General features: G+C 48.1%; 5 protein-coding genes across 17 annotated transcripts in view; 3 read left to right on the forward strand and 2 right to left on the reverse strand.

The window, feature by feature from the left end:
* Positions 1–1643: 1643 nt before the first annotated feature.
* On the reverse strand, positions 1644–25775 carry MFSD11 (major facilitator superfamily domain containing 11). Of its 4 annotated transcripts, XM_089901636.1 has the most exons (14): positions 25348–25775; positions 24896–25066; positions 24330–24385; positions 22723–22830; positions 21726–21805; positions 21507–21603; positions 20397–20455; positions 19704–19848; positions 15844–16034; positions 10772–10837; positions 9154–9279; positions 4024–4198; positions 3171–3306; positions 1644–2285 (listed from the first exon to the last, which is right to left on the reverse strand). In XM_089901636.1, the coding sequence occupies exons 2-14, from the start codon at positions 24989–24991 to the stop codon at positions 2121–2123; spliced, it is 1500 nt and encodes a 499-aa protein (XP_089757762.1). In that variant the 5' UTR covers positions 24992–25066; positions 25348–25775; the 3' UTR covers positions 1644–2120. The 4 variants fall into 4 exon arrangements, with proteins under 4 accessions (XP_089757762.1, XP_022445203.1, XP_089757761.1 ...); XM_022589495.3 differs by lacking the exon at positions 25348–25775 and having other exon boundaries at positions 15994–16034; positions 24896–25340; XM_089901635.1 differs by lacking the exon at positions 25348–25775 and having other exon boundaries at positions 24896–25340.
* A 218-nt stretch (positions 25776–25993) lies between these two features.
* SRSF2 (serine and arginine rich splicing factor 2) lies at positions 25994–29185 on the forward strand. 7 transcript variants are annotated; one of them, XR_002646825.2, is made up of 4 exons: positions 25994–26577; positions 26800–27110; positions 27389–27492; positions 28121–29185. XR_002646825.2 is itself a non-coding variant. In XM_022589498.2 (3 exons), exons 1-2 carry the CDS (start codon positions 26216–26218, stop codon positions 27101–27103), a joined length of 666 nt encoding a protein of 221 aa, XP_022445206.1. In that variant the 5' UTR covers positions 25994–26215; the 3' UTR covers positions 27104–27110; positions 27389–29185. The 7 variants fall into 7 exon arrangements, 3 of the variants coding, with proteins under 3 accessions (XP_022445206.1, XP_022445205.1, XP_022445207.1); XM_022589498.2 differs by having other exon boundaries at positions 27389–29185; XR_002646824.2 differs by having other exon boundaries at positions 25995–26577; positions 26800–28229; positions 28736–29185.
* A 270-nt stretch (positions 29186–29455) lies between these two features.
* METTL23 (methyltransferase 23, arginine) lies at positions 29456–35530 on the reverse strand. 2 transcript variants are annotated; one of them, XM_022589500.3, is made up of 5 exons: positions 35426–35530; positions 31354–31458; positions 30117–30354; positions 29947–30031; positions 29456–29787 (listed from the first exon to the last, which is right to left on the reverse strand). In XM_022589500.3, exons 2-5 carry the CDS (start codon positions 31435–31437, stop codon positions 29622–29624), a joined length of 573 nt encoding a protein of 190 aa, XP_022445208.1. In that variant the 5' UTR covers positions 31438–31458; positions 35426–35530; the 3' UTR covers positions 29456–29621. The 2 variants fall into 2 exon arrangements, with proteins under 2 accessions (XP_022445208.1, XP_022445209.1); XM_022589501.2 differs by lacking the exon at positions 35426–35530 and having other exon boundaries at positions 30117–30356; positions 31373–31442.
* Positions 35531–35901: 371 nt separating this feature from the next.
* On the forward strand, positions 35902–46091 carry JMJD6 (jumonji domain containing 6, arginine demethylase and lysine hydroxylase). Of its 3 annotated transcripts, XM_089901640.1 has the most exons (7): positions 35902–36314; positions 36829–37217; positions 37653–37939; positions 38823–38920; positions 39422–39510; positions 40217–40355; positions 41141–46091. In XM_089901640.1, the coding sequence occupies exons 1-7, from the start codon at positions 36186–36188 to the stop codon at positions 41270–41272; spliced, it is 1263 nt and encodes a 420-aa protein (XP_089757766.1). In that variant the 5' UTR covers positions 35902–36185; the 3' UTR covers positions 41273–46091. The 3 variants fall into 3 exon arrangements, with proteins under 3 accessions (XP_089757766.1, XP_089757765.1, XP_089757764.1); XM_089901639.1 differs by lacking the exon at positions 41141–46091 and having other exon boundaries at positions 35904–36314; positions 38823–38958; positions 39417–39510; positions 40217–40349; XM_089901638.1 differs by lacking the exon at positions 39422–39510 and having other exon boundaries at positions 35906–36314; positions 38823–38958.
* Positions 46092–47610: 1519 nt separating this feature from the next.
* Positions 47611–68319, forward strand: part of MXRA7 (matrix remodeling associated 7) — a 29254-nt gene continuing 8545 nt past the window's right edge. The window contains exons 1-3 of the mRNA XM_022589502.3: positions 47611–48001; positions 63665–63722; positions 68196–68292. Coding sequence (XP_022445210.1) covers positions 47675–48001; positions 63665–63722; positions 68196–68292 — 482 coding nt within the window. The 5' untranslated portion in view covers positions 47611–47674. The remainder of the gene's footprint in view (positions 48002–63664; positions 63723–68195; positions 68293–68319) is intronic.

Genomic DNA, 68319 nt, shown 5'->3' on the forward strand with positions numbered 1-68319 from the left:
CCTGAGCTGGAGGACGTGGCTCAGCCCCGCCCAGATTCCAGACCCACAGAAACTGTGAGAAAATACACAGGCGCTGTTTTAAGTGGCTAAGTTCTGGGGTGATCTGTCATATGGTGGTGATAGAAAACTAACACACCTGGGTAAACAATGATGTGCTTAAGGAGATAATAAAATCATTTGTTATTAATTCTGAAATAGCATTTACAAATTATTTATATAAAATCAACTAACAACTGAGTTTATCTCAACTTCAAGAAAGAAAACCAAAACTTTACAACTTGAGGCAAAAGAGTTTAGTGTTGCATACAAATGAAATTTCTCTGAGGGTTCCAGCTAACTACAGAGCTTTCCGACTCCCTGCAACTGCCATCAAGTCTGAACATCACACTCCATAAAATTTCTAAGCTGGTTTTTAAAAACAATGGAAAACAAAATATTGTCTGTCTTCTTGGTTAAATTTACTTTGCCATAAAAGTCTTCATTTGTACAGTTAAGCATGACTTTCAAAAGTGAGCTTTCCCATTTACATGAAATGTCTAGGATAGGCAAATCCACAGAGATAGAAAGTAGATGAGTAACTGGCAGTGCCAGGCCAGAGAACGGGGAGTGACTACTAACAGGCACGGGGCTTCTTTTTGGGATAATGAAAATGTTCGGAAAAGATAATGGTGACAGGGGCTTCCCTGGTGGCGCAGTGGTTGAGAGTCCGCCTGCCGATGCAGGGGACGTGGGTTCCTGCCCCGGTCTGGGAAGATCCCACATGCCACGGAGCGGCTGGGCCCGTGAGCCGTGGCCGCTGAGCCTGCGCGTCTGGAGCCTGTGCTCCGCGACGGGAGAGGCCACAACGGTGAGAGGCCCGCGTACCACAAAAAAAAAAAAAAAAAAAAAAAAAAAAAAAAAGATAATGGTGACAGTTGTACAACCTTGTGAATGTACTAAAAAAACACTAAATTGTATACTTTACAATGGTGAATTTTATGGTGTCTGAACTATACCTCAATTAAAATAATTGTTTTAAGCTCTTATGGATTAAAGTTAACATTTCCGGGCTTCCCTGGTGGCGCGGTGGTTGAGAGTCCGCCTGCCGATGCAGGGGACACGGGTTGGGTTCGTGCCCCGGTCCGGGAAGATCCCACATGCCGCAGAGCGGCTGGGCCCGTGAGCCATGGCCGCTGAGCCTGCGCGTCCGGAGCCTGTGCTCCGCAATGGGAGAGGCCACGGCAGTGAGAGGCCCGCATACAGCAAAAAAAAAAAAAAAAAAAGTTAACATTTCCATTTAAACATCTCCCCAGATAGTTACATTCCACTCCCAGACACGCTTATGGAATGGTGTCTGCTGTAAGAAGATATATAAGTGACGGCAGCCTGCCACCATAGCTTAGACCTCACTACATGTTTTGGGGTTTGTTTTTTTTTTAATGCATTGCATCCTCCAGGAAAATTACTAGCAAAATCCTTCCCCAGTAAATGTGTTTTTGTTCATTTACAAATGTTAGATTCCTGTTTTTAAAACTTAAGACAACTTTTACCTCATTTCATAATACTTGATTAGCGCCCCCCTCCCTTGCTATGAACTACAAGGTAAGAAAACTTTATCAAACAAAAACATTTAAAGAGAAAGAATGTGCAAATCTTTTCAAAGATTCCATTTCAGCATCACAGGATTTATTTAAATGTCATTCCCAGACACGTGTGGGGTGGCATATGCTCCCTCTTATTACATAGTAACACATACGCCATACCCAGCAGGAGTCTTTATATGACATATGGCCTAGTAGTTTCAATCAAAGCATGATCGTTCAAAGAGAACAGGGGGAGAAGAAAACACCTACACGTTTATAACATGATCAAAAGGAACGCGAGACAGATGAACTGAAAAAACAACATCTTTGAACAATCATAATCAACAGTACAAGTCTCCCTCATTCCACTGGTTTTAAACAACTAACATCTGTAAACTTGAATACCAACTCCGGCAGGTTTAGCAGTCTTCAATCTCTGATTTTCCATCCTAAACATCCTCCAATGTACTGTGAAGATGAGAGCGGGCCTCCTCCACCGGGCCCTACCGCCCAGCCGAGCTGTCTGAAGAGGCAGCCTCCTCTCGTGGGCACCCTTCATCAAATACTTCGGTAGTCAGAGCCCCGGGCTACAATGGCAGCAGCTTCCCACTCCACAGTGAAGAAGGAAACAGTTCCAAAAAACCCAAACATCACCATGACCAGGAGTTGCCAATGAAGGAGAAGGTAGTTACTGTAGAAAAATGCCACGGCTGCGCAAATGGACTAAAAATAAACAAGACAAAACAGATCACAAAATGCACACAGGTGACCCAGCCGCTCCACAAAGAGCCCCACCGCTCTCTGACCCAAGGCTTCCTGTGCCTTGCACTGCTCCCTGCTCTTTCTGCATCTAGATGGCACTTCCTTTGTCACTAGCTCACAAACATGCACCACAAACTCCGGCTGAGAGCTGGGAACAATCAAGTAAGCTATTGTTTAAAATAGTATTTTGTAAAAACCAGGAGTTATAAAATAATGTGCATGAACAGTGTGAAACACTCCTGTTATATGTGTATACTATGAGTTCTGGTATCTAAGGAAGTCTGAGCCACAGAGAGACCACAACATAAAATCTCTTATACAAGTGACGGGTCAAAAAAGAGCACACTACTCATTGCTTCCTAACTCTAATCACAAATCCTTTTTTTTTTTTTTTTTTGCGGTACGCGGGCCTCTCACTGTTGTGGCCTCTCCCCGTTGCGGAGCACAAGCTCCGGACGCGCAGGCTCAGCAGCCATGGCCCACGGGCCCAGCCGCTCCGTGGCATGTGGGATCCTCCCAGACCGGGGCACAAACCTGCGTCCCCTGCATCGGCAGGTGGACTCTCAACCACTGCGCCACCGGGCAAGCCCTATTATTTATTTTATTTTATTTTTTATTTTTGGCCGTGCCACGCAGCACGTGGGACCTTAGTTCCTTGACCAGGGATCAAACCTGCGCCCCCTGCATCGGAAGTGCAGAGTCTTAACCACTGGACCTCCAGGGAAGTCCCACAAATCCTTTTAAAGGTTGTCCTTGACTTTCATTTAAGAAATATTAAGAAAACAAAGTTAAAGCGCTATAAAAAATAGACCCTGCTTTAAACACAATCTGAAGAAGAGGTTTTACCTGCACAAATTTAAAGACTGCAAAAGCTGGTGCACTGTCTTCAGAATAGAGAAAACCTAGAATGCTAAGCAGCTGGGTATTGAAGCAGCTGTCTCCAAGACCCAACAGGAAGCTGCAGAAGATGGCAACTTCTTTGCTGAATAAAACAAAATTAATTTAGAGTGAGCATTAACAATATTTGTTAGAGTTGATTGAAATGTAGAAACAACTCACCCACAAAAGCATTTTACTTTCAAGTTTTAAACACTATGAAACAAGTATGAATAAATACTGGAATTTACAAAGTCAGAATTTATGCTCAAACGCCCTCACCTTCGCAGTCTAGCAAACTCTGGTCTACTAACTATTGGGGAAGCAAACACTGTTTGGGGCAGAGCTGCTCTTGGACTGTGGATCTAGACATAAACACTCACATCTACAATGACTTTGAGAGTTGAGTGCAAGAAAATGACACCCTCAAAGCTCCTGTGGACACTGTGAGAGAACGGGGTGGCCGGCTCAGATGGCAGATCACCCCTTGCTCCTCATTGCTCTTCCTTGGGGCCCAAATTTCTAGAGATTTCACTGGTTGAAAGGCAGAGATATAAAGTTCAAATCAGATACTTATGTGCTCCTTCACAGATCAAGAAAAAGATTTAGTGGGGAGAAAGGTTAAAACCAGCAATTAGAAAAATAACTTGGGATTCTCTATGGATTCCTATTTAAACTCATTCTGGCTTCATTAACACTGGACAGATGACCTTATAAAGATAACAGACTTGCAGAAAAGGATTAACTGCTCCATTCTAAATTCCTAGCCATCCTCTACCTCCCACCCTTCCTTAAATTACTAGAAAAAGGAGAGTCACTGTACCTGGGTTTGATGTAAGCACTGCTATCAGTTCCTTCAACAGGAGCAATAGGGGCATCCCCCGGCATGTTGAGAAATATTAAATAAAAAGCTATAAAATGCACCAGGATGCCCAACAGCACAACTGGATTCCTACCAAAACGATTATTCTTGCTCAGCAGGCCAAAGAGGCTTCCACCTATAAAATCAATGAAGTAGAGAACAGAAAAACCCAAGGCCAAGTTAATGTATCAAAATCTTAGTTCTTTGAAAAAATAAATTAAACGGACAAAACAATAGCTAATTTAATCAAAAAAGAAAGAAACAAAGAAGGCACAAATATAGAAAATAAGAAATAACTGTTGAAACAGAGTTATTAACAGAACCCCGGGCTACAATGGCAGCAGCTTCCCACTCCACAGTGAAGAAGGAAACAGTTCCAAAAAACCCAAACATCACCATGACCAGGAGCTGCCAACGAAGGAGAAGGTAGTTACCGTAGAAAAATGCCACGGCTGCGCAAATGGACTAAAAATAAACAAGACAAAACAGATCACAAAATGCACACAGGTGACCCACTCCCCCACACGCCAAAAAAAAGTACCAGAAATATGACACAATGGTTTTGAAGACGCGACAAAGGGCAGTGATCTTTGAGAGTCAGGAAACAAATGAGGTGAGGCCCACACCTGCCCCAGCTGACTGAGAGGCTGTGGGCTGCAGGGAGGGAGAGGGAGAAGAGGAGGGAAGGCAGGTGGAGGCCCGTAGCCTCTCTGAGTTGAGGAGACAGAGCTGAGAGTCTGGGGAGACAAGGTGCCTGAGTCCCCAAGACAGAGTATAAGAAAGGGCAGCTGATCAGCACAGGATGTGTGTAAATTAGCAGAGGCCTGGAAAGAAACTTCCAAGAGGATTAGCGGTATTAGTGCCCTGCCCTGGGCAGGGAAGAGTGCCTGGTCCCACCAGCCAGGCTGGAAATCTTATTATTCACGGGCACTGGGTGTACACAGAAGGGTCTTCCATCAGGGGTGAGGGATAATTAGCCCTAGTCTGAGCAGTGCTCTGATCCCATCCAACAAATTTTAAAAGCAAGACCTAAAAAAAAATCACACTGTTTCCAAGTAAATGAACCGCATCCAAGAACAAAGCTCAAGAACGCTAACAGGAATATAAAGAACATCTGCACCCAACAAGGTACAGTTCACGATGGCTCGTATCCACAACACTACCAGGCATGCAAAGAGACAGGAAAACAGGACCCATCGTAAGCAGACAGATCAGTCAAACATACAGAGTTAGCACACAACCCAGCAATTCTAGTGCTGGGTTTACATGCAAGAGAAACGAAAACATAAGCTCACACAAAAAGTATACACCAACGTTCACAGCAGCATTATTCATAATGGCCAAAAAGCGAAAACAGGGCTTCCCTGGTGGCGCAGCGGTTGAGAGTCTGCCTGCCGATGCAGGGGACGCGAGTTCGTGCCCTGGTCCGGGAAGATCCCACATGCCACGGAGCGGCTGGGCCCGTGAGCCATGGCCGCTGAGCCTGCGCGTCCGGAGCCTGTGCTCCGCAACGGGAGAGGGCGCAACAGTGAGAGGCCCGCGTACCGCAAAAAAAAAAAAAAAAAAAAAAGCAAAAACAACCCAGATGTCTGTGACATGATAAATAGATAAATAAAATGTAGTAGATCCATACAACTAAATATTATTTGGTAATAAAAAGGAATGAAGTAAAAAATAAAGAAAGAAAAAGAAATGAAGTACTGATACATGCTACACCATGGGAAAATCTTGAAAACATTGTGCTAAGTGAAAGAAGCCGGACACAAGAGACTATATATATTGTATGATTCCATTTACACAAGATGTCCAGAATAAACAAATCTATAAAGTAGATTAGCAGTTTCCTGGAGAAGGGTGATGACAGTGTTCTATAATTAGATTACAGTGATGGCGGTACAACCCTGTGAATATACTAAAAATCACTGACCTGTATACTTTAAATGGGTGAACTACACGTCATGTGAATTATGTCTCGATAAAGTTGTAAAGAAAAAAACACTACCCCAGAGCTGTTGCAGATGTTAGAATGAGCAAAGGCATTAAAACAATTACTGTAACTGTATTAACATGTTTACACACACACACACACACACACACACGTACCAGGTGTTGGCAATAAATTAGGGGAGGGGTACCGGTGCCCTGCTAGGAACCGGGCCCCACAGCGGGAGGGGAGCAGCAGGCCAGCCGCTTCTTCTGTATTTACAGCCGCTCCCCATAGCTCGCATTACTGCCTGAGCTCCGCCTCTTGTCAGGTCAGCAGCAGCATTAGATTCTCATAGGAGCATGAGCCCTACTGTGAACCGTGCATTCGAGGGATCTGGGTTGCACGCTCCTTTTGAGAATCTAATGCCTGATGATCTGAGGGGGAGCTGAGGCGGTGATGCTAGCGCTGGGGAGTGGCTGCAAATACAGGTTATCATTAGCAGAGAGGTTTGTCTGCACAGAGACCATAATAAACCAGTTGCTTGAAGACTCATATCAAAACCCTATCAGTGGGGCTTCCCTGGTGGCACAGTGGTTAAGAATCCACCTACCAATGCAGGGGACACAGGTTCGAGCCCTGGTCTGGGAAGATCCCACATGCCGCGGAGCAAGTAGGCCCATGAGCCACAACTACTGAGCCTGCACGTCTGGAGCTTGTGCTCCGCAACAAGAGAGGCCGCGACAGTGAGAGGCCCGCGCACCGCGATGAAGAGTGGCCCCTGCTTGCCGCAACTAGAGAAAGCCCATGCATAGAAACGAAGACCAAACACAGCCAAAAATAAATAAATAAATAAATAATGGGTTAGGATTTGAACAAGACACCTGGCCAAAAAAGATGTACAGATAGTAAAAATCATACAAAAATATCATATACTATTAGGGAATTACAAATTAAAATCATATCCCAGCACACCTATTAGGATTGCTAAACTCCAAAAATATGACAATATCAATTGCTGAAAAAAAAAAAAAAAACCCTATCAGTGAGTGCCACGTGACAACTAAGCTGCATCTTATGGAGTAGACTGGACATAAGCAACGCATGTCAGGTGCCACTGTCTCCCATCGCCCCCAACGGGACCATCGAGTTGCAGGAAAACAAGCTCAGGGCTCCCACTGATTCTGCATTATGGTGAGTTGTATAATTATTTCATTATATATTACAATGTAATAATAATAGAAATAAAGTGCACAGTAACTGTAATGTGCTTAAGTTATCCCGAAACCATGCCCCCCGCCCCCATCCATGGAAAAACTGTCTTCCATGAAACTGTTCTTGGTATCAAAAAGTTTGGGGACTGCTGAACTAGGGAACAAAAATACACCAAAGTCTGCTTTCTCCATAGTGCTTATCACTGTCTGACATTCTAAGTTTCCAATGTTTTTTACTGCCTGTGTTCTTCCCCAAGAATATAAGCTCCATGTTTTGTTCATACAATGGATTCACAACAAATATGTGTTGAATTGGTAAGTTCCTCATACGTGACACAACACCCAATATACTGCAAGTATTGAACGGATCATTGCTGAATAAGGAATACCTGGTGGTATAATAAAAAGAGATTTGGTCTTTGCCCTGTCCTCTTCTCCTCTCCACTTTCCGGCATGGAGCTCTTAAAACCCTAGGAATTTCTCAGTGAAAGGAATGTCTCTAGTTATCTTAACTAATTCCTTCCAATGACACCAGAGTTTATGATGATGAGGTGATCCTTGAGGGGGTCTGGAGGTGGCCCTAGATAGTCAGGATGGGGGCTGGTTGTCAGAAGGACCCAGCCTTGATTAGAGGGTTGGAACTTTCAGCCCCACCCCCCAATCTCAGGGGAGGGGAGAGGGGGTAGAAACTGAGTCTAATCACCAATGGTGGATGATTTAATCAACCATGTGACATAATGAGATCTCCCTAAATCCCTACAAAACAGGTTTGGGGGCCTCCCTGGTGGCGTGGTGGTTGAGAGTCTGCCTGCCGATGCAGGGGACACAGGTTCGTGCCCCGGTCCGGGAAGATCCCGCATGCCGCGGAGCGGCTGGGCCCGTGAGCCATGGCCGCTGAGCCTGCGCATCCGGAGCCTGTGCTCCGCAACGGGAGGGGCCACAACAGTGAGAGGCCTGCGTACCGCAAAAAAAAAAAAAAAAAAAAACAGGTTTGGGAGAGCTTCCTGGTGATGACTGCATCCACATGATGGGAGGGTGCCACACCCAGCCTCCATCAGGACAGAGCTTCCTACACTAGGGGCCCTTCTGGACTTTGCCCTATGTACCTCTTTATCCGGCTGTTCATTTGCATCCTTTATAATAAACTTTAACAGTAAGTATAGCATTTTCCAGGGGTGTGGTGGGAACCCTTGAATGTGTAGCCAAGCTGGACAGAAGGGAAGATAGCCTGGGACCCAGGACTTAACGACTGATGTCTCAAGTGAGGCTGGTCTTGCAGGACTACACCCTTGAACCTGTGGAGTCCGATGCTAACTCCAGGAGTGTCAGAATTGAACTGTATTGTCGCATATCCAACTGGTGTCAGAGATTCAGAGAATAAGAAATTCAGGAATTCTAAAGATGCAGATGTAGAGAATGGACTTGAGGACATGGGGAGTGGGAAGGGTAAGCTGGGACAAAGTGAGAGAGTGGCATGGACATACATACACTACCAAATGTAAAACAGATAGCTAGTGGGAAGCAGCCGCATAGCACAGGGAGATCAGCTCAGTGCTTTGTGACCACCTAGAGGGGTGGGATAGGGAGGGTGGGAGAGAGACACAAGAGGGAGGAGATATGGGGATATGTGTATAGCTGATTCACTCTGCTATAAAGCAGAAACTAACACACTAAAAAATAAATTTAAAAAAATTCAGGAATTCTAATACACCTTCCCTAAGTATTTTAAGAGGAAAAGCTGGGAGAGACCATATGTTTTCTTACTTATGGTTTTGTCTTGAATTATTTGGCAAATGTTTTGTAATTTAGTTTTAGAACAGTGATAACACAAACAAAGACATACCCATTTGTATAAAAGCAAGGAAACAGAAATTCAAGGATAGAGAGGTGAAGTACATTTAAAATTTCTATAACAAACTGATTTAGTGCAAAAACTTTTTTTTTTAAACCAACCTAAAATTTCTCCAATGCCAATGAAAATGCCAGAAAGTCCAATGAGGCTTTTCTCTTCTGTTCCAAATTTATTTATAGCGCCGATACAGGTTCCATATACACCAGAGAAGAAAGTCAATTCCAGACCTTCAGAAAAAAGTGAAATTTAAATTACAGTTGTCCCTAGGTATAAAAATCCATAGATGCTCAAGTCCCATAGTCAGCCCTCCATATCCAAGACTCTGCAGCCTCAGATTCAACCAACCATGGATTGGGAAGCACTGGATTTAGTATTGAAAAAAATGCACAGTCTCCCTTTCCAGGTTTTTCTTCATGACTAGTAGTATTTGAGCTATACACGCATAAAACAAAATCCACACAGGCTGAAATGTTACTCCCCAAGCACAGCATAATTTTACGTGACCTAACTGATGACATGGAATTAGCCACAAGATGGCACTTGTCACATATTTCAGATAAAAGCATACAACTCAAATAAGCGAAGACACCCTTATGTTAAAAATGGTCACTCTGTGCGCAGACAGGGGATGAACAGAGAACATAATTAACATAAACTTGTAACAGTGAAACTAAAGTGCTCATTATCCTTATTAATAGCTTCCCAAGGGAAAAGGGATATACATTTGTAAGACCAATACCTACTATCCACTTTTGCTTAAAGTCAAAAGTTTTCATTAAACACACTGTCCTAGGAAAAGAAATTCCAAAAATTCGGGTAGAAAATTAGAGCAAATGAGTAGAAGACCTGATTCCTTAACACTACAAAACCTTAACTGAATTTTGAGGATGTTTAATATTTATTCTGTTTGACCTAAAAATAAGACGTTTATACCGATGAGGCACATACAGTTGAACCTTGGACAACACGGGTTTGAACTGTGTGGGTCCATATAGACTACAGGATCCACAGCTGGTTCAGTCAGCAGATAAGGAAGCACGGACACAAAGGGCGGACTAAAGTTATATGAAGATTTTAACTGCGGGGGAGGTCAGCACCCCTAATCCATCCCTTCACTGTTCAAGGGTCAACTGTAACGGCAAAAGTAATAATTGACACATTAGAGCAATTTTTACAAGGAAACTGATTTCCTTAAGACCTAAGAGTATTCCACCTATTATCACATCACATTATCACTATAAGCCATAGAACTCATTCCATTTCATTAAAAATTATCTTAATTCACGCCAAGTTACACATATTTACTCATGATTATTTTCTGTAGTGTTCTATTTTGCCCTAAAATCACTGGTTGGGATGAACCAGGCCTCCCAATTTTCAAACTCTTGTGCAGAATCCTCCCACACTGAATTTGGGCTGGCCCTATTATTTGCTTTCACCAATGTGGGAGGGGGTCACATAGCTGGCTGAGACACAAGGAGAAATCTGAGACCCAGCTAGCATCAGACCCCTTCAGACATGCAAATGAAACTTCCTTGGAAGTTTTAGCCTCAGCCATCCTTTAACAGCAGCCACAAGAGACCCCGAGACCATCAGAAAAACCATTTAGCTGAGACCAGTCAATGCACAGAATTGTGAGAAAGTAACACAGTTGCTGTTTTCAACCCTTACTGTAATTATGCAGCCACAGAAAACCAAAACCATAATTAATCCCATTACCTGTATAAGCAGTTGTAATGCTAAGAAGGAGCATCTCCTTGGTGACACATAACTTAAGAGACTTTTCTATAAAAAAGGAAAAAAGAAATTTAGGAGTACTTAACTACATTCTAATCAATCAAACAAAACTTATAAAACATTCATTCAACCAAAACACCTCTTGTCAATAATGCCAATAAACAAATACATTGGGACAGAGGTTAATGATTCAGATTAAAATGGTTAAGGTATGAACTAAATCTGCCCTATAAAAAAAATGTTGATTTCAACTGTGTAAATATAGTCTAGAGTTGTGCTTTCTCTAACACATTCTCCAGCTCTCATGAAAACAAACAAAACATGAAACAGAGAAAAGAAATAGAACCAAACAAAACAACAGAATATTCCAACAGACTTGATTAAAGGCTAGGCTATTAAGAGAGTCAGCAGTTGGCAAAGTGCTGACTTCCCTAAGGAACTGTCACAGGGCAGCTTTAACACTGGACTCTAGGTCAGAATCAGCAGCGGAGCTCTTTGACCATCAGAAGCTGGGATGCCACTTCCTGAGATTCTCTCTCTGGATCTGAGGACTGAAACTTCAGTTCTGCCTATTTGCTTCTGATCCCCTTAATGTTTATTTTTATGTTGTTCAACTTAGTTGAAATCTGCAATGGAAAATGCATTTCTAAAAACTGCACATTTTAACTTTTTTGAACCTGCTCACATTTCATAATTTAAGGCCACTTATCTAGGATCCTACTAATAGCAGATCCAGATTTTTTAAAAAGGTGGCGGGGGAAACGAAACCAAAATCCACCCCAAATCAGAACCAGCCTGGAAATAAATGAAAGCTCTCCAGTCTCACAGAGACATTATTTGGTGCGGCCAGCTCTGCAGCAGGAGTGCTCAGGCCTCAGTTCAGCCCTGGAGGTGGTGGCGTGGCCCCTACAGCTCATCCTTGGCCTGAGGATCCAGATTTTAGTTCCTATTCAACGGATGACTAGGAAACTCACATAAATCACAAACACTCTGTCCTGAATTTCTCCATATACAAAAGAAGATAGTTTTTTTTTTCTTCTTCAATTTCACGAAAATAAAGTGAAACTAAAAGCAATAAGATATTTTCACCAATCATTTTCACATACTTCCAGAAAAAAAATACATGATCAACAAAGTTTAAAAATATTTTTAATTAAAAACATTACATTAGCAAAGCATATCTGCTTTTGACTAATCAGAAGATTTAGGTAACGAAAAGAAATTTTAAAACATAATTTAGTATGATCCTATAATGGTGAATTCACGTCATTATACGTTTGTCCAAACCCATAAAATGTACAACACCAAGACTGAACCCTAATGTATGTAATCTATGGACTCTAGGTGATAATGATGTGTCACTGTAGGTCCACTGATTGTAATAAATGTACCACTATGGTGAGGGACAATGATAATGGGGAAGGTTATGTGCGGGTGAGGGCAGGGCATATATGGGAAATCTCTGTATCTTCTTCTCAATTTTGCTGTGAACCTAAAACTTCTCTAAAAAATTGTTTATCAAAAAAAAAAAACCAATATAATCTATTTGCAGAAACCAACAAACTGATCCTAAAATTCATATGCAAATTCAAGGGACCAATAATAGCCAAAACAATCCTGAAAAAGAACAAAGCTGAAAATTCATGCTTTCCAATTTCAGAATTTACAATAACCAACACAGCATTGTACTGGCATAAGGACAGACATAGATCTAGAAATAAACTCTTACATTCACAGTCAATTGATTTTCAACAAGGGTGCCAACACAATTCAATGGGAGAAAGAATAGTCTTTCCAGCAAAGGGTGCTAAGACAACTGATCTCCACGTGCAAAAGAATGAAGCTGGACTCCTACATCCCAACATCCATAAAAATTAACTCAAAATGGGGCTTCCCTGGTGGCGCAGTGGTTGAGAGGCCGCCTGCCGATGCAGGGGACACGGGTTCGTGCCCCGGTCTGGGAAGATCCCACATGCCGCAGAGCGGCTGGGCCCGTGAGCCATGGCCGCTGAGCCTGCGTGTCCACAGCCTGTGCTCCGCAACGGGAGAGGCCACAGCAGTGAGAGGCCCGCGTACCGCAAAAACAAACAAAACAAAACAAACAAAAAATTAACTCAAAATGGATCACAGACCAAAATGTAAAAGCTAAAACTATAAAAGTCTTAGAAAAAAATACAGGAGTAAATCTTTGTGACCTGGAGTTAGGCAAAGCCTTCTAGGACACCAAAAGCACACACAACAAAAGATAAAATAGCTAAATCAGACTTCATCAAAAATTTAAAACTTCTGTGATTCAAAAGATACCATCAAGAAAATGAAAAATCAACCCAAAGTCGGGGAACTAAGATCCCATGAGCAGCATGGCGTGGCCAAAATAATTTTTTTTTTTTTAACTTAATTTTGGCCACACGCACAGGGGCTGAACCTGGGCAATGGCAGTGAAAGCACCAAATCCTAACCACTAGACCACCAGGGAACTCCCTGAATAGGTTATTGATTGTGGTGACCGTTGCACAACCCTGTGAATATACTAAACACCACTGAATTATACACTTTCAATGGGTGAACTGTACACTACTATGAACCACATCTCAATAAAGTTATTCTATTAAGGAAAATAATCTGACACCTTAATGGGTCTCTTCCCAGACTTTCTCTATGCTTTTTTTTATTAAAAAGAAATTCCACTATTTATACTATTTTATAATTTATTTTCACATAACAAACATTTTCTAATATTCGTAGTGATCATTTTAATGGCTACAGTAATCTGTTGGATAGATGGCTTGTAGCTGAATATTTAAATTATTTCCATTTCTCACTAATATAAACAGTAGTTAAATCTTGGGCAAAATTCTTAATTATTTCCTGAGGATAATCCTATTAGTGGAATTGCTGGGGTAAAGGTATAAACATTTTTAAGGCTTTTGATACTTACTGACAAATCACAGAAAGTAATACAAGTGTATATTTTTAGCATTGTGGTCTTACGCATGTACCTATGCCCCATATACTGAGAATTATTTTTTATCTTTTGAAATTTGACAGAAAACTTAATTTGCATTTCTTATACTTAGCTTATAATAATTCTCCTTTGTTTATAAAATAAATATTTTCTACTGGAGTGTTTATGCTTTTCTTATTGGTTCATAACTATCATATACTGTAAATATTTTCCCTGCCATTTTAACTCATTAGATTTTGAGAGACTGAAACTTTATATTTTAGGTAACCAAAGAGCATTCTTTTTTTTTTTAATTTAATATTATTTTTAAATTTTATTTATTTATTAATTTATTTCTCTTTGGCTGCATTGGGTCTTCGTTGCTGTGCGTGGGCTTTCTCTAGTTGTGGCGAGCGAGGTCTACTCTTCGTTGTGGTGCGCAGGCTTCTCATTGCGGTGGCTTCTCTTGTTGCAGAGCATGGGCTCAAGGCGTGCAAGCTTCAATAGTTGTGGCTCACGGGCTCTAGAGCACAGGCTCAGTAGTTGTGGCGCATGAGCTTAGTTGCTCCCGTGGCATGTGGGATCTTCCTGGACCAGGGCTCGAACCCGTGTCCCCTGCATTCACAGGAGCATTCTTAACCACTGCGCCACCAGGGAAGTCCCCCAAAGAGCATTCTTTTCCCCGTTTGACAGACCTGCGTGAAAGGCTTTCCTCTACCAAATTAATTTCTTCCGGTTACTATTATGGCTTCATTTTTACATTTAATCTACCTGGAATGTTAGTGTAAGACTCCATTTTTTCCCATGCAGTCAGCTGTCTGGCCTTGCTTTTCTAAGACTACTTTACTGTATTCCGAATTCCATTGTGGGTCTAGACTTCAGTTTCACTGCTCTTTGTATTCCAATGTTTTCAAATGGATTCATAACAGGTTTTGATATTTATTAGGGAAAGTTCTTTTTAAAAATTATATTGGCTATTGACAGACGTTTACTCTTCCAGGTGAACTTTAGGAACCTTTCATCAGGACCAAAAAATAAATTTAAGAAAATTTTATTGAAATTTTCTAGAATCGCATTACACATATACATTCAACTGAGGAATTAAGTGCCTTCTAGATAAGCAAGAACCCTTTCTGTACAATACCTACTATGGCACCAACTGAAGGAAAGTCACGATTAAATAATAAATGAACCACCGGCTCACAGACAGAAAAGCTTGGACATTCTTTTTCCTTTCTCTCTTTGCCTTCGGCTTCCTTGCCGCCTCATAACGTCACATTGCTCCCTAGCTGCCAGGAATCGTCACCTAAATTTAAACTTTCTTGCCCTATAGCACCTCATATGTCTTGTCTTTTTTGGCCGCTGCCTTCTTTCTCCCCATTCAAACCTGACAGCCCAGTTTCTTATTACTACTGAACCCTACACCAAGTAACCAACCAGCTCCGTGATAAAAGGCATGAGGCCCTAACTGTGTTAGTGTCTCATTTTACAGAGGAGTTGAGGCAAAGTTTGTACAACTGCCTAGGAATGACAACCTGAAACTGGTTAATATCAAGAGACATCCAGAGAGGGGTTCAGTAATAGAGCAGAGAGGCTGCATCAAGCCTCCCCAAGGCTGGACGAACCATCCCATAAGCCTGAAGGCCATCAGCCTCCCTCTGCCTGACTCCATGTTCACCAAAGAAGCCAACGTGGCTTTCTAGGCCTCTGATAACAAGAAAGGAATGCCCTGTTTGACCCTGGGTAAACGATTTCTCTAAGCCTCAGTTTTCTCTTCTATAAAATGGAGATAATAATACGTGTGTGTTATATGATACTCACAGAACTGTCGTGAGAACAAAACAACATAAAGCACATCGAGAGGTTTAGTCAGGAAGAACCCTCAACAGATGAGCGTGATTGGCCTTACACGCTACTGGGTCACCCAAGCTCCTGCGTTGCTCTGAGGAGTGACACGCGATGCACGAAGAAATGGTCTATGTCCTCTCTTCCTCGGGTAAACTCGTAACCCTCTGCCTCCTCCTCCTCAGGCCCCCCTCACACACGTGCTCAGGTAGGGCACGGAATTACCCTCCATCCCTCACATCCCCCACGTTACAGAGATACTTACTGAGAAGACTAGCATATTTCAGAGCGGCATACCTGGAAGCATGAAAATACTGGGGTATCGTCAATCCAAAGTTACCAGGGAAAGGGGGAAAGGCAAATGCTGAAGTTGTTCCTGAACAGTTCCTGCATTTCAGACACAGAAAATACTTACTAAATGCATCTACTGCCTTTGTCATATTGTTCTGGGCAGACCTGAAAAGATAAAAAGAAAAAAGTTTTTCCCCTGAAAATGGAGAAAGAGAACAAAAATACTATCACATTTTCACTTAAATCTGTAAAAGCTCTGTCCTCTACGTGGTCTGGCAAACACTTTCAGTGGCCTCAACGCTCCCTGCTCCAGGGTGTCCCTTCATGACCCAGGTCCTTGCTTCAGAGAACGATGTGGTTAAAGTGCCACCGTAGAGCACGATTCCCTCACATTAAATTTATGGCACGGAGTCCTGCATGTCTTTTTCACAAATGATACTCCAGGCAGGACAGAAATCTCCTCTACGCTGTTTCCAAACTGTAAAAACAATTTGTGAGGGGCTCAATCTTCCACCACTCCAACTATGTAAAAACTACTCTGTGGTTCTTCAGTGTTAGAACTCTTGAAAAGCATCGCCATCATTGGCGGTAGGGGGTTGGGTGCGATGTCATCTATGGGTTAAAAACGTGGGCTTTGAGGCTGAGGCCTGCTTTGCCACTTATTAGTCGTGTGGTTTTAGACAAGTGACTTCATTTCTCTAATTTTCATTTCCTCATTTATAAAACAGGGACACTATCACTTACCTGTGAGAATTAATTGAGATAAAGTAACTTAAGTGTAATTATTTACAAGGTTAGGGTAAGAAAGTTTTTAAGAAATTACATTTCTTACCCTACCAGCCAAGTCTACTCCTCTTAGATCTTTAAAGGATATCATTTACAAACAAACAAACCGAAAATAACAAGAACAGCAAAAAAACAAACCTCAAGGAGATCTAGTTGACTTAAATAAATAAATTACTAACACAAAAATGGTAGTATCTTCTAACCAACAGGAAAACTTTTTCCCCCACCATAAAAACTCATGCCTTCCCTGGAAGCAAATACTATGTGAATGCCATTTAATGACAGTTCCCTCATCTAGTACTTGGACAGGATCAGGTGTGGATTATACTATTTCACACTCAAGGCCCCAAATAAGTAGAAACTGATTTGTACTCTATAGACTATTAAAATATAATCAACTCAGCTTCTATCAGCTGCAAATCATTCAAAGTGGGATCCTTTAAAATCAGATCCTACTTATTTCCTCAGCGGCTTCTAAGCACACCAAGAAGAAAACCCAAACCCCTGCTGTATCCTTATTTAATCAACCCTCTGTCTGCTGCATTACTCCCACAGTGCACTCCTACTTGCACTGTGAGAGGCCCAGGCGCCTCTGGCATTCCTGGTGCCCACCACACCCCTTTCCACCCCTGGCATCTGCTGCAATGGCCATCAGTAGATCTTCACACCTTCTCACCTCCCAGCTCTCCACCACCTCCCCCTTTCTCACTGCCTTCTAGCACTTACTCTGCTATTTTCTTACAGGGTATCGTCTACCAGCCCCTCTACAATTAAGTTACATAAAAACAGGGAATTCTGTCTTGTTCATTACTCCTTCCCTCCCCTTTAGAAGATGGCTGGCACATGGTGCTATTTACAGAATAAAGACACAAGTTTCAAGTTTGGAAGACAATTCAGAAACAGAGAATGCTAAAAAAAGGCTAAGTGGTACCCCTCAGCATTGCACCTTATGACAGTTACATGATCCCCTGTCTATCAGAAAAGTTCCTTGAAAACAGGGACAGGTTGTATTTGTCTTTACAGCACCAACACCTAACATTTGCTGAATGAATGGGTGTTTAATTTTTGTTGAATTTGTGGCATTCATCTTCACAGACCCCTTCTCCAATATCCATTGGTTTGTGCTTAAAAAAATATGTATGTGGTACATATACACATAAATGTTTGTATACTTATATAAACATGTCTTTTTTGCTCTGAACGGTGCAAGTTTTGAATGCTTAATGATCCTATGACTGGAGAATTTTATGCCCTTTTTGGGCTTTAAAAAGGCAGCACAGAAAGTTCGATGCAAAGTTTTTAACAACAGGTAAAATGCTTATAAGGCAAGCTTCATAATTTTATCAATTCACAAAGCAAAACAAGAGTGGCAAAGATTTCTCATTCCCCTTTCTTCAAATCCAGATGATAACCTGCAGAGAAATCATCTGTGATGTTTCAAACAGTTTTACTTATAATTGAAATAGGTCCCTGCTTCCGGTGGCAGGGTCTGGGGAAGGGGAGGAAGGAGCCATGTCTTGCCTCGAATGTGGCAAGAAGCAGCCCCTGAAGCAGCCCAAGGATGGAGAAGATGAGACATTTAAGCAGAAACAGAAAGAGGAGGCCTCAGAGGAGGGCCCCTGGCCAGAGGTGGAATTAAGAAATATGGCCAAAAGTAAGCTGTTCTTTGTGCCTGAGGCAATGATGGTCCTTAATTCCATTCCTGTTTAACCATCTGGATTTCCCAGTCATAACATCTGTTGCCACCTACAGCTAGAATGAAGTGTTGTTTGGGAGCCTATTGTACATTTAAAAATAAACTTTTGTTGGGACTTCCCTGGCGGTCCAGTGGTTAAGACTCTGTGCTTCCCCTGCACGGGGCGTGGGTTCCATCCCTGGTCGGGGAACTAAGATCCTGTGTGCCGTGCAGCTCGGCCAAAAGAAAACAACAACAACAACAAAAAGTTTTGTTAAAAAAAAAAGAAATAAAAGAAAAGAAATATGCTCAAGGTAATTCACAATTTTTAGAAAAACAGGACTGTGTAATTGTTTCCCAGTAGGGACTACATCGGGGAAAACTACCTGCACAGGTTACTGCAAAATCCAGAGCATGGGGCTTCCCTGGTGGCGCGGTGGTTAAGAGTCCGCCTGCCGATGCAGGGGACACGGGTTTGTGCCCCGGTCCGGGAAGATCCCACATGCCGCAGAGCGGCTGGGCCCGTGAGCCATGGCCGCTGAGCCTGCGCATCCGGAGCCTGTGCTCCGCACGGGAGAGGCCACAGCAGTGAGAGGCCCACGTGCCGCAAAAAAAAAAAAAAAAAAAAAAAAAATCCAGAGCATGGGTGTTAACCACAGCTCATCTGTAATGACTGCTGACGGCCCTGCCACTCACTTGTACCACATGATCGGAAAATTTTAGGGCTGGATCCAAGAAACAGTAACTGAGGATTGTTTGCTATATAACTTTTTTTTTTTTTTTCTTTTTCTTTTTGCGGTACGCGGGCCTCTCACTGCTGTGGCCTCTCCCGTTGCGGAGCACAGGCTCCGGACGCGCAGGCTCAGCGGCCATGGCTCACGGGCCCAGCCGCTCCGCGGCATGTGGGATCTTTCCGGACCGGGGCACGAACCCGCGTCCCCTGCATCGGCAGGCGGACCCTTAACCACTGTGCCACCAGGGAAGCCCTGTTTTCTATATAACTTTATGAGCCTATATCCTCACACATTAAAACACAGGAAATGTCTGCTGAATTGAATGAGGAAACTGAGGCCTAGAGAAACTCAGGGGAACATTGCTACTGTCCACGGTCACACAGCTGGTGACCTGGGATTAGACTTAAATCCCCCACAAACCTTTTCACTACCTTCCCCGCCTCTGTCTACCTTCCTTTCCCTTCCTCCTCCCTGGCAGCTCCCCTTTATCTTCTTTCTCTGCTTATTTGCTTTAAAACTTTTCCCTCATGTCTGCCCAGCACTGGATTATCAGTTAGGGCTATAAAAGGCCGGTAATTCCTAGACTAGACCTACTCAAAATATAGTTTAAAATAGAAAGGAATGTTTCCAACTTCTTACTCGTTGACATCCAGGTCCTGGTCATCAGAAGATTCACCTTCTCCCAGGACATTTTCGGAATCTGGTTTCCGAATGAGAAAGAAGAGAACTGTCCCCACAAGGCTAATCACTGTCAGGGCGATAAACACTGTCCTTCGGTCACTCTCTAGGGAGAAAAACAAAGACGAAAGTAGATAGTACTGGCCATACAAACAATTCCAGAGTTAGCATTATGTTCAGTACTGTGCTTGTTTATAACCATCAACACACTTTGTCATTAAATCTTACTTTACTGCATCAGTAAAAACCTACGACAAGGAGAAAAATAGGATACATCCCCCTTTGTCTTTCAGTCAGAGAAATACTAATAAGCCAAAAGAAAAACAGCACAAGAACTTAATCTTATTCTTTTAATCAAAGAAGGGAACAGACAAAACAACTGAATTAAAAAGTCTTCTGACAACTGACTCGTCTCCTCACACAGAGCATAACCTTCTCCCGCACTTTGAGATGCTGCCTGAAGTGCAGTCATAAACTGTGGTCTTAGTATAATAACATAATCCAAGGGAAAAGATGACTAAAAGCTAAAATCTGAGAGGACTTAGGGTACCACGGTTCACTAGAACAATGTGAACAAAGCAATATGGGGCATTCCCGTGGAACAGCTATTTTGCGTTGAACTTATGTGAATGAAGCACAGTGAATTAGACAAACCTGATATTTGAGTTTTCCCTTGCCAAGCAAAATATATGTAGAGATTTCCAAAGAACAAGCTGGGGGAAGAAAAGGAGGGAGAGGATATTGGGAAGTTATTTTCGTATTTATGGGTTTTGAAATAATTTTTCCATTACCTGTAAAAGAAGAGAAAGAGAGGCCTACATAATTAAAGAAGTTATCTACCCGCCCTAAGTCATTTAAAACATCAACTTCACCCTCTTTCTGAAAAACTCAACTGAGCCAGATGGAACTGTCTCCTTCCACATGAGAGAAGCCTGATTCAGACTGTCCTCCAAAGACCTGACTCACTGTGAAACATGTGACTTATTGAAGCTTTGGAAATGACTCCTTGGAAACAAGTTTACCCTTCCTCTAAAATCCTATATTTTAAAGAATCGGTGAAAAAAAAAATCCATGATTTAGTTATCTGCATCTAATGAGATACTTTATTTAGTATTTTCCTAGGGAAGAAATCATTCACTTACACTCCAATTTCAGAATATACAATCTCTTAAAACAACATCTGCATTTGTTAAGACTTATCATGGCCAAAATTTTAGGCGTTTAGGATTCATGAGGGTAAATCGTCAGGACAGATTCCATGACAGAATGACCGTTGTTGCTTTTTACTTAGGAAATATATAATATGCTGTATCGTTATAGAGTTAGTCTCACTTTAGAAATTTAATTGTTAACAGCTACCAGGTGGCATAGCTGGGTGGGAAGGACATGGCCTTTGGAATCCAGATGATTGGATCAGTTAACTTTTAACTAAGCCTTTGTTATCTCATCTGTAGAATGGAGCTAATACCTTCTTATCGCAGGGGGTTGTGAGGATTATTGAAATTCAAGAGCCCAGTAGTACCTAAAGTATAGCAGGTGCTAAATACATTATGGTTAATATTATTTTCCATTTACTAGTCATAAATTCCAATGAGGTAGGTCCATGCATTTTTAAGTAATCCCATAAAATTTTAAATCTCCATCACATGTACCTAGGAACTTAACTCATGAAACAAGAAGATCTGAGTTTTCAACACAACCAGGGTCTAAAAAATGGTGTGACAAAAAAAATTATAGGAAAGATTGAGCCATAAGAATTATTACCTGGATTGTAGGAGTGCCCAGAAAATGCCACTGTTTCTCCCAATAGTGTGCTCATCTGAATTTATTGTCAGGCAGTTTCCTTGTGCTGTCCAAAGTACTAAAATTCAAACCAAAAGTTTGTCAAGGGAATGAAATCATTTAGCTTTATATATTAAACATATAAATAATAGTCTTAGATAAGACCTGGAAAATAGGGAAAATGAACATCAAAATACTTACCAGCAGCTGCAATTCCAATGAAAACAGAGGCTGTGTAGAAGGACCACGGGAAAGGCTGGATAAAAACGGCAATGTACATGCTAAAATATAACAGGTCAACGTATTATAGTCAAACAATACCTGAAACAGAATGCCAATTATGCCTTCTAGGAATCAATTCTGAGGGATCTCTTCTTTTAAAATTCAGGCTGTAGGACTTCCCTGGTGGCACAGTGGTTAAGAATCTGCCTGCCAATGCAGGGGACACGGGTTCAAGCCCTAGTCCAGGAAGATCCCACATGCCGCGGAGCAACTAAGCCCGCAAGCCACAGCTACTGAGCCCATGCGCCGCAACTACTGAAGCCTGCACGCCTAGAGCCCGTGCTCCGCAACAAGAGAAGCCACCGTGATGAGAAGCCCGTGCACCACAATGAAGAGTAGCCTCTGCTCGCCACAACTAGAGGAAGTTTGCGTGCAGCAAGGAAGACCCAACGCAGCCAAAAAAAAGAAAAAAAAAGAAAAGAAAAAAATTCAACCTGTAAAGGGCTTCTCTGGTACTGGCAAAAAGGGGACAAATGTGACCTATCCATTTCTTAACGTACTATTTCAAATTTGTGAACTGAGACATTGAATAAAGGTCTGCAATTGGCCTCCGCCAACAGCTCAGTACACAGTGGGACTGCAGTTCTATAGCCCAGAAGAAAAGTTCAGTTATTTCGTTTTAATTCCCATTAGTCAACTTGATACAAAATAAGATTACTTCATGAGTTCTTTTCAACTCTTATAGAAAAAGGTTTTTGGATGCCATTTTTATTGGTGGTAAAATGAAAGCAAATATACACAAATTCCATCACATTAAAACAATGGTATCCCTGAGCATCAAGGAGAGAACCAAATCCCTAAAATACTTCCTATAATCTATTCAATCCGAGTCAGCAAGTTCTTGTTAAAAGTTTACTGTGTGCTTGAAAGAAGCTGAAGGTGTTCCCATTAAATGAAAGAAAATTGGACGACTCACCTGTAAAATAAACCACCAGCAAACATAGAGAGTTGAGGCCCTACAATGGCAACCACTGATGGCGCAATCAAATTTGAAGCAGAGAATACTCCATAAATAATTGCCATGCTGCACACACGACACACAAAAGGAAAAAAACAACACTCTTGAAAGATGGTCAAAAGATCACTTTTTCAAACCCACTTAGTCTATAGTTTATTTTGCAATAAGCACTCATATTCTTTAGTCAGAATTTACAATTATATCCTTACACTGAATGTCATATTAAAGTTTTCACTTGTACCAAACACTGAAGTCTTGTCAAATGTTTCTTTGAATCAGTCTGCCTTAGACAATATGGTTTCTAATGTACCAGTAAATTATAATAGCAGCTAACACAGCTCTATGAAAAACGTATCATTATCCTCATTTTATAGAAAAGAGAACTGATACACAGAGGGGTAAGTAACGTGTCAAAAGTCCAGCTGGATAGCTGGTCAGTGGTGGAGCCAGAATCCCATCCCTGGTAATCTGACTCCAGAGGCCCTAGTCAACCAATCTGCTCTACAAATTTAGCCTACAACTCCTGGCAACAGCATGAAATTTCACTGCTATAAATAATCACATAGTTAAAACTTGCTTAAACCAGAATTTATTAAACTCAACCTGACAGTCTCACTTGAACATTATTCAGCTACTGTAGACCTGGCCCCAGTATATATGTCTTGTAGCAAAGTGTGACTAAAATCATTTCAAGAGTCATTTATAAGCCACTATTTATAAATCCAAGTAAATTATTCTTTGGCTTTTATGAATCTCTCAAATATCAAATGTTCTTTCATTTGTTCTTCACAGTATACATGAAGACAAAACATTACAAAAAATTGTGGTATTATTATTAATCACTTCAAAAAATGGACATTAGCATCCTTTTACTCTCAATTATCATATATAAGGTCAGATTTAGGTTAGGTAACACAGAACCAAATAAGAACAGTTGGGGAGGAAGCGGGTAAGGGGTTGGCCGCAATCTAGTATTTAACGATAGAGAAAGTAAGAAATCTGTTAGTGTTTACATACAGGTATGTATTACATTCCCAACTTCAACCACAACGTACTAGTGACTTATGAAGATCTTTTCACTTCATTTTCTCCACCTGTAAAATTGGCACTAAACACCTTAACAAAAAGCTAAAAGCTCCTGATGACAATATATTAATAATTACGAAATCACAAAAACAGGAAGACCAAATATTTCGAGAGTCATATAAAACATCCTCTGTTTAGGATTCGGAAGATGTAATTATGACAATGCCTGAGTGCTTATTAAATGCCAGCCACTGTGCCAAGCGCTTTACACGCATTGATCTGAGCAAGGAAACTGGGCTCATAGAAGCAACTTCCTAAGATATCGCAGTAATTAAGTTTTGAAGCCAGTATTTCAAACCCAGTGTCTAATTCTATATGAAACCTAAACTCATCACCTTCATCCTATTATGTTCTCCTAAATAGTCTAGATAAAGAAAAAAAATCACTAATAATCTAATTACAATACGTTGTCTGTGATTTTGATGAAATTAAGCAACATCTGTGATATACAGAGTAAAACCAATCATACAGTACAATACCTGGTATAGCCACTGCCGTGAAAATCTGTGCTATTTAAGCTCCTGATGACAGTTTGCTGTATGGAAGATAAAACTAATCAATGAAAGCCTTTTGTAATTGCCCTCACCCCAGAAAGTCGCTCTCCAAATACTTGGAATAAAGTAAAAATTCAAGATGCCGAATACTTAATACTGAAATTCTAACACGAGAGAAGAGAATGGAGTACAGAACAGAAGGCAAACCAATGAGGGGCGTGTGGGGGCGGGGTGGGGAAGGGTGAAGACCATCTGAAACTAGGCCTTAGGTTTAGTCCCTCAACTCTCCAAGTACTAATGTAGTCCTTAACATAAATAAAAAATAAAATAAATGGGTCAGCATACAAACCCCAAATCAAGTAAGAGAAATAAACGACCCCAACAAGAAACGTCTGCCACATGAAATCAAACCTAATCATGGAAAACGAGGAAGCCTAGGTGACAAAGTAAAAGGTGCAACTTAAGCGCATTATTAGACATAACGTTGATTATCATTTTTGGAATGCATTATGATAAGCACTTCAAAGGAAGAAGATCAAATTCCAACTCACCGCTACATTTCCACAAGTTTGAAAGGCGGTGAACATAAACATAAAGGCAATTCCTAAAATAATGATGTTGAAAAGCTTTTTAGATTCCGGGGACATTTTGGCTTAACTCTGCCAAAAGGTCGGCAGCAGCAGAGGGCAGTCAGCTCTCCTCGGGGGGAACCCACTGCAATCCTGGGAGAAGAAATGAGATGGTGAGAGGAGGAGGCAAATCCAGGAGCGGGGCAGCCAAGGTGTCAACTTCCAGGTCTTGGAGTGGAATCCTGGGCTTAGGGTGAAGTTCTCCCCACGGGTATAGTTAGGACATTCCTAGGACACGATCCGAGGAAAGAGCCCAACACCCGGAGAAGCGCCAAGAACGTTGTAGCTGCAACTTAAGGGGCCCGAGAGGGGGATTAGGGCCAAGGGCCAGTGGCAGCGGCCAGCACGGCCCCGCCCTCCCTGCCCTGACTCACCGCAGGTCAGGCGACCCGGTCACCTGACCGCAGCCGCGGCGCCGGCCGCTGGGCCTACTGGGAAATGTAGTCCTGGGCGACCCGGGACATGCAAGCGCGGCGCTAGGGCTCCCTCACCCGCTCTGGGGGAGCGGGGCCGACCTCGTGGGCTCTGGCAAGGGGGGGGGGTTGCTAAAAAGCGGAACGCAGCGAAGGAGACAGGAATTGCAGAAGGTGGCCTGGAGACGCGGTCTGAGGAGGCCGCAAACACAGACAGGCAAGGTGAAGGAGTACGCCCCCCGACAGAGGCGGGGCCGACGTCCGAGCAGAAAACCTGCGTGGAGCTTAGAAATTGGCATGAAAAGAAGGCGGAGCCCAGTAGGGGAGCACCTCCCTTTCCTGCCGTCACAGCGCGCTTCGCAGCCGGAAGGAGCGTTTCGCGGGCTTTCCAACTGCCGGTAAATCCCGCTCCCCCTCCCATCGGCAGTGACTGCGCGCTTTTCGACCCGCCCGCGGGGCTCTGCGCAGGCGCGCCGGACAAGGGCGGGGCGCGCGGCAGAGACGTTACGGGGCGGGGCGAGACGAGCCAATCAGAGGATTCATTTCCGGGTGGCGCGGGCGCCATTTTGTGAAGAGGGATATAAATGGGCACTGGAGCCGGCCGCCGGTCCAGTTGCTTCTCTAGTGGAGCCAGGTGCGCAGCGCGTTCTCAGTTGTCCTAGTCAGGCCTTTCCAAACGTTTCCACGCGGAAACCAACCGCCAGGGGAGAGGCGCGGCGTCGAGCCGAGCTAGGCTGACGAAACCGCCGCCGCAGCCGAGCGCGCGAGCCCGCCGGGGCGTTAGTCCGTCGGCGCGCAGTCACGGGCCCCGGCCCGTCTCTTCAGAGCCATGAGTTACGGCCGCCCGCCTCCCGATGTGGAGGGCATGACCTCCCTCAAGGTGGACAACCTGACCTACCGCACCTCGCCAGACACCCTGAGGCGCGTGTTTGAGAAGTACGGACGCGTCGGCGACGTGTACATCCCGCGGGACCGCTACACCAAGGAGTCTCGCGGCTTTGCCTTCGTCCGCTTCCACGACAAGCGCGACGCTGAGGACGCCATGGACGCCATGGATGGGGCCGTGCTGGACGGCCGCGAGTTGCGGGTGCAGATGGCGCGCTACGGCCGCCCCCCGGACTCGCACCATAGCCGCCGGGGACCCCCGCCCCGCAGGTACGGGGGCGGTGGCTACGGACGTCGGAGCCGCAGGTAAGCGGGTGGGCGTCGCGGCCGGGGTTCCGGGCGGGCCTGGGTGACTCACAAAGGCCTGCCGGGGACACGTGGTGGCGGCCGGGCAGAGCCGGCGAGCCGCGAGAGGGCGGGGGCCCTCTTCTCGCGACCAGGGAAATGGCGTCTGGCGGCGAGATAATGGCGGTCTGGGCGGGCGGGCGGGGCCGCGGAACCCTAACGCGCCGCCGTCCCTGTCCGCAGCCCTAGGCGGCGTCGCCGCAGCCGATCCCGGAGTCGGAGCCGGTCCAGGTCCCGGAGTCGATCTCGCTACAGCCGCTCCAAGTCTCGGTCCCGTACTCGCTCAAGATCGCGATCAACCTCCAAGTCCAGATCGGCGCGAAGGTCCAAGTCGAAGTCCTCGTCTGTCTCCAGATCTCGCTCGCGGTCCAGGTCCAGGTCTAGGTCCAGGAGCCCTCCACCCGTGTCCAAGAGGGAATCCAAGTCCAGGTCGCGATCCAAGAGTCCTCCCAAGTCTCCTGAAGAGGAAGGAGCGGTGTCCTCTTAAGCAAATGGTAATGTCTGCGGGGCTCCGAGGCTCATGGCCCGAATTCAGAAATGGGGTTTGGAGTAGTTGTTTTGATCCGATTAATATAAAAGTGACTCCTCATGTTAGGAGTGCTGCTCTGAGCTAACTCGGCTTTGGGAGTAAAACTGAAGAGAGGGGTCTGCAGAAAGGATGTGTATGAAGCTTAGATAATAATGGCTGTTTCATAAACTGTTTTGAGACCTATTAATGAAAATGATTATTTCTTGCTGTTTTTATCCAACGTCTGCATTTTCCCCTTTAAAGCTGCGGTCTCCTGTTTGATAAAAGAATATTGGCCAGTATTGCAGATTTTAACTGATTTGGCTGATCCTCCAGGGACCAGTTTCTGTGGGCGTGTATTGGAGCAGGTTTGTCTTTAAATGTTAAAGATGCACTATCCTCTTAGAGAAAACAATCAGTTCAACTATTGTTGTGCTGACGGGACTTCCTATTCTAATGGATGTGGCGCAAACGAATTGCAAAAACGAAGCATTGAACTTTTGGAACCAAAAGTTTACAGGTATTGATTGCACTGGGTGGGGAAAGGATAGTGTGTCTTTAACTCTCAAATTGTTTGGTCCTATTTTTTAAAAGGAAAGGGCCCTAAGTAGCTCAGATGTTAAAGCATTCTGAAATGCCAAATGTGTTTCATTTGAAAACTAAAAACTTAAAATGTAGACTAATTGTCTGATCTCGAGTTGCTTTTGTTTGGATACAGCCCTCTTTTTTTTTTCTTTTCTTTTTTCCCCCCTTACCATTTTTCACCTGGGTTATTTGGCCAAGAATACATAAACACAAACTTTTAATGCTGATGGTAGCCTTTGTGAAGTTTTCCTAATTGGGCCTTTAAAACACTGATTAGTGGCTGGTTGGAACCTTTCTGTAACCTACTGGTTTCACCAGACCCTTAGTAAGTACTGAAATTAAAACCATGTGCACCTTTGGTGATTTTGTAATAATGGAAGGTAAACTGAACTTATTTTTTTTCAAACCTAGATGTGTCGACAAGCAACATAAAGGAAGACTTGGGGGAAAAGGACCCACGTACTCAGTAGTACTCAGTCCACTGAAGAGTCCTTGGAACAAGCAACTGGCTATTGAAAAGGTTATTTTGTAACATTTTGTCTAACTTTTTACTTGTTTTAAGCTTTGCCTCAGGTGGCAAACTCATTTTATGTGCCATTTTGTTGCTGTTATTCAAATTTCTTGTAATTTAGTGAGGTGAACGACTTCAGATTTCATTATTGGCTTGGATATTTGAGGTAAAATTTCCTTTTTGTTTATATAGTGCTGACTTTTTTTGTTTGAAATTAAACAGATTGGTAACCTAATTTGTGGCCTCCTGACTTTTAAGGAAACGTGTGCAGCCATTACACACAGCCTAAAGCTGTCAAGAGATTGACTCAACATTGCCTTCATACCTTAAAATTAAAAACCTCCGAAAGTTGGTGTAAATTGTTTGTATATGTTATTTACCTTCAGGTCTAAATGGTAAACTGAACCCAAATTTGTATAAAGACTTTTCAGGTGAAAAGACTTGATTTTTTTAAAAAAAGGATTGTTTACCAAACACAATTCTAATCTCTTCTCTTATGTATTTTTGTGCACTAGGCGCAGTTGTGTAGCAGTTGAGTAATGCTGGTTAGCTGTTAAGGTGGCGTGTTGCAGTGCAGAGTGCTTGGCTGTTTCCTGTTTTCTCCTGATTGCTCCTGTGTAAAGATGCCTTGTCGTGCAGAAACAAATGGCTGTCCGGTTTATTAAAATGCCTGACAACTGCACTTCCAGTCACCCGGTCTTGCATATAAATAACGGAGCATACAGTGAGCACATCTAGCGATGATAAATACACCTTTTTTTCCTTCCTCCCCCCCCCCAAAATGGTAAATCCGATCATCTTCATGTATGAACTTAAAATGTGGAAAATGTTAAGGAAACAAATGGTTTGTAACTTTGTAAGTACTTATAACATGGTGTATCTTTTTGCTCATGAATATTCTGTACTATAACCATTGTTTCTGTAGTTTAATTAAAACGTCTTCTTGGTGTTAGCTTTTCTCAGAATATGTCTTGGTCTTTTTTCCCCCGTTTACTTGAAAGACCTGTGCAATTATCTTGTGAATGTTACTGACTGTATAGAATTAAAATGAAATGTTTAATAGTTGATTTTTTTTCCCCCTAAGTTATAAAGTGGAAATGCCAGTTCAGTACCTACTATCCTCAATGCTCTAAGGTAGCACTTTGTTAAGGTTTTGAGTAACCCTCTTCTCATAAACTAATTTATGCCCTATTTTAATGACTTAGGAACAATCGAAGTTCTTTTTCTTATAGGAGTTTTAATTTTTGTTTTAATGGTTATGTGACCCGTCACAATCTAAAGTCAACAGATCTGACCATCTTCAGATCCACTGTAACCAAGCTGAAGTGGTCTGAGTCACAGTTGGCTTGCCAGGTTGCTAATCAGTATTGACATTGTCCCAAGACAGCTTTTAGGTATAATTCAGAGACTGTCCTTTGCAAAGGAAATGACCAGCATTTCAACAGTATGTCTTCCTGGAAGGGCAGATTCTGCTATATCTTCTTTGTCTGCACCAAAAGACTCCAGAGGAATGTGGACACATTTCATGTCCCACTTGTAGAGCAAAGCTTCAAGTGACCAGTCAGCACTGAAAAAAATAAATTATTTTTTAAAAACCAAGCTTTTCCTGTTTTGCTTTAGATATATTCTCATTATATCCTTAAACTACACACTGAATGAGTAGAGTAGTAAGGCTTGGGTTAACTTTTAATAAAATTGGGAGTAAAGCAGGATTGTTCAGGCTTACCTTCTTACCTGGTAAGTAGACCACAATTGGACCTTGGGGTTCTTCTGCATCAAAAAGTAAACTGTAGTTAAAATATCTTCAAAGTCTGGGAAGAAAAAACTTCTTAATAGACTTTAATTCCATTGTATCTCTGACTAAATTTACTACTGAGAAGAGCAAAAAAGGTTTACCTTCTGGTTCAAAGAACACATCGGATGCAAGAATAATGTCTTGCGGTGGTAGAGCCAGAAGATCCCGAGATACATGACCCCATGTGAGTCCCACAACATGCACCTGAGGCAGGTTATTCATTTGGCAGCTTTGCCGACAGATCTCTAGACAGTGAGGCAGCTCTGAACTGTCTGACAGTATTACTTCAGCACCGCATTTTGCAGCTATAATTCCTGGAAGGCTCACTCCAGCTCCAATCTAATGACAAGGTTAAAGGTTTTGCTTAGAACTGGAAAGAATTAATGGATCTTGGCAAATGATTTCTCATTTCATGCTTGCATTGGTCAATGTGTAAAGATAGTTTGCCATATCTATAAAACATGCCATAATTTAACACTGCTTTACTATGTGGCACTTCCTCCAGATTTGTCATGGCAGTTCTAATTGGGTCAAAGGAGTTATAACCCATTTCAGCATTTTAAAGGGCCCTCAATTCTGACAACCCTTAAACGGGTTTGAACTGTGAGGGTCTGTGATCTATAAGGAGCTAATTATAAACGACACCAGCTCTCTCAAAGCTCAGTGGGTGATGTGGATACACAGCCAGCCATTCAGTTGTTACTACCAATTATAAATAGCCTTCATGTGGCTAAAACCTGACAGGTCTGCAACATGACTTTCTTATATTTAATGGGATTTTCCAGTTGGGTCTTGAGAGCAGCAAGGAGCGTAAGCATACTAAGGAATAATACCAAGGAGTGCCTTCATAAATATTACTATTTGCATCAGTTGAAACACATGCTTCCTGTTTGAGGATGGGCATAGAGATTCCCGACCTTTACCGAATTGCTGACAATCATCACTACTTTGGGCCAGAAGTAAGCACCAAATGCCTTCATTTCATTTACATGGTTTTGCAAAAAAGAGATGTTCTTAAGCTTCTGTATTTAGGCTTTGGGTTTAAGCATAGTATTTCTGCTGTAAGCTTTCAGCAGTGGAGCCAGATGGAGTGGTGAGAAAGCATGGGATACATTTTAAGACTAAAAGGCTAGACAGTAAATATTAGTGTTTGTGGACCACATATGGTCTCTGGTGCATACTTTCTTTTTAAACACTTTTAAAAACATTCTTAGCTCACCTGCCTCACAAGCTGGCCAGATCATCCCTAAAAAATACCTAACAAAACCCAATAACCAGCATATAGACTTAAATTGGAAAATAATCTAGGATTTTCGCAAACCTCAAGGGCACTTGTACCTCTAAGACAGCCTTTCCTGGCAGAGATCCTCTGTGAAACCACAGGTACTGGGCCAGGACCACAGCACAGGGCCAAACATACATTCCATATTGAAGATGCAGGACCTGAAAAGAATTGTTTTGTATGCCATAAATAACTCATGCTGGAAGTCAGAATATTTATACAGGGCTTCCCTGGTGGCGCAGTGGTTAAGAATCCGCCTGCCAGGGCAGGGGACACGGGTTCGAGCCCTGGTCCAGGAAGATCCCACATGCTGTGGAGCAACTAAGCCTGTGCACCACAACTACCGAGCCTGCGTGCTGCAACTACTGAAGCCCACAAGCCTAGAGCCCGTGCTCCGCAACAAGAAGTCACCGCAATGAGAAGCCCGAGCACCGCAACGAAGAGTAGCCCCCACCTGCCGCAGCTAGAGAAAGCCCGCGCGCAGCAATGAAGACCCAATGCGGCCAAAAATAAATAAATTTGTTTTTTAAGAAAGAATATTTATACAACAATTACTGAGCGCTTGGCACTGGCATCCATTACAAAAACAACAGTTCCCTCTCTCCAGTTTGCATCCTATGGTGGGGGGAGGGTCGGGATATAAAACTGCAATACCATGTGATAGGCATTCTTCATACCTTCATTTACTCAACAAGAGTTTATCCAGGGCCTGAGTGGCTTAGTGGCTATTATAGGCTGAGGATGTAACTCTCTTGGAATATGAACTACATACACATATATTTATCTCCTACTGGGGAGAGACAAGCAACAAGTAAGCAAGTGGATATTTTTGGTTGCAACAAGCACAATGCAACAGGGTAATGTGAGAGAAATGGGAGTGGGCAGTGACCACAAGGGGTCTGCTCGAGATAGGGAGAGAATGATTCAGGCAAAGGCCCTGAAGCAGGAACTGAAAAGCCTCTCACTGGGCACAGAGAGCCCTGGCAGTGTGGGCCTGAGGGCTGGAGGCAGGGCTGCGTAGTACAAGCACAGGTCAGAGGCAAGGCAGAGGCCAGACTAGTGAGGTCTTGTAGGGCACGGGAAGCTTTGCTTCTATTTAAGTGCAGTGAGAAGATAACTGGAGGATTTTAAGCACAGGCATAACCTGGTAATGCTAAGGAGGAACAGTGGGGTTCTAGGATGACATCCTAGAAGAGGTTTGAGTAAGAGCTGAAGCCTGCAGTTAGGAAGGCAGGCAACTTACAAAGCCTTTGGGGAGGCACTGAATGATGAGAGCATGGTATTTAGGGAGGCAAGGTAACATAGCTCAGGACTCCGGAATGAGCCTGCCTGAGTTCAAACTTGAGATCTATAATTTACTAGCTGTGTGACCTCACTCAAGTTATTTAACCTGTCTATGCTTCAGTTTCCTCAACTGCAAAATACTATCTTCATAGAAAGGTTAGGAAGATTCGATGAAAACTACCTAGTACAAAGTAAGTATACAAAGTTAGCGATTGCTAAACTGCAAAATCGCAAGACTTTGTTTGCTAGAGCAAAGGGTGTCCCTCCTGGGGAGGTAGGAAAGGAGGCTGAAGAGGTAAAAATATCAAAGGTGAAGGAACTGAAGGTCTGAACCTAATCATTCAATACACTCAACAAAAATATTGGTGCCTAAAATATGCTAGGCATGATTAAAATGCCTGCCCTGGTGGATTTTACCCAGGAGTACAATGAAGGATTTCTGACCTGAGGAGTGAGTTATGCAGATTTCGGTGTTAAAAAAAAAAAAAAAAAAAAAAGTGTATCTGTTTTCACAAGGCCTATCTTCACCCACTCCCTAAATTTGGGAAGAAATCCAAAGGAGGTCGGGAGGGCTTTCCTGGCAGTCCAGTGGTTAAGACTCCACACTTCCACTGCAAGGGGCACGGGTTGGATCCTTGGTCAGGGAACTAAGATCCCATACACCGCGTGGCGCAGCAAAAAAAAATCCAAAGGGGTATTTCAACGTGCAGGCATTTAGAAACTGCCAGAAATGGGTTCCTCTCCAGCCTTCAACTCCTTTTAAGCTGTTTCTCATATTTAAACTGCTACCGCCAATACCTACACCACCAGCTGCTGTTACACATGAAAAGATGCTCAACATCATTAATCATTAGAGAAATGCAAATCAAAACTACAATGAGGTATCACCTCACACTGGTCAGAATGGCCATCATCAAAAAATCTACAAACAATAAATGCCGGAGAGGGTATGAACAAAAGGGAACCCTCTTGCACTGTTGGTGGGAATGTAAATTGATAAAGCCACTATGGAGAACAGTATAAGGAGGTTCCTTAAAAAGGAGGTTCCTTAAGGAGGTTCCTTAAAAAACTAAAAACAGAACACTACCATATGACCCTGCAATCCCACTACTGGGCATATACATACCCTGAGAAAACCATAATTCAAAAAGAGTCACGTACCACAATGTTCACTGCAGCACTATTTACAATAGCCAGAGACATGGAATCAACCTAAGTGTCCATCAACAGACAAATGGATAAAGAAGATGTGGCACATATATACAATGGAATATCACTCAGCCATAAAAAGAAATGAAATTGAGTTATTTGTAGTGAGGTGGATAGACCTAGAGTCTGTCATATAGAGTGAAGTAAGTCAGAAAGAGAAAAACAAATACCATACCGTATGCTAACACATATATATGGAATCTAAGAAAAAAAAAGAAAAAAGGTCATGAAGAACCTAGGGGCAAGACAGGAATAAAGACACAGACCTACTAGAGAATGTACTTGAGGATATGGGGAGGGGGAAGGGTAAGCTGTGACAAAGTGAGAGAGTGGCATGGACATATTCACTACCAAAAGTAAAATAGATAGCTAGTGGGAAGCAGCCGCATAGCACAGGGAGATCAGCTCAGTGCTTTGTGACCACCTAGAGGGGTGGGAGGGAGGGAGGCGCAAGAGGGAAGATATATGGGAACATATGTATATGTATAACTGATTCACTTTGTTATAAAGCAGAAACTAACACACCATTGTAAAGCAATTATACTCCAATAAAGATGTTAAAAAAAAAAAAGTCATGTACCACAATGTTCATTGCAGCACTATTTACAATAGCCAGGACATGGAGGCAACCTAAGTGTCCATCGACAGATGAATGGATAAAAAAGATGTGCCACATATATACAATGGAATATTACTCAGCCATAAAAAGAAATGGAGTTATCTGTAGTGAGGTGGATGGACCTAGAGTATGTCATACAGAGTGAAGTAAGTCAGAAAGAGAAAAACAAATACCTTATGTTAACACATATATATGGAATCTAAAAAGAAAAAGGTTCTGATGAACCTAGGGACAGGACAGAAATAAAGCCACAGATGTAGAGAATGGACTTGAGGACACGGGGGGGAGGGGTAAGCGTAAGCTGGGACGAAGTGAGAGAATAGCATTGTCATATATACACTACCAAATGTAAAATAGATAGCTAGTGGTAAGCAGCCGCATAGCACACGAAGATCAGCTCTGTGCTTTGCGACCACCTAGAGGAGTGGGAAAAAGAGGGTGGGAGGGAGACGCAAGAGGGAGGGGATATGGGGATATACATATGCATATAGCTGATTCACTTTGTTATACAGCAGAAGCTAACACAGCATTGTAAAGCAATTAAACTCCAACAAAGATGTTTAAAAAAATGAAACACTGCAATGTGAAAGTGCTTTGAAAAACTGGAGATATATAAAATATAATTGCTCTTGAGAGAGTTCGGGGTCAGCCATGAGCTGAAAGGAAGCAATGCCAGCCTGAGAAACTTTATTTGGTTAGTGAGGGTTGGAAATCCCTTCCCCCCGCCCCCAGAAACTGAATTAAGAAGCCCTTCAACAAGATCAAAAAAATATTAGGTGTCAAGAATGCCACTTTTCTGGCAAGAAATATTAGGTATGGAAAGGTCTCCTTCCTAGCAGGGTCTTCAAATTTCTTACTGAAAGACATTTAATCTACCAAACGGCTTCGTACCAAACCGTTTCGCTCTGTGGTCCAGCCTAAGGCGGGAAGCCGCGGACCCCCCTCCCTATAGCCCCTGGTCGGCTGAGAACCGCTCCAGCCCCACTGCGCTTCCCGGCGGGTGCCTCCGCACGCACCTGCGGGACGCGGACCTCCAGCACGGCCCCCTCAGCTCCCAGGCCCGGCTCCTCCGAGAACCGAAAACGCTTGGCCCGGACCACATGCCCTCGGAGACCACGCTCGGTCGGAGGAGAGTCGGTGGCCCCCGGGCAGGCCGGGAGCAGGGGAGGGCGCCGGGTCGCCAGGCTGCCAAGCTGCACGCGCGGGTGCTCTCAGACCGGCTCGGGCCGTCTCCCCGGCGCCACGTCGGGTCGCTACTACCCGACGGCAAAAGGGGGTAAGCACCCCTCGGGCGACGAAATGGCCACGTGGCGAGAACAGACCCGAAACCCGGCCAACGAGACACAGAAGACAGGAAGCCCCAACTGTGAGGTTGACGGAAGCCGGCCACGAAAGAACAGCTGGCTGCCGGAAGTGACGCGAACCGCAAGGTGGTGCGGGAGAGGCGGGGCCGCAGCGAGGTGGTGCCTCGAGCGTCTTGACCTTCCCAATATGGCGGAGACCCGGCGTGTGTGAGGGCGGACCCCAGAGGCTCGGAGGCCAATGGCTTATCGCAAGAGGCCGTAGCGGGCGGGGAAGACGGCCGACGCAGGCCCAACCCGAGGCTCGGGAGGTGGTTAGGGAGTGAATTTTCTGGAAGGCGACTTTAAAGGCGCCGGGCTGGAGCGAAGGACGATTTGGTGCCGCCGCCGCCGCCCGGATCGGGGAGGGGACGCACTGGTGGCAGGAAGCGAGCTGCGCCAGGGTCGTCGCGGAACCAGCTGGTGACCCTGCAGGATGAACCACAAGAGCAAGAAGCGGATCCGCGAGGCCAAGCGGAGTGCGCGGCCGGAGCTGAAGGACTCGCTGGACTGGATCCGGCACAACTACTACGAGAGCTTCTCGCTGAACCCGGCGGCCGTGGCGGTGAGCGGGCCGCGATCGCGGGCCGGGCGGGGCACGGGCATCCCCGGGAGCTGCGCACCTCTACCGGGGCCGGGGTCCGCGCCCAGCACGGCCCCTGGAGTTACGATGGGCTCGCCCGCACCCCGCGGAGGTCGAGGTCATCGGGGCCCAGATCCCAGGGTGGGCCTCCTTCTATGCGCCGCAAACGCGCCTGCCGAGGCAGCTGGAGTCCCACGCCTCTGACGCCCTTCACGAGGCCTGTCACCCCTGCATCCCTTTGGGCGGCGGGGCCCTAGGGACGCCGGCTGTCAAAAGCCACGAGTGGAAGACGCGAAGCCCCCCATCCCTGATGCGGTGGCGCTCGGTGCGCAGTGCCCGAACACACGCAGGTCCTTTTCCCTCCCTAAGAGGAGCCGGAAATAGAATCTGGTTCCTTGGGTATGTGATTGCTAATTGGCCTTGGGGGACACCCTTAACCGCCGCCGGACTTTTTTTTTTTTTCTTTAATGCGATAGGTCTTTTCTGATTCCCTCAGGACAATGTGGAAAGGGCAGACGCCTTACAGTTGTCGGTGGGTGAATTTGTGGAACGTTACGAAAGACCGTACAAGCCCGTGGTTCTGCTGAATGCCCAAGAGGGCTGGTCCGCGCAGGAGAAATGGACTCTGGAGCGCCTCAAAAGGAAATACCGGAACCAGAAATTCAAGTGTGGTGAGGATAACGACGGCTATTCCGTGAAGATGAAGATGAAATACTACATCGAGTACATGGAGAGCACCCGAGATGACAGCCCCCTTTACATCTTTGACAGCAGCTATGGGGAACACCCCAAAAGAAGGAAACTTTTGGAAGACTACAAGGTGCCCAAGTTCTTCACCGATGACCTTTTCCAGTATGCGGGGGAGAAGCGCAGGCCCCCTTACAGGTAAATACTGGGCAGTGGTATGGTTATAATCTTGTCTACAGCAGCAGGAGCAGCTGAGCTCAGTCAGCTAATCTATTTCCAAAACAGTAAGTGGTTCTCTCTTGGCTGCACATGGCACTTACTTAGAGGGCTCCTCCTGCCTGGGCATCAGGATTTCTGAAAGCTCCCCAGGTGATTCAAACGTGCAAACAAAGTTGAACCAGTGATCTCTAAGGGATGTTTTAATAGTTCAAGTCCAGCAGTAAGACATGTTGGTGATTTTTCCTTTTTCTGTTAGGGGTCAGTCCATGCACAATTTCCTCAGCGTTTCTGCATACCAGAATGTGTGTAGTGTTTGAAATAACGATAACATGTTTGTGTAAAATTAAAGCTTCTTTTGTGGTGTGTATGTGTGGTTAAATTACACGTCATATCTTGGATGTTTCCATCCTTTAGGTGGTTTGTGATGGGGCCACCACGCTCTGGAACCGGAATTCACATCGACCCCCTGGGAACCAGTGCCTGGAATGCCTTAGTCCAGGGCCACAAGCGCTGGTGCCTGTTCCCTACCAGCACGCCCAGGGAACTCATCAAGGTGACCCGAGAAGAAGGAGGGAACCAGCAAGATGAAGCTATTACTTGGTTTAATATCATCTATCCCCGGACACAGCTTCCAACCTGGCCACCCGAATTCAAACCCCTGGAAATCTTACAAAAACCAGGAGAGACTGTCTTTGTACCAGGTACAGATGAACTGAAAGTACATTCTTTGAATTCAGTAATTTGTAATTTTGGAACACAACTATATAGGGGGAGTCAAAGAAATCCCTCTGCACGCTGACTCTGGGTGAACTGACTGGTTCCCGCCTCTGACCGTGATGTGTTGCTGTGTGCTCACATGCTCAGGGGGCTGCTGTCCACGTTTCTTGTAACCTGAATGTATAATGACTGTTGATAAACTTCCTGTATGTAGAGAGCCTATTCATTTTTATTCCTAGTAGATACTTAGTGTCTTTGTTTATTGAATATGTTCAGTGACTTGTGCTTAATTTCTATAAATGGGGTTTTTGATCAGTGTAGCACTGGGTGGATTGAGTCAGGAAAGAGTGACTTAGGAGCCAAGAGGCAGGAAATCCTACACCTGAAAACTACACTTTGTTTTGATAGGTTGAGTGTGGGAAGTAAGGGTGTTCAAGATGGGCATCCTCCATCTAGAAACTGAAGAACTTGCTACCTTTACAGTTCTGGTCACAGCTTTGGATTAACAGGGCCTGACACGTTTACTCTGTAAAAGGGCCAGAGAACAGATATTTTAGGCACTGCGGGCTGGGTAGTCTCTGTGGTAACTGCTCAGCTCCGCCCAAGTGGCAGGAAAGCAGCCACGTACAATCCATAAACGAACAGGTGCAGCCAAGCTCCAGTAAAACTTTACACAAACAGGTCGTTGGTGAGTGCTGCCCTCAGGAGGAGCATTTACCTCTCTGGGTCCTATGTCTCTAAAGCTGTCCCTTGTGGACAGGAATCCCCAGGTTCTGAAGTTTGTGTTGTTTGTTATGTGAAGTTTATGTCATGGAGCGATTGTGTGTAGAACCAATCCTGTTTAACTGTTTACTTGTTGGATTTCAGGAGGCTGGTGGCACGTTGTCCTCAACCTTGACACCACCATTGCCATTACCCAGAATTTTGCCAGCAGCACCAACTTCCCTGTTGTCTGGCACAAGACGGTAAGAGGGAGACCAAAGTTATCAAGGAAATGGTATAGGTGAGAGACTTTTTTTTTTCTTATTTTTGCTTTGTTCCAACTTCTACCCCAGAGATAAAATGGAAAGAGTCCACTGGTGCCATAACATGTGCTGATTTTAGACGGGCCTGGGAAAAGCCGGGGCCGCACAGCCTCACGGGGAGAGGAGGGGGTCCAAGGTCAGGGGTAGTTCTCAGGATATTTGCCAGCCTTGAGGTGACAGAGTAAGACTGCATGTTTGATTGAAGCCACTCGGTCAAAACATGGTCACAATTGGGATTGTTCCTCGTTTTCTGTTTTGTTTTTGGTTTGGTTGTTTCCCAAAGCTAGCACTAGCAAAGGAAGCCGTTTTGTTTGGGTTTTATTTTGGTTATTTCTTTTTCTTACCGCAAAGCATTATTCCCATTTAAACTTATGACCTTCAGTTCTTGTGAGCGAGGTGACTGCCCTGGAGACTTAGCTCCTCTGTTTATCCACAGAACAGATACAGCACGGGCAGCGGCAGTGCAAGCCACCCCCAGCCACCCCGTGCCACTGTGTCCCAACCCTGACCTGGAGGGACCAGCTCTCGGGGTAAGAGAGGGATTCTGGCTTGTTCAGTGCTCAACCTCCCTGCTGAGAGGGCCAGCAAGGGTGGTGGCTTTGTTCTCCCCAGATTCTCGGGCATCTGAGGCCCACTGACTCTGTCCCGCAGGCCGCCGCGTGCTGCCGTTTGGTCACGCTGAAGGCCGTCCTGAACAGCAGGTCTTTTGTCCCTGGCTGCAGTGGCCGCCAGAATAGGTTCCAAGGGGAGGGCTGCCTGCTGCCCCGACAGTCCCGTTCAGCTTCAGCTTCCAGCGAGGGGGGACCCTCTCTGTTGCTTGATACTTCTTGTCTCTTACAAACCAATGTAACCAAGCCCAGCTCCCATCGTTAAGTACTGTGCTGTGGAAAGGAGAGGTTAACAAACAACAGCTAGGAAAGGTTCAGGAAAAACGACGAGCGAGAGAGATTGTTTCTCCCGAGGGGAAAACTAAGACTAACTCGAGGAAGATTTGCCTCACGTCTCAGCAGCACGTCTGTCTCGTCTGCACAGCGGGTAGCGAGTTGTGTGTGGCTAGTTTTCCTTTCAGGAAAGCCTGAGCAGCATGGGGGGTTTCGTCCCCAGCCTGTGGATCCGCGTGTCCTCAGCACCGTACAGGCGCGTCTAGGAGAGACAGGGCTCAGCTCTGAGTCTGGGGTGCTGCGTGTGGGCGTCGCTGCCTGTCCCAGCACTGAGGACCCGGGTCTTGTCTCTCAGGATCTTGAGGCAGGAGCACCCTGAGTTGGCGGTGCTGGCTGACTCCGTCGACCTGCAGGAGTCCACGGGGATCGCCTCCGACAGCTCCAGCGACTCGTCCAGCTCCTCCAGCTCCAGCTCGTCCGACTCGGACTCAGAGGTGAGTCCGTGCTCGCGGCCCAGGCCTCCGGGGCTGGTCGCCCTGAAAACCAGCTGTGACCTTCCCGCCTCCTACCCGGGAGGGAGGACGCTGGGAACGTGTTTCGCTTTCTTCCAAGAACTGCAGCTGCCCACGTTCTCGCTGTGGGGTGAATTTTGCCCGTTTTACAGCTGTGCATATATTAGTGAATCGTTACAATCATCTCTGGAGGTGAGAGGAGTGTCTGGGGATTCTGTAAATGACCCGGGATCACACAGCTAGCGGACACTGGTGTCAGGATTCCACCTCCAAGAATTCTCCAAACTCAAAGCCCACGTTAGGAATCTCCCCCATGGATAGTAAATTATAAGCCTAGAAACTCAGCAAATTCAGTCACCTTGTTTAAGCTAACACAACACTGGGTAAGAGCACCGGTGCTTTTAGCAGATGAAATGCCTGTCTCATGACTGTGTGATCCACTGATCCTGCCTCCTCTTTGGAGGAGGCCGTGTGTTTTATGAGTGTTAAGTGCTGTGCAGTGAAATTCCACGATGCCATCGCAAAGTGCTGGCTCTCACACACTCTTAGAGGGGGATCTTGATTTCAAACAAACACCCCTTCTGTTAGAGAACACTGGAGGGACCCTTGGGGTCTGAGGAGACGGATATCCCGACTGTGTCCTAAATGGCCCTTTTGCCTCAGGGAGGCGTGGACAGTATCGTGCTGTCTCCTGAGGGCCGAGGTTCGTTTAGCGAAGAACTGGGCTGTATCCAACCGAACCCCTGTTTTTCTCCTCCCATGTCCAGTGCGAGTCTGGCTCTGAAGGCGAGGGGACGATGCACCGCAGGAAGAAGAGGAGGACGTGCAGTGCAGTGGGAAACGGGGACACCACCTCCCAGGACGACTGTGTGAGCAAAGAGCGCAGCTCCTCCAGGTGACCGCGCGTGGCTGTCGTCTGTGTGCAAGGATGTGCCTGCAGCCTGCGGCAGGGCCCTGGGGGGCAGCCTTGTGGATCCTACAGACCCGGGAGGGCCAGCGAAAGCCAGAGAATGAGGATGCTCTGGGAATGGGAGTCCAGTCACTTAGCATTTGCTACAGTAGCTTTTTTCTCCACTACCGATGCAAGTGAACGTGGCTTGTTTTATGCATAAGGGCGAGAATCTACGATGTGGATGGTGCCAAGGGAACCCTTTACATTATTTAATAATAAAAGTTAAATTCATTTTATATCTTGGGATCTTTTTTCCTGGAGAATACCAGAATATCCCCTTGTTGCTCTTCTTGTCATGATCTTGGGAGAAGATAGTGTTTCCGCTGGTGGGTGCCCTTGATGGGGAATTGATAGTTACCGCAGTAAAGTAAGAGAATGCTGAGAAGTTACCTCATATCTTCTGAAGAGCCTGAGGCGTGGCCTCCTGCTTTTTCTCCCAGTTTGCCACTGCTGCTTTGAGCGCTTGCAGATTCCTTATAAAATCTTAATCATGTCTCCAATGGGTTTTGGTTTTTGTTTTAAACCCTATAGGATCTAAATAAATTAAAACTTGAGATAAAAATCCATAAGCTAATCTTTTTGCAAGCACCTGCTCTGGTGCTGGGCACACCACAGGCTCCCACTGAAGTTTGGTGACTCTGCGTGCATCCAGGGTCTTTAAACCCCAGAACCCTGTTGTCCATGTGCTGCTAGTTGAAGTGTCAACTATAGGTAGCATTAAGAGGTGAGGTTTTGGACTTCCCTGGCGGTCCAGTGGTTAAGACTCCGAGCTTCCAATGCAGGGGGCACGAGTTTGATCCCTGGTTGGGGAAGTTCCGCATGCCGCCTGACAAGGCCCACAAAAAAAAAAAAAAAGAGAAAAAGACGTGAGGTTTCAAGGAAGATAGTGAAATACTGAAGCCTGTGGGACTCTGTCTAAAGTCCCTTACTGCTGCAGCTGACGTTCCTGTTACGTTCTTTGTATCTCCAAGCAGCCTAGCACTTGCTTAAATGTGATGAACAGGACGTACGTTCCTTTCTGTCGTCTTTTCCTCATTCTCTGGGGTCTGGCTGGAATTCCGTGGGGGAAATTCGGGTGTCTTAATCAAGTGGATTTATCGACTAGATGGTGCATTTCTCAACCTGAGTTGTCCTTTTCCCAGGCTACTTAGATTTCTCTTCTTGCTTTTTTAAGTTTTTTCTATATTGTAGACTTATGTCTGCCCTTGGGGTGTGACTTTGTAAGAAAAGTTTTTAGAGAAAGCCCTACCATTACATCAGCCTGGGGTCCTGGGGGTCCTGCTTTTAACATATCCTTCCAGCTTTGCCGAAGCTGTGCTGTCTACATGCTGATTACAGGCAGTTGTACTTTCCTTGGCAGGATTAGGGACACTTGTGGAGGCCGTGCTCACCCCTGAGCAGAAGCTCTCCCTGAAGTGGCTCCCACGTGAGCTGTTGGCGGCCACCCAACTCAGTTTTCCTGTCTTCTGCTCCTACCTTCTCCTTTGTCTTCTTTGAATTTGGATAATCCTCTCTGGCCCAAGCTCCCGTCTCCGGTCAAATGCTGTTTTTTTCTGCTTACTGAGACTAGATTGTCAAGAAGTTAAAAAACTCTGCATGCTTAGTGAAGCACCGAAGGCCTCCGTGATGTCGCGTGAGAAGGTGCTGTGCTTCTCCTTTACAACCAAGCTGGTCGACCTCAAGGCTGGAGGGTTGTGATCCTTTGAATGCCTTGTCGCATCTGTTGCCTCGCTGGTGTTGGCGAGGGGCCCCTGCCGTCCACGTGGCCGGCTGCACGCAAGCGGAGACGCCAAGAGTGGTGAGCGGTGAGCTCTGTGTGAAGAGATTACATGTAAGGACCGCGAGTGTGCCGCCTTCCTGTATGCCGTCATCCGTCCAGAAACGCATTCGGTGGCAGTAACCCGGCCACTCACCACTGCCTAGTGCTATCTTAGGATTCGTTACTTTTTCTCCACAATGAGAGAGGCTGTTAAGAGTCCAGGGATAATTTTGTCATCACAGAACTTAAATTATAAACAGGGCCAAGTTCTTAAAAGATTTGTCACCATCATTCCCACCACGTGATCCATAAGTCAGAAGCTGTCACTCTGTAAGAGGATTCATGATAGTGTCCCCACTTCTTGGACCTGCAGACATTAGGTGGGGATCGTGTTACATGCTGGGAATAAATGCAGAGGTGGTGCCTCTGGCCTTTGGGATCTGTTTAGGCTTCTAACTAACTCTGGTAGGGACTGCCCAGCGGGTTCCATCTCCTGCCCTGTCAGTTCACCTGCTCGCCTTCATCTGTCCCTAAATTCACCCTAAGAGGGGGTTGTTGAGGGCGTGCCCCTGTGAAAAGCATTTTCTGGGCTGGAATGAGGAAGGGAAGGGCACCGGTAGCTTGGGGCCGAGGAGCTTCACTGGTGCAGAGGTGTGTGGGCAGGTGGCTGGAGCTGTATGGTGGTGTCTCTCAAAAGCCTCCCTTCAAGCAGGTGTGATCAGGGAACTCCTGGTCGCTTCTTTGCCACATGTTCCATGTTTGATAGACCAGTTATCACTTCCTGACTCTCTGGGTCGGTCATGTGGCTTTTACTCTAGAAGGCTGGTCCCCTATTTTGTCTTCGTCCAGTTTTCTGCATTCTGAAATGCCAACCAAAACACGCGTCTGGGTTGGATGGAACGTCTGCTCACTTCCTAGCATCGCTCTACCTGCCACTCCCCCTCACTGGCCCTCTGGCTCCAGTGTCTGTGGTTGTGAGCAGATCCAAACCCTGAGAGATTTTATTCATATTTGAATGGCATTCCTCCTCGTTTTTAAAAAACTTTTCTTGACATCTTCAAAATGCTTTTTTCCTTTTCCCAGTGTTGCTACCGGGCTGTCTGTCACACTCACTCCCTTTCCTCTAAAATCCATACCAACTGCGCCTCCCTCCACTTCAGTTGAAAGGATGAAACCACCAAACAGGCTTCTTGCCACCAGGGGGCGCGGCGGGATGCATTTGCAGCAGCAGGGATTGTAAAGTGGAAGTTTGGTTTGAGAGACTAGCCACCCAGTTTTACTTCCCCAGATGCCAAAAGTGATTCCTGTTTGAAAAACAATACCCAGATATAAGGGATCCAGCCCGTCTGACAGGCCCGCAGTCACCTCTCCTGAAAGTGCCTGGGTAGCACGGATTACATTTGGGTCTCGCCACCCCACACGAATGACTGTGGGACACTCTTTCGTTGTCTTAGCCAGGCCAGAGATTCAGAAGCCCGCCTTTTACTGTCACTGTGGGCCAGGCAAACACACCACTGTGGAAGCAAAGTAGGGCCGAGGTGGGGAAACAGAAAGCAGTGGAGTGTGGCTGGGTGATCACGGTGAGGTAGGAAGCAGGAACCAAGGGTCCATCTGTTCTAAAGTTAACCTTTTCTACCCACCTGGCGTGAGCTACTCCTTTGAGTGGTGTCAAGGATAGTAAGGAGAAAGATACAACATTAAACTATTTTTAGAGATTATTTTCTGAGACGACAGCAGATCTTAAAGCCGACAAGCTGGGTCCTGGAAGAAAGGATCCGGACTAATAACTACTGTAGAGGAGGAGTGGGGTGGGCGAGACAGGAGCGGGGGACCCAGGACATCAGGAGGGCTCTGGGTCTTTGGGGATGAGGGAGGTGCCAAAGGCTTTACCATCAGCCCAAGGTGGTCAGTGCCGCACACAGGGGCCTCTGGGGCCAGTAGCGCTGTTGTGTTGAGGGTGATGCCTTTGAGGGGAGAGCCACCAAAAGCAGGGACATCATTCACGTTTTGCTCACGCTTGCAGATGCCCATTTGTTAATTATTAAAACAGTCAACAAATGTTTCAGCACCAGGCACTATTCTAGGTGCTGTAGACGCCACAGTGATAAACGCAGCTCCCTGACCTCGTGGAGCTTCACAGACAGTGAAGTTGGCTGTTGTTCACAAGGGCCACGGGTCAGAGTGGGTAGAGCCGTGCACGTCCATCTCCGTGACCAGAAAAGCAAGTTCAGTCCTTACTAAATGCAAGTTTATGAGATCTTCATAAAAGAACATAATTATAATTATAGCTGTATTTTTAACTTAGGACGCAGCTTCTTTGTGAATCAGCTAAAGGTATTTAAACAAAGGATCAGCAAGAAGGTTGCTGGTGCAAGTGCTTTACACATTTATTAGAGTTTCCGCCTTGATATGCTTTAGGACTCCAGAAAAGAGTGTGGGGTGGAACCGGGGTTTTGTAGTAAATGTAAAAACCACTGTCTAGGAAGTAGGCGTATAAGCACGCAGCTGTAGGTTTCTTGAATTGTATGTAGCATTTCCACAAATAAGTCGTTCCTGCTGTGTACTGGGTCCCGCTGATGGTTCCATGTGGAGTCTGGTTTCTCCTCATACTCCACCCCTCCCCGGCTTCTGTCGTGATGTTACACGGATGTTACATTGTATGCAGCAAAACTGCAGAGGTGGCTCTCAACTTTGTCTCATGATTCAAGTTCAAAAACTTGGAGCACCTGGCCCCATCCTCTGCTCTCCCGGGAGCAGGAGAACTGGCCCCGCCTGCCTGCTGTCTCCGCGGGGACTGGACACTACAGAGGAACTGGGACTGTCTGCTGAGAGCCTGGTGCCTCCTCCGGGGTCACGTAGAGCACCCTGAGCGCCTCCTAGTTCTGCTTGGGTCTTACCCGTGGGGTCTGCCACCAAATGCCGGTGGGGCCGCAACTGGATTGGCATTTTTAACTTTTCACTGGGATGAAACTTGTTCATCATTTTAAATAAAGCAACTTGATTTGGGGTTGGGCTGTTTGCATTGTCTTGTCCCTGTTTTCATTCTTACTCATCTGAAAGTCAATAAAGTGTACTGAGTTTGTCTGCACAATAGGACCTCTTAGATATACACTTGATCTTGAACAACTCAGGGTTTAGGGGTAACAACCCTCCCTACACACAGTGGAAAATTCAAGAAAAACATATAGTCAGCCCTCTGTATCTGTGGTTCTGGTTTCTGCAGCCAGCCTCGGATTGTGTAGTACCACAGTATGCGTTTATTGAAAAAAACCTGCACCTAAGTGGACCCATGCACTTCAAACCCATGTTGTTCAAGGGTCAACTGTATATTTTAAAACAAGGTGGACAGGTGACAAAAATAAGGCCCAAACACTTTGGCTGAAAGTGCCCCCTGGTCAAAAGCCAGTAGCCAAGAGATAAACCTCACTCCACATTTTATAGCTGTGGGGCATTTTTCATCAACTGCGACTAAAATTCTGTTTGCGTGTCCCCCAGTACCATGTGACGCAGCAGGATTAAGCTCACCCTGTGTGGCGCAGCCAAAGAAAAAAGAAGCAACAAGCAATTCTTCAAAAAAAAAAAAAAAAAGGCACTCACTCCTTCCAGCATCTTGGCTTACATCAGATATCACTGTACGTTTTCTAAAAACGTATTAAATGCATCCTAAACAAAAACCGGAACCCTGGTTTTTCAATATTAGGCCTGTGTTCGGCATGATACCTTACAAACTTTGTCCACTCCTTGTTTTTTAAAAATAACTAGAGCAGTGTTTGGGAGTGGTAGGAAATGAAGTTTTCGGTTATAGTGCATTTGTCTCCAGCATACACTATTCAGTGACAGAGCCCTGGAAGGGTCTGGAGAAACAAAAACAGTAGGCTTCTTTTCCCTCATTCCACCCTCATACATTCCAGAATTATGAGAAGAAGAAACACAGTAGGGGAAATAGAGTTGACCCACGGCACCTGGTGCTGAATTCCTGAAGCCCGTCTTTGGGGGCAGCCTCCATACCCTGAGGCCTGTGTGGAAGGCCGCTGGGTCCAGACCGGGAAGGGGCCTTCACCGGCCAGCACCTAGAAACGTCCTCTTTGTGAAAACGTATCAAAGCAACCCCAAGGAGTAAAAGCAGCTGGTGACGTGTCTATAAAGTGGCTAAAAGTAAGCAGAGTTGGTGTTTTCATTGTCTTACAGGCAGTCCAGAGCTACCGTCTAGTGAACCCTCCTGTCTTTACTTGGCCCTTAGCATTCCCCAGCTAGCAATTCCGAAGTGCTCTAAGATGACCTGCTCGGGTCTAAAATGATGCCGAAAGGGCCCCGGGGTACTGGGTATTTCAAACTGCTTTTCAAAAGGATCCTAAGCCCAAAGCGTCGGGCCTGCCCAGGCAGGGAGGGCTCGGCCCTTCTCGGGCCTCAGGAGCACTTCCCAAGGGGCCAGGGCTCTGGTCCCCAGCAGCTTGAGTCACCCCCACCCCCCACCCCGGGTCCTGGGAGGTCGGGGGCGGGGCGCGGCGGGGGCTCCGCCCCGAGGCGGGGCGCGGCGCGGCACGCTCCCTCGGGGTCCCAGCGGGCGGGCACTCGGGCGGCCGCGGCGCGATGGAGGCGCCGGCGGAGCTGCTGGCCGCGCTGCCCGCGCTGGCCACCGCGCTGGCGCTGCTGCTTGCCTGGCTGCTGGTGAGGCGCGGGGCGGCCGCGAGCCCCGACCCCCCGGAACCCGCGCCCCCGGAGTCCGCGACCCCGGCCGAGGCCAGCGGGACGGCCGCGCCGCTCGGCCCCTGCGCGGCGGAGCCGGCAGCCGCGCCCGAGGGGCCGGGGGAGCCCAAGCCGCCGGACGAGCCCACGCCGCCGGACGAGTCCGCGCCGCCGGAAGAGTCCGCGGCGGCGCCGGCGGAGGCGGAGGAGCAGGCCGCCGAGGAGAGGCAGGTACGGACCCGCCCTCCCGGGCGCCCCTTCCCACTCTGGGGCCAGGTACCCTCCGCGGCTCGGCGCCCCCTGGCGCCCCCGGCAGAGCCGAGAACCTGGCCCCCAGCCTTGAGCCGGGCTGCCTCAGGGAGGGCAGGAGCCCGCGGACGGCAGGAAGGGAAGGTCCCGGCGTGCAGATTCAACGCCCTCCCCCACGAAGTGTCGCCGAGCCTGTCGGAGTTGTGTTTTGTCGCCTGGCTGGCTTTCCTCTTCTTGGCCTCTCCTCCCCCGGCACGGGTCATACCCCACTCCCCACCCCTCACCCTCCAGCCCACGGGTTCCCAAATCCACGTGCATGTGGCTTGTTTCAAGGGCTGCAATGACAGTTGTCTTGATAGTGGAAAATATAATACTTAAAGAAAAGAAAGAAAGGAAAGCTGCCTTTTCTTTTTAGGCTAATTTGAAATCCAGATTCCTGAGTCATTTATGTGTGAAACCCATTGGGTGGGACTGAAAGAAAGGCACCGGACAATTGCAATCCTTTTTATTGCCGTTTCCAAACTGCACGGTGCTTTGCACACTCCCCCAGGGGCTGCAGATCAGTCGGGCCAGTGTGCAGTGAGGAAGCAGGATAAGGCCCTCCTGCGGCACGGCTGAGCCCCCCAAAGCCGCCCTCCTGCTTCTGCAGTCCAGCAGCTCTGTCCTGACCCCGCGGCCGCCGTCTTGCTTCAGGATATCCAGATGGGCGTCTGATGGCTTGTGGGCACTCCTCTGCCCAGCCCGATACACTTTTTCCGATGTATCTCTTTAGATTGGAAGCCTAGTTGCCAGGCGCCTTCCCGGGACTTCAGCACCCTTGGCCCTTCCAGGCCACCAGCAAGGGTCCAGAGCCTGATCAGAAGGCCTTGTTCTGACTCCTGAGGTCCCTTTCTTGGAAGGGAGGATGGCCAGGACGGTCAAAACTGTGAGCAAGCTGCTTTGGTGCGTTGTGAGCACGTCTGCAGCGCCCACTCTGAATTTTGCTGGACACAATGGTTTATACTGGAGAGAATCCTTGCAGGGAGGAGGAAGCAGTGAGGCTGGGCGGAGGCATTTCTCTTTGCTGAGTAATTGTTCCAGACCCCCTGTGAGCAGGCGCTTTGCTTGACAAGAGGGTGACTAATTGTGTCATTAGAGTGTATTCTGACCAGGCTGAGGAGAGCTGCTGTATTCATCCCAGGGAGCACCGAGGCCCTGTGGTTCTTGCTGACCTCACCTGTGGTGATGGCAGGTGGGGTTTGGACGTGTGCTGATGTGTTAGGTTTGCTCCCATATTTAGGATTCTCTTGGGAACAGGGGAGGTATAGGGGCTGTTCCCAGGCTGCCGCTTGCTCTCAGTCAGCCCTGCTCCTAGAGCTAACACAGTGGCCCCTTTTCACCCAGAGGCAGCTTCTGGACTGAAGTTTAAAATGTTCTGTAGGGGATTCCCTGGCGGTCCAGTGGTTAAGACTCCACGCTCCCACTGCAGGGGGCCCAGGTTCGATCCCTGGTCGGGGAACTAGAATCCCGCATGCCACATGTCGCGGCCAAAAATAAATAAATAAATAAATAAAATGTCCTTTAGTGGTGCTCAGTCATCTCGATCCTCTGGGTTACAGCACTTCTGAAAGAACTTTCTACAGGGCCTCTAGGCTCTCGGCAGTATGATATCTATGTAAGGGTTCTTTAAAAAGCAGCCCTGGTTTGCCTCTGGCTGGGAGAAAGCAGGTCCTGTGAGGGCGAGTGGGGGCTTCGAAGGACAGGGCGCCTTACGGAGGCTAGTGTGATGGACACAGCCTCGGAGCTGGTGTGCTGCCAGAGCAGATGACTGTGACAGTTGAGGCTTGTGCGTCCCTCCTTCCTCCCCACGGCCTGTCCTGACGTGATCCACCCAACGGGAGAATTAAGTTTAAGTCCACTTCCTCCTTTGGAGGTCTCGCCCTTCCCTCTTGGGTTCAGGTCTCCAGCCCTCTCTGAGCTAGCAAGCCCACGTCGACTCCAGCTGTGCACAAGGCCCTGGGCCAGGTGCTGGGGGACACAAATACCCACTGTTACCCACTCCCCCGCCTTCCCAGTGGTGGCGTTACCCCGAAAGGAGCTGCTAGGAACTGTCTGGAAATGGACTTGGGCATTTTCGAGAGCAGGTCCCACTGCTTTCTTCTGATGACCACACTGCCCAGTCCTGGAGAGCAGACCGGAAGGCCCACTGGGGAAAAATAACTCAAGTCTGGGTTTGGGAAAGCAGCAGGGACGCCCTCAGCCAGCCTCTCCCTAAGTGAGCAGCAGCAGTGGGAGTGGAGGGGGGGCAGCCCCAGCTGCTGAGAGCGGGAAGGCACAGCCCCAGCCCCGGCCCCGGGAGAGTGGCGCTTAACTCACCTCTCCCCTCCCCCCTGCATTTTCCATTCTAATCCAATCGCCTCCCTTCTTGGCGAGGCCTGGGAGGCCTGGGGCAGCTGCTGCCCACCCTCACAAAGCTGATTATTGAGAAGGACCCAGAGCCCAGGGAAGCAGCCTTCCACAGCGGCTGTGGGCCATGGGGAAGCGGCCCCTCGGCGCAGGAGAACCAAGTCGCATGAAGGACCTCCGTGGGCTGGGAGGCTGAACTGGGACTGAAGAAATGCGGGCAGAGCAGCCAGGGCAGGGAGGCCGAGCAGAGGGCAGAGTTGTATTGTGAAACCTCTTGTCATTTGTCTCTGAGGGATTAGTGTGGGAGCGGGCAGGGGAGGGGGTGGACATGCCCCACCCTCACAAAGAATTACGGAGAACAACGTCAAGAGCAGGAGCTGGTCCCTTTTAAGCCCAGGAAACGGTGCTTTTTGGGTGCTGAGGTATAGGTTAGGATTTTAGGATGTGCAGGCCTCTTACCTAATGGAGACGTGGATTCCAGCAAGGCTGTATTGTAGGATACCAAACAGTGGTCATGGGCAAAGGGTCAAGTGTCATTCAATAGTACTAGAGTCAAATCGCTCTGTGTGTGCCAGGACTCAGACATCCTGGTGCTCGGGCCCTCCGTCTACTCAGAAACGGAGTAGGGACTTCCTATGAGGCAGCTGGCCAATGTCACAGGCAGGGAGACTGTTCGAGATTGAAGGGGACTAAAGAGACAGGAAAGACAAATGAAATGCCTGATCATTGATTGGATTCTGGATTTGGGGTGGGGGGTGGAGCGGGGGTGTGGGGAGCTATAAAGAATATTTGGGGGACTTCCCAGGTGGTCCAGTGGTTAAGACTTCGCCTTCCAATGCAGGGGATGCAGGTTCCATCCCTGGTCGGGGAGCTAAGATCCCACATACCTGGAGGCCAAAAAACCAAAACATAAAACACGAGCAATATTGTAACAAACTTAATAAGACTTTAAACGAAAGGAATATTTTGGAGATAACTGGATCATGTGTCAAACGAATGGTTTATTAGATCATTTTATTGTATCAATGCCCACTTTCTTGAGTGTGATTCCGGCGTTGTGATCATGTAGAAAAATGTCCTTGTTCTTAGGAAGGTGCGTGCTGAAACGTTTAGGGATAAACATGTCATGATTCACATAGTCCCACGCACAGATCATGGGTGTGTATGGAGAGAGAGTACAAAGATGGATGGAAAAATGTCAAGGATGGGTGAATCTAGGTGAAAGGGTATATGAGTGTTCATTGTATTATTCTGTCAACTTCTCTGTAGGCTTGGAATTTTCCAACATACAGTGTCGGGAAAAAGGAACCCAGTGGGGAATTTCTCAGGAAACGGCTTGGTTTTTCGGGCACTCTAGGGGTGCTGGTCTGATTGAGCTGCAGAGCCTCCTCTGTCTGTCCTCGCCATGCAGCTGGGCCCTGGTTCACCTTTTCTGAAGTTATCTTGCTGTTAGGTCCATCTTGTCACCAGCCTTGTCACCGCAGACCTGCCCCCCGGGAGCTGCAGAGCCCCTAGCCCTCCCAGAATGATCAAGAAGCAGGTAAATCCCATCCGCCATCATCTGTCCTGAGCTTCATTTACTTTTTTTCTTTATTGTATTTTATTTTCATTTTTTTCTTTTTCGTGTCCTGACCTTCGTGATGTCAGCATGACTCCACTTTTCTGTTCTCTTAACAGAAGCCAGTTTAGTGGAGGCTAACAGATACCTGGCAGGTGTTCATTACCACTTTGAGTCCGCTCGGGCTGCTATAACAAAGTACTGTAGATTGACTGGTTGAAACAACAGACATTTATTTCTCCCAGTTCTGGAGGCTGAGAGTCCAAGATCAAGGTACTGACGGATTCGGTTCCTGGTGAGAACCCACTTCCCAGCCAGCTGACAGCTGCCTTTTTGCTGTGTCCTCACACAGCACAGAGGACACTCTGGTGTCTTCCTCTTCTTATGAGGGCCCTAACCTCATCATGGGGGCCCCCACTGTCATGACCTCATTAAGCCTAATTGCCTCCCCTAGGTCCCACGTCCAAGTACCATCACATTGGGGGTTCAGCATATGGGTTCTGGGGGATACAAGCAGTCTGTATCAGATCTAGTGGTTTTCTAGGGGGTTGGGAAACAAATAATCCAAATGTCCATTAATTAGGCCGTTAGATTAGTAAGCAAATTGATAGAAATAAGTAAGGAAAAAAGCCGGACACAAAACAGGAATTATGTCTTCGCAATCATCACAATGATGTACATCAACTAAACAAGATGATGCAGAGGGCTGGAAGCAGAGTTCAACGTTTAGAACTGCAAGAGGGTATGTTTTGTAAAGTTCTTTAAGCTCATAATTATTTTTTCATATGAGAAAGAAGTTGGGGCTTTCCTAATAGCTAAATTTCGTTCATCCTTTCAGAGATAGAGTCTTGTTTGCACATAGAAAATGTAGCTGTCAGAATTTTTCTACTTAGTGGGAAGACGTAAACTCCCAAAGAACGTGCTTAAGAAGAAAGCTGTCTGCCTTCAGAGAGTTAGAAATAAAACGTTGAGCGTGTTCACTTTTAGACAGTTTCTTTTTTGTAGTCTTTTCCTTCCCAGACCATCGGCCCAAACCACAGCGTGGGAGGGGTGAGACCAACTTAGACCCTTGGTGGACATTCTTTTCGAGAAATGCCAAGTCCCTGGTAGCCAGAGCATCTCCGGAGCAACCTACGGCAGAGCGCACTGGGTTTGCCCCTGTTAAGGACAGATAACTGGAAGAGGGGCCCAGAAACCTCCTCCTGTCAGGCCCTGATGCGCAGACAGAGCTGCTGGCTGCCATTCTGATTGCCTGCTGCCTGGGATGCTAATAGCAATCATTCCGTCTCTCTTGCGGGGAGGTGGGCATATGGGTCACCTTCTCCTGGCCAGGGTGGCTAAAGAACAGCTAATGAGATTAACCAGCCTGAAGGAAACCCAGTGCAAGAATTCATGGAACTTGCTTATCTGGTATTTTTGCCTCTGAATAGCCTTAGGACTTGGGGAAGTCACTTAACCTTGTACATTTCCCATCTACAAAATGAAGGGGTTGAACTAAAATGATGTCTGAACGTCTGGAACAATCTGGGATTGTCTGCTTTCTAGTCGTCAGCTCTTGTTTCACGGCCTGGGTAGAGGGTGTGTGTGCGCGTGTGCACACGCGCGTGGTTTTTTTGTTTTTTTTCTTTGTGTGTTTGTTTTGGCTGTGTTGGGTCTTCGTTGCTGCGCGCGGGCTTTCTCTGGTTGTGGCGAGCGGGGGCTACTCTTCGTTTCGGTGCACGGGCTTATCATTGTGGTGGCTTCTCTTGTTGCGGAGCACGGGCTCTAGGCTTGTGGGCTTCAGTAGTTGTGGCACGCGGGCCCAGTAGTTGTGGCTCGTGGGCCCTAGAGCGCAGGCTCGGTAGTTGCTCCGTGGCAGGTAGGATCTTCCCGGACCATGGATAGAACCTGTGTCCCCTGCACTGGCAGGCGGATTCTTAACCACTGCGCCGCCAGGGAGGTCCGTGCTCGTGTTTAATATTTCCAAGTTAGAAATCCTGGCAGACATTGCTAACCCTCTGGGCAGTCTGGTTGAGACAACCCTGGGCTTGGTCTCAGCAAGGGCCTAATTCTGTGACCTTGGTATTAATACTCTTTCTCCCGGCCAGACTCTTCCTTGCTGAAGGCTCAGAGTCTGAGGTCAATCTCAAGACAAGAAAGTACCTCTGGCCCAGTGGCCTGCTATGAAGATCTGTAAACCTACTCCAGGGTCAGACCATTCTTTGTCTTTATTCCTCATGATCTAAAGCTGGTTTCCCTTCCTCGGGTGGAGGCCTCCTAAGGAGATCTTAAATGCTGGCCCCCTACATTCTGTTATTGCCCTTGGAGTTAGTCATGGTCAAAATTCTTCAGCCTGGCTTTCCCCAACACAATGATTTCACTTCTTCTGACCCTCTCAGATCTGATTTGGTCAGTCCCTTAGTTTTCTTCCCTGTCCTTGACCTTCTGTATTAATCCCGAAATGTAGAGACTAGAATTCAACCTAATACTCACTGATTGAGGGTCTGGTAGATGCCTGATTGCTGCTTCAGCGTATTTTTTTTTAATGAAGCTTTTGATGTCCTCTAAATCCGATTTATAGGAACAGTGCCAAAAACTGTTAATCTGATAGGATTGAATCTGGCAGGCTGATGTCTGAGCCAGACAGAGTGTGTTTGGGGCTTGTGAATGCGCCCTGATTGGGATCTGAGGTCAGAGTCTGGGATGGTCCCTTTGGTCTGGACGTTTGGACACACCGCCCTACAGGCTGGCTTCTCATGCCCTGGGGCAGTGTGCAGCTCCTAAATCTCTCTCTCTCCCTCTCCCCAGCCCTGCCCCTTGAGTCAGTGGCTTAGCAGGTCCTCCCTCTCCTTTGCTCTTTGCTGGAAAAGCTCCTGCCCATAATATCAAGTGGAGCACTTACATCAGGGCCTGGACCACCACCGCCATCTCCCAGAATACACTGGCCACGATCGGCCTCCTGGTCTGTGGTTGATGGTGCCCAAATGTATATGCCCAGCCCAGCACCATCCCAGCTGCCTCCCAGACACCTCCCCTCTGTTGTCTAATGAGCACCGCAGACAGTCATGTCTCATAAGGGTGCCTCATTTCTGCCCCCTGGCATGCCCTGCACCTCCTCCCCAAGCCCAGTGACATTCATCCCACTGAGAGTCTAGCACCACTCCCACAGCTGCTCAGACCAAGAGCCCACGTGTCTTCCTGGTTTCTTCCTTTCCCTCTCCCGCCCCCCCGCAGTCACTCCATCAGCCAGTCCTGTCACCCGTGTCTCCAGAAGGCCTCCTGCCTGCTGCCACGTCTGCCCATCTTCCTGGCCACTGCTCCAGTCCAGGACTCATCCGGCTGTTCAGTAACCTCCCCAGTGGTCTCCCTGCCTCCAGCGTGTACCCCATCCAAGTCCCACCCCGCAACGAGCAACCAGCGTGCTGGTGCTGTCCGCTGTCCGTAACATAGAAACCTCATCTCCTGTTCTGCTTACAGCCCCCAGTGGCTTCCATCGCTCACAGAATAAACTCCGGGCTCTTACCAGGGCCCCTGAGGCCCAGCAGGACCCTGGCCCGCTGCCTCTTCTCCCAGCTGCCCCGCCCCCTCCGCTCAGTGCACACACACACACACACACACACACACACACAGGCCAGGCCTGGCGCTGCCCCTCCCTTGCCTGGCAGACTCTCCCCAGCCTAGATCTTCACAGATTGCTCATCCTCCCCTTTCAAGTCTCTGTGTCCTTGGCCACCTTGGCGGATATAAATTCCCCCCAGTACATCGTCCCATCCGGCTGGCTTCCTTCTCAGCACTCAGTACGGGCTGAGATCATCTTTTATTTTAGCCTGCATTGTCTGCCGCAGTGGAATGTCAGCCCGTGAGAACAGGGTCCTTGCGTGCCACGTTCATGGCCACGTCCCCAGCTCCTACAACAGGCCCGGCGGACAGGCGGCGCCCAGAAAGAACTTGCTGAATGAATAAGCTGCAGTGACAACAAAAAGGAAAGAAAACTCTGTGGGTTCCTGCCGAAAGGCACTCGTAGGACTGCCCTGGGCAGCAGGGGTCTTATTTCTCTTCACGCCCAGCCTCTAGCCCAGGGCCTTGCGTGTCGCCTGCCTGCAGTGCATCCCTAGAGCTGTGTATTGTGCCCCAGAGAGGCAGACGGCTCTGTAAGGTAGTCATCCCCCCAACGTGAGACGTGTTCAAACAGACTGGATAACCGGCAATTCATCAAAGGTTTTATCAAGTTTGGTACTGGGTAGAAACCATGTTAGATGAGTGGCTTTCTAACATTTTTTAATGCCCCGGATACCTTTTTCCCTCTTTAATCCTACACGGGAGGAAGCCCAGTGCACAGAGGAAAAGAGGAGCTGCTCTGGGTGAGGGTCTCCGCCCCTCTGCCCTTCCTCCTCCTCCTCGCAGTGGTCCCCGCAGCCCCTCCACTCGACTCCAGGGCTCTGCCGACCGGGGGTGGAATAATAACATGAGCTCAAGACCGTCCAGGTCAGATCCTGTGATCTCAGAGGACCCCATCCAGACAGAGGAAGGAGAGGGGCTCAGGGGTGAACAGCCAAGGACAGATCCTGTGCCCGAGGCTGTGGTCCCAAGGATGACCCTACGTTCCAGCCCGCCCCCGCACCCCATGGCACGTGTGGTGGGTGGGAGAGGACGGCACTTGCCAGTAAGCCCTTAGAGACTGACCTCCCTGAGTCTGGAAGCGGGAGAGCTTCGAAAGCCAGGGGTTGTTTGGATTGAACGTGGCAACCGTCATTATGGGGCTTTGGCAGGAAGAGCGTCATGAAGTCGGCATTTTAAGCTGTCCTCAGAGCAGATGACTGGAGGAGAGTGGAGTCGAGGACACCGTGCCTATGAAGGCACTGAGTGACTGAGACAGGAGTGGGGAGAATGAGGGGGTGGATCCCAGACGGCTCTCAGAGGCGGGGAGAGTCTAGAAGCCAGAATAGAAAGGAAACAGCAGGAAATTCCCTGGCGGTCCAGTGGTTAGGGCTCCACACTTCACTGCAGGGGGCTCGGGTTCAATCCTTGGTCAGGGACCTAAGATCCCACATGCCGTGTGGCATGGACAAAAGAAAGAAAAAAAAAATCAACATCCCCAAGCCGTGATAAAGTGTCAAGATGCCGTGACTGCAGGGGTAAAATGGACACGTTGAGGAGGCCAGTTTGGGACAAGAAGACTTCAGTTTCTCGTCACGGGGCACGTGCCTTGGCCAGCTGCACGTGTGGATTTAGAGAGCTGGCCTGAGCGGCCTCAGCCCGGAGCGAGGGTGGCTGAGTTGTTTTGATGGAGCGGGCAGAGAGAGCGGCCTGGTCATGACCTCTGCTGGCCCATCCTCCCCACCCAGAGCCGGCGCCCCGGGGACTGGCGCCGGCTCTGCTCTCTCTGCTCGCCCCACAGCCGACGTCCCCCCCTGAATGTGGAGGATGAACAGCTTGACTGCCTGATGGAATCCTTCTGGAAGGAGTGCCAACCATGTCCCGCCCGCTCCCGCTTGAGTGGGAGCCTGGAAGCAGCCCTTGCGCCAGGAAACCCTCTCCGGAGAAGGAGGGGTCAGTTGGCCCGACACAGGCTGCGGGGCGGCGCATGGGGGATGCTGTGGCCCCCAGAGAGCTCTGTTATCTCTGTCGTTGCCTCCTACGTGGGGAGGGAGGGACAGGCCGGCCTCCCCCTCTGCCTGCTTGGTGGAGCCATGGTCCTCCCTGTCTAAAACCAGTCCGGACTGACTGGGGGGCAGGGGCGTTGGTGCAGCCACAGGTGGCTGGTCACAGGGTCCAACAGACCCTATTTGCAGGACTTCAGGGCAGACCTATCTCCTTAGGCAGACAGACAGACAGACAGAGAGCTGTCTCTCTGTCTCTATCTCCCCCCATCTCTGCTCTACTTCAGCCTGTGTATCGGGCCTGGATCAGCCAGGGCAGCCATAAACGGTGATGTGCTGCCTGTCACCTATGCATGTGGCCCCTGGGGGCTCTGAGAAGCCTCCTTCCAAGCCCCTGTGGGACCTGCAGCCCCCTTCCATCCCCTCCGCCACCCATCCCGTCTTGGCCTCTGGGGGACTCCAGTCTTGGGCTCCTGGCCTTGGCGAGGCTGTCAGGAGGCCCTCCCTCCACCTGCCTCCATTGGTGGAAAAGCTGAATTAGAAAAGTAGCCCAGAACGTGTGAAGTTAGAACTAGTCTCTGACCTGCTGAGACGCTGGTCACTGAGCTGACCGGGGAGGGGTCTCAGTCCCGCGCCTGCTCTGGGGACCAGCCAGGATGACACCAGCTGTCAGTCTCAGAGGGTGTCACCAATTCACAGTTTTCATTACATTGATTTACTTTCATTTGCACTTGGGGTATTCGTCTGCTAGGGCTGCCGTAACAAAGTACCACAGACTGGATGGCTTAAACAACAGAAATGTATTTTCTCCAGAACTGTGAGGTCAAGGTGTCGGGGGTCTGGTCTCTCCTGAGGCCTCTCTCCTTGGTTGCACATGCTGCCTTCTTGCTGGGTCCTCACGTGGTTTTTCCTCTGTGTGCAAGCTTCCCTGCTGTCTCTCCGTGTGTCCACATTTCCTCTTATAAGGACACCAGTCAGATTGGATTAGGACCCACCCTAATAACCTGACTGAACTTACCTCTTTGTAGACCCTCTCTCCAGATACAGTCATAGTCTGGAGTACTGAGGGCTCAGACCTCAACATATGAATTTGAGGAAGGACACAATGCATCCCTTAAGGCATGGGTACCATGCAACATTCTCAGGACCAAGGGCATGGACCAGAAATCAACAGTGGTGATGGCCTCTCGTGAGATCTGCAGTCAGCGCTGTGAGCACCTGCTGGGTGCATCCTGCCTCCAGGCCTGGTCCTGGCCGAGCTGTGGGGCACGGCTGCCCCACCAGCCACAGGAGAGCAAGCCCCAGAGTGGGACTCAGACCCTGAGAGCCCTGAGGAGTCGCCTTGGGCCTTCGAGACTCATTCAGCAAAGACAGAGCTGAGGGCCCAATTCCTTTAGCCTCTCGGTTCAAGACCTTACATCTCTCACCTGTGCTTTGAACCTTCCTGCCTCCTGTCTTGCCAGTGCATCCCCACGTACGGCTCCCAAACGCAGCTCTCATCCTGTTTCTCCGCACTTTGAAGCTTCCGGTGGCTCCTCAGGGCCTTGTCCTATATAAGCTCTCTAGCCCAGGCCCTGCATTCCTGGCCTCCCACCCCGCCCTGCAGTCACACCAAACTCCAAGGAGTCACTGGAAAAGCCGGGATGTTCCAGGCCTGGCCAGCTCTTCTCAGACCCAGCTCAGGATTCTCGTCCCTTCCAAGGCCTCCCCTGCGCCCCTCGGGCTCAGCTGAGCTCCCCTCCTTAGGGCCCCCCACCATCGTGTTGCTTGAATGCATAAGGTATGTACCTGCCAAAGCAGAACTTAAAGATGGGATGTGTTAACGAGCAGGTACGCAGGTAAAATCCTTTATCTTTTGGCCGCACTCTGCAGCTTGCGGGATCTTAGTTCCCCGACCAGGGATGGAACCTGGGCCCCAGCAGTGAGCGCGCCAAGCCCTAACCACTGGAACGCCAGGGAATTTCCAGTAAAGTCCTTACTGACTGCTCTTCCAGACAAAGGCTTCGACAGAGCAGTTCCAGCATTTTGCACACGGTCGGTCTCCCTTTATTCTTCTCCTTTGCTGTCTTGCACACAGCTCACCATCTTGAAGCAAAGAGCACTGGACTGAGGCCAAAGAGTCCCAACCTCCAGAAGGGCTTCCATCCTGGTCTCAGTCGCTCTTATGCATTTTTTATAAAATAAGGGCAAAATGCAATAAAGAGTGATTTTTAAACTTTTTCTTTTTTTAAATAATGGAAGGCTTCCCATTATTATGATGTTGTCTAGAAGACCAGTAAGTAACCCAGATAAATGTGAGGCCTTGGGCACCACCCTGGAGCAGGCCCCCTACCCACCCCCACTGCTGTGCAGCTGGTATTTGACAGAGGCAAGAGCCTCCTGGCAGAACATGAGATGTTCTGGGCTTGCGGAGTGGGATGTGAGTGGACGGTGGCCGTGGTCAGGACTCTGGCTGTCGGTGACAGAAACTGGGTTCAGGTGAGCTTTCGCAGAACCAGGATTTGAGTCGCTCACATACTGGGGAGGCAGGGGTGGAACAGCCAGGGACTCCCGACCCCGGCGACCCTGGGCAGCTCCCGAGCTCCCAGTTCTGGAATGAGAGGTCCCTTGTGCCCAAGCAGAAGTTGGGCCCTGGGTCACATCCGCCTGCCCTGCCTATCGTGGTGTGTGTGGGTGGGGGGGGGGGGTCTGACTGCCCGACTGGCAGTTCCCACCAGGACCACAGGCTTCAAAGGGCATCTTCTGAAAGAAGGGGGTTTCTGTGCAGACAGAAAACAGTAAATGGCCGATTCAGCAATGTTTTCCAAACTTCATTAAGTCTCAAATAAGAAATCTGTTTATTTGAATTGAATCCCTGTCTATAAAGTCACAGACGTCTTATAAAACGGTAGCTACATCAACCGCACACACACCACTGTTTATCTTTAATTTCATGTTGGGGTACAGGGTCGCCCCCGAAGTCTTTGTGTAGTTTTAAGTCTTAATAACTGAAGAAGTGTAAATGCTACAAACCTACAAAATACATCAGTTGAGTATTTACTTATTTAAATTCCTTTTATACTTAGTTTCCTGACATTTGAATGCTGTGTTTTTCATTTTAAGTCTTTGTGAGTGCTGGAATCTGGACGGACAGGCAGGTAGAGGAGTCCTCTCCTGTGGGCACCTCAGATACCTGGTCGACCTCCCTTGAGGTCATGTCCAGACTGTCACGTGTGCCTCCAGTCCTCATAAGATCACAAGGCTGGACTCACAAAGGCAATCCCTTTAGTCACTGACCATCCGCCCATGAATGGTTTTCCAAAGTCTGAAAATCAGCTAGAGCCACTAGACGGGGGTATTATATGAATCTGGATAAGAAACGTCAACATATTTAAAATGTAGATAACTAACCTTTCAAATGACATTTTTTGGTGTGTTGGGAGCATTTATGCTTCTGAAGTTATTAAATCTTAAAATCACACTAAGACGTTGGCTGCACAACTTTTAAATACTAGTAGCAACCTCTAAATTGCTTTCGTGACTCACCAATGGGTCATAACCAGTTTTAAAAGTACCACACTTCAAAAGTCAAGTGCAAAATCCAAATGTAGACCAGTCTCTCCCCAGGGGGGTGCTGGCAGGTCAACTGACGCCGTGTCTCTTTGGGGTAAAGAGGTCTGCCTTGGTCCTTGAACTTACCATCCTGGGTGGCAGTTATCTGGGTATGTGTCTTTCCTGCCGGACTGTGAGCTCCTTCACGAAGGGGCTGTGCTTGCTTTTTTGTTGTTTTTCCTTTAGCCTTTGTGTCCCTCGACATAGTAGGAAAACTGGCCTACTCTCTAGTCTTGACATTGGGCTTATTTCTGGGCTCCAGCCCTGATTAGATTAATCTGTTTTTCTTCCTGTGTTTTTTCTCTTTCTTTTTTTAAAGAAATATATATATAGTAGCCCCAAGCTCACTGTTCAGAGATCCCTGTGTAGCATTTTAAAAATGCAATTCATGCCTGTTATTAGAAAATCCAAATTATACTGAAATGTGTAAGATGGAGAGGAAAGGCCGCCCCCAACCAGCTCCTCTCCCCAAAGGCGGTCGCTGTTATCGGTGTCTTGAGTGTCCTTCTAGAAAACGTTTTCTCCGCATTTATGAGCGTTTATGTGCACTTCTGTCTTGACGTGCACACCAAGAATGTTGCACTCTCCACCCTGTGCTGCTTCTTGCTTCTCCCTTTGGTAGTGTATCTCAATGCGCTTTTCACATCGGTACGTATGGTCGCCTCCTTTTTAGGTTGTTTTTTTTTTAATTTTTACAATTTTTATTTTTCTGGCTGTGCCGCGCAGCATGTGGGATCTTAGTTCCCTGACCGGGGATTGAACCCGTGCCCCCTGCAGTGGAAGCGTGGAGCCCTAACCACTGGACCGCCAGGGAAGTCCCCAGTCGCCTCCTTTTTAAGGCAGTGTTGCCCAGTGTATGCGTGCACTGTAATATATTTAAGGTGTTAATATTTTGGTGAACGTACGGACCAAACTGTTTAACTATAATATACTTAACTATACTATATTTAACTCCGTGGATGAACATTTAGTTGTTCCCAGTTTTGTCTTGTTCTCCCCTGCACCCAGAGTCCTCGTATAAAAACCCAGATAGATGGTTTTCCAGCCCAGAGCAGATCCCTAGAACTGGGTTTGCTGAGTCAAAGGGGTGTCTCCGTTGTCCCCCAAAGAGGCCTGCCTTCCCCTGCAGCCACAGAGACGCTCTGCTGGGCAAAATCCCGGAGGCGTCTGGACACCCGAGCCCCAGGTGCTGGCCAGCGCTCAGGGCAGCGTGCCTCACATCAGACAGCGCCGAGCCTGATGCAAACTGCTAAGTGGAGAAGAGCCAGCTCCCGCCTCCGGCCCTGCTCCGCCCGGCCGCATCTTGTGGGGTCCAGCGAGAGGGAAAGTCACAACGAGAGGCCCTTTGGGTTTTTGCCACTTAGGACCGGCTCTTGGGCTTTGTGCAAACTTTGCCTCCCAGCTGAGCTCTCTCTGCTTTGTTGGGGCGCCTGCCTGCCCGGCTTGCTGAGGCTGCAAACCGCTGGACCCCCGGGCCGGGAGCCTGAAGGCCTGGGTTTGGATTAGTCCACCGCGCTGTCTCGGCCCCCGTGGGGCAGCTCATTCACGTCGGGCTCGCCTCTCCTAAACCTGCCGACTCTGCCTTGTCTGCCGCTGGACTTCCTCGGGCCGCAGGTCCCCTGGCCCTTCAGTCCCTCAGAGCCCCAGCACCCGCACCTCCCTGTCATCCTCCAACATTCCTGCAAGTTGAAGTCACTCCTGCCTTACACAAGGCCATCCCGGGACATTCCTTCCAGCCTTCTGTTTATTTTGTCCGTGTGTGCGTGGGAGAGAACCAGGCTGAGGGAGGTGGAGCTCCCATTTTGGGAAAATGGAGCCTGAAATGATCAGGGATGGAAACAATGTTAAAGGAAGCAGAGATGGAGCCTGTGACCACAAACGCAGCTTCTCTGTGACACCCAGCCCAGCCCGGACCCCAGAGCACCCGCCAGCTTTCCTCTCGTGCCTTTTGTTCTACTCACTATAGCCAGGAGTGGGAGTCGCCCAGTCCACTTATCGAAGTGGCACCCACCACTTGACCAGCACCCACCTGGAAAAGGCAAAGGGACCGAGGTGCAAAGGTCAAAATTTCAGGCACTGACGTCCCTGTTTCCTTTTTGGCTTGTGTGTTTTGTCCGCACCGCATGGCTTGCGGGATCTTAGTTCCCTGACCAGGGCTTGAATCTGAGCCCACGGCAGTGAAAGCGCCGAGTCCTAACCACTGGACCACCAGGGAATTCCTGCTGATGTCCCTGATTCCACCTGCTGTTGACCGTGGCCCCCACTCAGGACCTCCTGGCCACGCTCAAAGGACAGCGTGGGTGCTGTGAGTGGTCAGGCTGGCCCTGGGCAGTCCCTTCCTCTCCCCGCGACGTCCTGTCCACCAATGCCCCCTCTCCCCGAGGCAGTCACCCTCTTCCGGTCCCCAAGCACATCTATCCTAAGAGCAGACCCAGGGGTCAGGTTGCTTTGACCGGGGGTTCAAACCCTGAATGACAGTATCAAACATGTAAATCAGGTGCTCAAGCACTGAGCCCTCCCCTTGTCTTGCAGGAAAAGGACCTGGATGGCGTGGAGGGCCCACCCCTGGCAGGACCTGAGGAAGACGACGGTGAGTGGGATCCGCGCACCGCTGCCTGCTGAGGCCGCCCGGATCGTGTCTGGCTGTGGAGGCTAGGCTGTGCCACGGCCCTTTGGATTCCCCAGCTGAGGATTTGAGTGGCAGGGGGAGGGGAGAGGATGGAGGGGGAGAGGATAGAGGAGAGGGGCTGCGAAGCCGTGTCTGCCGCAACCCAGAGGACACAGGCTGGAGCCCACTCCTTTCTGACCCCCTGCCTTCCTGCACCCATCTCCCTGACCACCTACTTTGCTCTTTGTTTTTTTTTTTGTTTTGGCTGCACTGTGTGGCAGGCAGGATCTTAGTTCCCTGACCAGGAATCTAACCTGAATCAGTGCCCCCTGCAGTGGAAGCCTGGAGTCTTAACCACTGGACCACCAGGGAAGTCCCTGCTTTGCTCTTTCGGCCTTTACTTTTCCATTTATACAATGTGAGTTGTCTCCAAATACAGGTGGCCCGTCACTGACCTTCTGTTTCCTGCAGTGCCTCTTAACTCCTTTCTCATCCCCTATTTGTACATTTCACATTTCTCTCCAAATATCTCCGACCTATTTTATGGAGACAAGCCACTTACAGGGCTGCCTCCCAGGGTTCTGCAGGTTAAAGTCCCCCAGAGAGGAAACGCCTGATTCCGAAGCAGCTCCAGCTGACTAGTGTGGCCATCAGGTTCCAGGCAGCTAGGGGAAGAGAAAGGGAGTGACCGGGAGCATTGAGCAATTTTGACTTGACCGGGTAGAAGACAGTGTGTTTGCTCTGGCCACCCACGGGGACCAGTGCCCCAGACAGACAGACAGGACCAGACACGGTGTGGGGCTTCTGCTGGTTCTGTCGTGTTTTATTTCTTTAAAGAAAAAAAAAAGAAGCTGAAGCAAAAACAGCAAAATGTCAACATTTGTCAAATCTGTATGGCAAGTACATGGAGGACTTATTACTTGCTGTACTTTTGTGTACATTCGAAATATTTCATGTTTTTTTAAAAAGGGAGTCTGTTGCTGTGATTTTAAGCCAACAACTGGCAGGAGCCCTGGAAAGAGAAGGTTGCAGGAATGCAGTAACCAAGGCTGGTGTGGGCCAGGCAGGCAGGGCTGGGATGGGGGGTGGGGAAGCTTCCCCTGAGGCCCAGCAGGGATGGGCCTTCAGTTTCTATCAATAGAGCCTTAGAGGAAGAGGGAGGGGCAGGAGGCTGCGGGGGGGCCGGGGGGGGGCTTGGGGGGGTTGGACATCAGCCCCTTGCCAGGGGCTCTCCCTCCAGCTGTTGACTCCCCAGATCCTCTGCAGGAACCGTGGGCCTAGGGTCTGTCCCTGCCACGTTATTGGATCCCAGTAGTGATTTGGGGACACAGAAGGGAAGCGCCAAGGCTGCTGGAGGCCCCTGGGCCAGCACAAGGGGAGGCTCAGCAGACCCCTCTTCTGAAACACTGTCAGACCCCATAGATGTGCAGCCCCACTCCCAGCCGTGGGCAGTGTCTCCGGGCCCTCCGTCCTTATCTGACTGTTGCTCCTGGACCTCGCCCATCCACCAGCCGCCTCCTCCCAGCCCTGACAAGGCAGAGGCAGGAGAGATTTAGGGCCCCAGCTGTCAGCAGAAAACGTGGGAGGCCCCCAGCCCCTCTGCAGTGAGCCAGCTCAGTGTCTGCTAAGGTGCCTTCCCTACGCGGCTGGGTGGATTCAGAAGACTGCAAGAGGAAGTACCCCCTCCCAGGGGGCTCTCACGTTGAACCCTCCTGGTCTAGCAAAATTGGAGGCTGCTGTGGATCCCTCGTCACACCACATGTGATTAAGTGAAAGCCTTTTCGAGTGGTTTGTTCCCTCTGGCTCGAAGCAGCACAGTCAGAGCGGCCCCACAGATTGAAACCGTGAGTAGTACCCAGCTGGCTAAAACATAGCAACACAATGACCTTGAAGTCGAAGTTAATCCGTCTTCTTTGTGCGTTGCCTCTTTCTGAGGTCCAGAAGCCAGCATGGTTGCGAGCTCACTCTGAGACTAGCTCCGTGTGATTCTGCCCCGTGGCAGGTTCTTCCCTGACAACCAAACACCCAGGCCCCTCAAACGGCGGCCCCAGATTACTCAGCAGAGTTCCCAGGTGCCGGGACACTGCAGCCCAAGCCCTGAGCCTTTAGAAGCTCCTGATGCTGCGGGCCCTTTGCTCATCAGCCTGAGCTGAGCTCAGCCTGGAGGGAAGAGAAGCTGATGGGAGCGGGGTCTCCGGGGCTGGGGGGTCGGGGGGAGTCATCCTGTCTGCCCTGGCAGCCTGGCGTCTCACCCCGTGTTCTCCTGTCCCCTTGCTTCCTCCCCCCCCCCCGCCACTGGCTTCCTTGCTTTGCTGGCTCTGTCTCCCCAGACCTGCAGCATCACCTGTAAAGCCCCTCTGACACCCCCGCCCCCCGCTTAAACTTCCAAGCAGCCCCCTCCCTGCCTCTCTCTCCCCTCCTGCTATCCTTTTCTGGAGAGCTCTCAGGACCTACTGCAAACTCTGTATTTTATTTTATTTTACTTATTTATTTTATAAGATTTTTTAACATGGACCTTTTTTAAGTCTTTTTTTTGGCCACGAGGCATGTGGGATCTCAGCTCCCCGACCAGGGATCACACCTGCACCCCCTGCAATGGAAAGCGAAGTCTTAACTACTGGACCGCCAGGGAAGTCCCAAACTCTGTATTTTAATTACTCATCTTTGCTTGCTGTATGTTTTCTTCTCTGCTAAGTCCCCAGCACCGAGCAGAGTGCTCGCCAAGTATTTGCTGAATGAATGAAGAGCGAATTAATCCTGGTACAAACACGGTAACTACTTCCTAAGGCAAGGGCTCAGCCCTGGCGGCCAGATTCTCCTGCAAAGTCAGGCTGTGGTGAGAGCAAGCACCACCCCAGCTACAATTCCTGGGTTCTGAATTTGCATCCAGAACCTTCTTTTAGCCCAGAGAGAGCTCGAATCTCAGAGGCTGCAGCCTTTACCTCCCTGGAGCCCACATCAGCCTGTCTGATCACTCGGGACAGCTGCCAGCTGGAGGAGGTCCGGGTGGCCCAGGGCAGGATGTGAAGGTGTTTGAGATCCCTGACACTGGAGTGACATAGAACAGAAGTGAAAAAGAATACATCCGTGTGGGAGGGTGATTTGCTGGTCTTGCATTTCCCATACTCAATTCTTTATACATTAACTGAAATTAGATAAGACAGGCACTGAGCCTCTATCCCCGAGGCTGACCGGAGGCCGTCTACCCTCCACCTGCTGGGCTGAAGGACCACATAAGGGCATTGCTTCCTAAGGGAACTCTCTCCACCTGGACACTCAGCCAGGGGAATGCTCTAGAGCTCTTTCCTTTTCTGCCCTTGCAGCCTTCACCTGTACGTGCTGCCTCCTCTGGCCTGGCTTCCCTACATCACACGTCCCTGTTTTCCTCTGTCCACACCCCCTGGTGTGCCTTCTTCAGACCTCTAGAGCTGCCCTTTCATTTGTTCCAAGGCAGCTACGGGGTCTGCTCTGGGACTGGCAAACCCGTTCAGCAATAAGTACTGGGGTTTTTTGGTTTGGTTTTTTTGGTTTTTGACCACGCCACGTGGCTTGCAGGATCTTAGTTCCCCGAGCAGGGATTGAACCCCGCCCTCGGCAGTGAAAGCACTGAGTCCTAACCACTGGACCGCCAGGCACTTCCCTAAGTGCTGGCTTTAATGACCAATTTGAACACCGCGAGAACAGGCCACATCATTCCCAGGTCCCATTGTGGGCTGGATGCGTTGTTTCAGATTTTTAATAACTGGTTGCGGGGAGGGCATAGAGAGAAGGGGCCTGCCGACATGATGCCCCTGGACGGCAGGGCGGGCACCCCCAAGCCCGGGAAACCCGAGGACCTTGGCAGGAGGGTCGGGGGTCCCTGCAGCCTTCCGGACCTGGGACCCGAGGAGAGGCAGGGAACCCAGCGCCTTAGCACAGGCTGCTTCCCAGAGATAAGGGCCCTCCGAGTGTGTAATTAGCACAGCAGTCATGGGGAAGAGGGGGCGTCAGGCTGAGGGGGAGAAGAGCCTTGCGGGCGGCTGCTGGGCCAGAGCCCTTGCTGGAGAGGGGCCCACAGGCAGCTCTGTGGACGGCTCAACCTGGTCTTGGAAGGGAACCGGCCTTTGGTGGATGGAACTGAATAGCATGGGTGGGGGTGGGGCGGCGATGCTCGCTTCACTCCAGCTGCCTCATCCCCGGTTCAAGTTCCCAAGAGAGTTCCTAAGCTGAAGTGGTGTGGGGGGAGGACCTGCCAGGCCCAGGGGAGGGTGAGCCGATGTGGGCGTCCAGCGCTCTCTGAGGCTTAGGTGAGCTGGCGCGGGGTGGGCGTGGGGCCCATCTGCCCCTCTTTGAAGCGGGGGCACCCTCTCTGGCCCAGATGGTTCTTTGGAAACCCTTCTTTGGAAGGGAAAGGGGCCTGAAGTTGCAGGCGGGCCCAGCACCCTAACTGGCTCTTACTGTGTGTCCTCTCTGCAGGGGGAGAGGCCTTCTCCTTCAAATACAGCCCCGGGAAGCTGAGGGGAAACCAGTACAGGAAGATGATGACCAAGGAGGAACTGGAGGAGGAACAGAGGTAGGCCGCCCACCCTCTTCGGGGTCG

This window comes from Delphinapterus leucas, chromosome 19 (genome assembly GCF_059928025.1).
Source record: "Delphinapterus leucas isolate spDelLeu-1000000601 "Yukka" chromosome 19, BTC_Dleu_Yukka2, whole genome shotgun sequence".
NCBI lineage: Eukaryota > Metazoa > Chordata > Mammalia > Artiodactyla > Monodontidae > Delphinapterus > Delphinapterus leucas.

Bases quoted from the DNA above. Each gene is read 5' to 3' on its own strand.
- JMJD6 (XM_089901640.1), top strand. From the start codon at position 36,186: ATGAACCACAAGAGCAAGAAGCGGATCCGCGAGGCCAAGCGGAGTGCG. The intron at 36,315-36,828 runs GTGAGCGGGCCG...TGATTCCCTCAG, and splicing joins TGAACCCGGCGGCCGTGGCG to GACAATGTGGAAAGGGCAGA. The intron at 39,511-40,216 runs GTAAGAGAGGGA...CTTGTCTCTCAG, and splicing joins TGGAGGGACCAGCTCTCGGG to GATCTTGAGGCAGGAGCACC.
- SRSF2 (XM_022589498.2), top strand. From the start codon at position 26,216: ATGAGTTACGGCCGCCCGCCTCCCGATGTGGAGGGCATGACCTCCCTC. The intron at 26,578-26,799 runs GTAAGCGGGTGG...CCCTGTCCGCAG, and splicing joins TACGGACGTCGGAGCCGCAG to CCCTAGGCGGCGTCGCCGCA.
- MFSD11 (XM_089901636.1), bottom strand. From the start codon at position 24,991: ATGTCCCCGGAATCTAAAAAGCTTTTCAACATCATTATTTTAGGAATT. The intron at 20,456-21,506 runs GTAATAATTCTT...TTCTTCCCCCAG, and splicing joins TGGGCACTCCTACAATCCAG to CTTGTTCTTTGGAAATCTCT. The intron at 10,838-15,843 runs GTAAGTATCTCT...CCTTTTTTATAG, and splicing joins GAAATATGCTAGTCTTCTCA to AAAAGTCTCTTAAGTTATGT.
- METTL23 (XM_022589500.3), bottom strand. From the start codon at position 31,437: ATGTATGTTTGGCCCTGTGCTGTGGTCCTGGCCCAGTACCTGTGGTTT. The intron at 30,355-31,353 runs GTACAAGTGCCC...CCTTGTCATTAG, and splicing joins CAGGAAAGGCTGTCTTAGAG to ATTGGAGCTGGAGTGAGCCT. The intron at 29,788-29,946 runs GTAAGCCTGAAC...TATTTTTTTCAG, and splicing joins TCTACTTACCAGGTAAGAAG to TGCTGACTGGTCACTTGAAG.